General features: G+C 48.5%; 1 protein-coding gene across 1 annotated transcript; it reads right to left on the bottom strand.

Annotated features, from left to right (window-relative positions):
* Positions 1–38040: 38040 nt before the first annotated feature.
* LOC144148609 (phospholipid scramblase 2-like) lies at positions 38041–62425 on the bottom strand. Its single transcript, XM_077680119.1, has 10 exons — positions 62332–62425; positions 60510–60563; positions 59111–59164; positions 57734–57778; positions 51738–51851; positions 49625–49702; positions 47361–47500; positions 43701–43871; positions 43103–43261; positions 38041–38218 (listed from the first exon to the last, which is right to left on the bottom strand). Exons 1-10 carry the CDS (start codon positions 62423–62425, stop codon positions 38153–38155), a joined length of 975 nt encoding a protein of 324 aa, XP_077536245.1. The 3' UTR covers positions 38041–38152.
* Between the last annotated feature and the right edge of the window lie 9664 nt (positions 62426–72089).

The raw sequence follows: 72089 nt of genomic DNA, 5'->3' as shown, positions 1-72089 counted from the left end.
GGGAGCCCACTGGGAAGGCCTGTTCCACACGGTGAAATGGGAGTGCGTGTGGTGTCGCGCATATATTCCTTTAGTTGGACAAATTCTTCATGTGGCTCAGTTGCCAGCAAGAGCAGCGGTCGTGGAAACGACGTAAGGTGAGAGGAACTTTCCGCCGCAATATGAGCGGTGAGAGAATAACGCCGGATCCACGACAGTCGGAGAGGGCAGGGGCAGGTGCCCAGTAGTTTATGAATGTCTCTTTAGACAGTCGAGTTGGAGGCTAGATGGCGCGTGGTCATCTGTGCACATATGCAGTGCTACGCACATAAAAACAAGCAAAACAAGGCCGACACAGCGGGAAGACAGCTTAGCTAACGTGAACATATTCTGTAGGTCAGACACTGCCTCGTCCTATCGGGCCAAATAAGCTAGTTTTTATCCAGCATTTCTTTTTGTTGGCGCTGTTTCACTGTAACATGTGCTAACTCACCCAGCTATAAATTGTCCTACAAATCTTCATATTTTATGGCAGTAGTTTCTCTTGTGCTAAATGATAAAATTTTCATGTCTATCTGTTGGTCTGTTACTCGAAGCTGCTAGAAATGTGACAGGTGAGTTGCTCAGTAGTTCGCCCTCACTCTCACTTTCACTCTATGATTGTGAGTGGAATAAAACGGGAGAGGGGAAGGAGAATCATGGATGGCCTTACGTGAAAGGGATTCGGAGCGGAAGGGGTGGGCAGCGACAGAGAGGAGATAGGAGGGAAGACAAGGGAAGAGAGAAGGGGGAAGGAGGCGAAGCAAATGTTCCGCGGAAAGGGTTTATGTTTCAGAGGTGCACGTGGACGAATGGCAACGGGTAAATGCAAAATGTGGGAGAAGGAGTGTGGAATACGGAGAGAGAAGAGAATGGGCGACGGTGAAGATAAACGTGCTAGGACGAATGTTATACTTGGAAGGGTACAGCGAGGGAAGCGACGGGAGTGCAATTAGAGAGGGACCGGAGGGGAAGCGAGGGCGAGGAAAAGAATTAGGGAAGCAAGACGGAGAAGCAACAGGCTGAAGGGAAGAGGAGTGCAGAAGATGCGAGAAGAGGAGGAGACTCAGTTGGACACGGAGAGATCGAACAGAGGGGGAGGACGCGATAAAAAAATGTGTGGCTGGAGAGGGTGAGCTCTGCAGGGGAAGACAAAGAAGTGACTATAGCTCGAAGGAAAGGCTGAGAACACAGAATGAAATGAAGGAAGGGAGTACGTTCGGAGAGGGGCTGTGAGGGTTAGAGGAAGGGGAGAGGCGATGGGGAATCGGCTGTGAGAATAGTTTTGAAAGAGGGATAATGGGAAAGGAGCGTAACGGAGGGAAGGAGCGAGGGAGGAGGCACAACAGTGCGAAAAGGTATAGCGGAACGCATGTAAGGTGGAGGCAGGAGACAGGGACTGGTTAAGTAAGAAATGTGACCAGGAGGAGGAGTCGATCAGGGAGAAGAAGGATGATTGGTGGTGCGGTATGGGATTACTGGAGAGGGATTGCATAGGTTAAGGGAAGGAATGTGTAGGAATGAGGAATGTGAAAAAAAAAACGGCTGAGGGGAATGTGAAGAAGAGGACATGAATAGAGCAGGAGGGGAAGCGAGGGAGATGAAAGTTCGAGGTGTAGTATCAAAACGGAAGTGGAGATTGAGGGTAGAGGAAGAAACAAGGGCGAAAAAGGTATGATTGAGACCGGTGTTTTAAAGACAATATAGGAAGGAGGGCAGCGAGAGGGGAATGCGTGATGGGAGAAGAAATGGGAAGAGCGTAAGTGGAGAAAGGGAGAAAAGAGGGCTTAACACGGCAGGAGAGGCCGAAACGCCAACTTGCCACATCATTTGCGGTGAAGCAAGCAGATACGCGACGATCATATATTTATGCATATTGCGGCAACCATGCCGATATAACAGGTGGAGGTAGGTAAACCATGAATAATGAAGCCTCTTGGCAAATAGCCTAGACACGTACAACAGCTTACATGACGGAACACGAAAGCGAGCGGCAGCCCCGAGACCATCCGCGCTTCTACAGGCATTTCGGCGTTCGGCTGTTGCGCTGTTCTGTAACAAACATCTGCACGCCGAGTAGCAATGAGCGTATGCGATAGCCGAGCAACGGAGCTCTTCCACGGCGCAGTTCACGCCACTGAGGTCACGTGACTTTTGGTACCATTCGTGTGGACCCCGCCGACGAGGACGGTCCTCATTCGCGCTCATAAGTCAAAAAAGGCTTTCGCCTCAATAACAGCGCGACATGAAAAAAAAATTGAAAGGGAAAGAAACAAGGTGGCTGGCGATTACGATACTCCCTAATGCGATATTTGGGCGCAGTAGCAGTGCGCTGAGGTAGCACTCATCTGTGGGTTCCTTAGACTGCACAGCTGATGAGCCTCTGCGTCGGCGGCGCGAAGTGCGTCTCAGGAAGAGACCGCGAAGTGCGTCTTAGGCGAACTCGCAACGAACCCACGAGGCGCTCGACAGCGAACGCGCCGTCGAGCGCCTCGAGCGGGCGCAGCATACTGCCTCCTCTCCACTCCCACCGCACACTTCGGACAGCGCTGGCTGGCGCCGCCAGGTGGCGTTGCGCCACGGCGAATTGCCCTCCCCTCCCAATGTCGCGACCCTCTCCTTCTTTGCTTTCTTTCATCGTTCGCTTTTTCTTTCACTCCCCGGTCCTGTTGTCGTTCGCTCGGTTACACCGACAACACGGGTCAGCCCAGAGACGGCCGCTAAAGGGCTGTGCCCTAAAAGAAAAAGTTAAAGCAGTCCCCTTTACGTGAAAGCTGTCAAGTGCGGGGCAGTGATTCGCCAGAGGGGATTACTTCTTTGTCAAGAGATTTATTTGGCAGGATTTATTCGGAAGCCTTACCTAAGACAAACAAAAAAATTTTTTTGTACATTTAGACATTGGGAGCAAAAATTAAACTCAGTTTCAGACAGTGGGAAATCTGCTTAAACAGTGGATTTGTGGGTTCCATTTACGAAGATTTCGTTTAGCTACGGCTTCTTGTACGCAATGTAACACTCCTCTTACCGTCAATCGCCATATAATTTTGTTTTCGGATAGTTTCGGAAACACAATTGTTACAGCCGTTTTCTGTAACCATACTCCCTCCGTAAACGGCCATATGTTGATACCAGACGGTAATTCTCTAACGCTTACAACCTCACTGTGAATTAACTAATAACGACACTTAAAGAGCCCTTGCACTCACCGCGCAAAACCCCGCTATGCAACACTTCTTGTGCGCTTCTTGCACGGGTTATGCTATACACCTGCATGTGTTCAATTGGGTGTTAATAGAATGGTCTGCTGGGCGAGTTGGTTCATGGCTTCAAAAAAATTAAAAAGGCGCTTAGAGTTGGTAGCGAGCGCTCTTCCAGTCTACTGTGTTTTCTGTCCTCGTCCTTTGCGCTCTTTTTTAATTTTTTGAAGCAACTAGTGTTTAGATTGCACCCCCAGATTGCATAGATTTCATGTGCGCTTGTGAGTATAAATTGCGATTTCCCTCAAGTTGAAGAAAGCAATGCCTTCTAGATGTCACAAGCTGTGCGCATCACACGAGGGTGCCACACTTTCTGAGCATCCTTGAATGAAGGCACCGCCCTACATCAGATCATGAGGCCAGAAATGCTGCCTCCTTCGGTAATATCACCGGATACCACGGGAGTCTGTGCTACGGAGGTCCGACCACACTAGGGGAGGCTATGTTCTTCTCCTTGTTTTGTACGAATTTTGAAATGCTGTGAGAAAAAAGGTTGAGAAAACCACCTCACCCGGACACGGGTCTTCCCCACTTTCCGTTTGTCGAAAACTGGTGTCTTTTTATTATACCGCACACCATAAATTGTCTCTCCTCGCTCAGAGACCCTTTCTCGCAGACATTCGATCGCTAAGCGAGAAACAATAGGGGCATTAGACCATTGCATCTTTCCATCGAGACTTTCAAGGCTTCAGTGAATCGCATCGTCTTCCACGAAAACAAACGCACAGGCGGAAAAGGGCGACCACTCAGGAATTATAACGGAACGGAGAACTTGGAAATGGGAAAGTACTAGCGGCGGAGAACCGGAGAAGAGCTGCAGCTCAGAAGCGTGAGGAAGGGTCTGATGAGTGGGATATCGCGTCACTATAAGCAAGCCTGCGTTTGTCCCACGACGTGTACGATCTTTAATGCAAGCCTCTTGGCTCCCTTTCCGCGCCTTTGCGGTACGTAAAAGCCCGCGCACCCATTCTCTCTACTTGGGGAGAACTGAGTGAATCATGGGGCCAGCAAAGAACGACCAGCCTTTCAAATAAGCAGTCATTGTTTCATCGGCTTGCACTAAAGATGATGCTTGGGCCTGCATTCTAAGCGATATGACATACACACACAGGCCCGTGGTGCGTCTGCGTTAACGCAGGCACTGTAGCTGTAAAAAAGGTCGGACGGAGAGAAAAGAGACAGAATGTCCGAGATCGTTCCAGGGAGCTGCTAGTTCTTCCTTCTCGTTGTTTTTATTATTGTTGTTGCTCCTCTATCAATGGCACAAACCCAGTAAGGGGATGAAAAGGATTTCTAACCAGTTACGGTGCTCGAGGGAAATTAATTTAAAAATTTTAGTTTTCTTATCTATTTGAAGAATCGAGACAAAAAATAATCATAATTAACCAGAAAAAAAATAATAATATCCAAAGGAGAAGAAAAGAAGAAAGATATGAAAAAATGTGGACTTTTGAAGAGTTTTGATGAGGTGCCAGAAAAAAAGAACCGAATTACATTGTGCATCTTCTCGAATTTTCTATGAAGCGTAGTAGGGCAGAAGAAACATCCCGGCGGCAAAACCCTTTTTCGGAGCCCCGAAATGTAAAAGAGCCGCCACTGATAAGGATACCCACAGACTATGAAGTGCCACCGCCAGGAGCTGACGTTGTTACTTAAATTTCTTTTTCGACATTCTCTCCCTACCCTTTCCGGAAGATTCAGGCCCAATTATTCCCCGGAACGCTTTTCTACACTACTAATTTTTCGAAGTACGCGGGGTACGTTTGGTTTTACTTTTGCGAACGAGAACAAACATGTCCTCGTTGTCACTCGGGATGTCAACTCCATGGTATTTTGGCGATAATGGCGTTAGTCACTAATTTACCGGGAACTACGTCTCATTACAAGTATTTTAAAGTATTTTAGAAGATATAGAAAACATATTTCTTGAAATGTTGCACTTCCCCCGGCCACAGCCTATCTGCCTCCACGTTAATTGCGCTTCATTTTTATGAAAATTAATTTCCCATCTAGTTACTTCCCGCACGGCGACGCACATTAGTAATCGATAACCTAAATCCTATCACTTGTTAGCGAAGGCATATCCCCGTATTTTAGAACACCGATGGTCCATATGCATCGTTAATTAGCGTTGAGACAGGACGAAAGGAGAGGAGACACACATGACGGCGCTAAGTCGCAACTGATTTTATTACGCATAAACACAATTACTCAGAAAACACATGTGCCCAGGTTAAATCGTCGATAGTGTGGTTCGATAAACACAAGATTACAATGTCTACATTGCACAAGCAACCTACCATCCTCTAAGTTAACAGATTCGATAAGAAAAGAAATTCATTTTCATGCAATACTACGGACGCATGACTGATACACTTGCTATCATTCTTGCTTATATAAAATGCTTCCCTTATCTCTCTCGTCATTTGGTTATTGTGCCGCCACAACACACTGGTATTCACAAACAGTGGGCAATATTGCACCTGCTTCTTATCTGTGTAGGTCGCGCAATGCCGAGGGATGTGTGCATAAGGATTGTTCTGGAGTGAGCTCCGGCATTCCATGAGTCGAACGTTGCTACACCTGCCTGGCTGGCCAATGTAAACGTTATCCCATGGCATTTGAACCTGCCGAGGTTGTTCGCACTCAAACGTTTTGAACCTGCCGAGGTTGTTCGCACTCAAAAATTCTACAAGGCTAACCGAGTTGGGAATCAAAAAAAGGCCATGAAACCGTAGGCAGTCCAGATGTTCCGGCAAATACCCCGACACCCCCTTGTGCCAGGAGGTCCACTCGGAAACAATAGCGTGAAACGGCACATCGGGTTTATGCGTTTTGGCAGAAAAGAACAAATCCATTGTTAGACGTAACGTTGCCTGCAAGACGCTCCAGGTTGTGCGTATTGAGTAGGGCAATGGCACGTTCCATTACTTATGAGGCCTTTACATCTATAGGCCGAGAATTATTACGAACGCCTCAAACGATTTCGCGGGAAACCTTACGTAGGAAAGGATGACAAAATAACCTTCCTTATGTGAGGTCATGACATGCAACCGCTTAGTCACAGCAAACTCGACACTCTCGCGGACCGGCAGGAGCTTGCGCCGTGCACCGCGAGTCCGGAGATTACATCAACACCTTCCGCGATGAATCGTGACTGGTCTTCCTCCGAAACACATCACGATATAGACCTATTAAACCCTATTTTCTTAGCAGGATCACAAATGGGTTTGGCGCTGAACTTAGGGCCCAGGCCCTACAGCTTCTTTTGGCGGTCGGGTAGTGTCTGGTACCCCCAGAACGTTGACCCTGTCTTCAGCAGCCTAACCCCTGTTTGGCTGAGAAAGGCACGGTAAGGCATTATTCCATAGCCAATCAGCTGTCGTCTCCGACGTCTTGCATTAGTCTAAGAAGAGCGTCCTCCCGGTGAAGTCTCCTGAAATTTGAGCGCAGGTCCCTTTAAGGCAGTCTTTGAAATGCCTGGCCTGCGTCCACACCTCCGCTTTATAAGTCCACACAAGGCCTGAACTTTCCGGGAGCACATGCCGTACCTCAAGTGCCACGAAGCGATCCTCACTTTAAACTCGCAAACCGCCATCATGGAGCAAGTCAACTGGGGTTACGTAGTTCATAATTATTAGAACATTGGAAAAGACCCTAAAGTCTGTGTTGACGTCTGCTGTTTTTAAGTCGTGTTTGCGTAAAACAGGGAAACGTTTCCAGCTGCATATCACCAGACATAACGCCGCTGGTTTTCCGGAGCAGGTAATGCGCAGGAGTGCCCAGAAGCTAATAAAAGTGGTTAGTTCGACAGCGGAATGCGTTGTCTACCGTATGGCATGGAAAATGGTTCCGGGCGATACGGGGTTAGAGTACATTTTAGTGGCGAAGCCCCTTAGGGGCTGGGGATGTTGGCGTCTCCTGTCGTCGTCGTAATCGTCGTCTCAAGTAGTGGCAATACTAAAACACCGGAAAACTCGTTTACGCCTCGCGCTAGAACGTAAAGCGTACTGAAAAAACACCGGGACACTCGTTTGCGCCTAGCGCCAGAGAGCATCGTGCTTCAAAGACAAGAGAATTTTACAGCAAGGCTGTACACCTCTACCCCCCAACGGTTTCATCTCCGTTGACAAAAACGCCAAGGCGTCAAGAATAAGCTTATATACTGCATACTTCGCCCCTCCCCAGGGTTCACGTGAGTGGAGATGGCCCTGGATTATTCTGCTCCGAATAAGCTTGGGAAGCCTTGCTAATTGGTATAAAGGAAGTAGCCTGGCTTGCACTGTGGCAGCTGTTGTGATGTTAAGCATGCTTCTCCGTTTGTGCCGTGCAACACGGGAATGCTTTACTCATTGGCATTGTCAAGTGATAGCGTTTACATTGGCCAGTCAGGCAGATGTACTAATGCTCGTTTCACGGAACTCCGCAGATCACCCTCATGCACTCAATCATTCGGCGTTGCGTGACCCACGATAACAACCAGGCGTAATATTGTCCAATATTGTCCACTATGTGCGAACACCAGTGTGTTGTGGCGGAACAATCACAGAGTGACGAGAGAGGTAATGGAAGCATTTTATATAAGTAAGAACGATGGCAAGTGTGTCAGTCATGCGTCTGTGGCATTACATGAAAATTAATTTCGGTTCTTTTCGTGTGTGTTCACTTAGGGGATTGTGGGTTGTTTGTGCGATGTAAACATTGTAATCTTGTGTTTATCGAACCGTAATATCGAGAGGTTACCCTGAGCACGTGTTTGCTTTTGTATATATTTGCGTTTATCATCATCATCATCATCATCACCATCATCATCATCATCATCATCATCATCAGCCTAATCGGGTCCAATGTAGGCTGAAGGATTCCCCCACTGACCTCCACCCGTTTCTGTCCTGTGCTGCCCGTGTCCATTCCTTGCCGCCGAATTTTCTTATTTCATCTCTCCATCGTGTTAATGGCCTTCCTCTTCTTCTAGTCCCGTCTCGTGGTGTCCATTCTGTTATCCTTGTGGTCCACCTGTTGTCCGTTCGTCATGCCACACGGCCAGCCCAAGTACATTTCTTTTTCTTAACCTGGACTATGATATCATCTATACGAGTTTGTTCCCTAATCCAGGTAGCTCGTTTTCCGTCCCTAAGCGTTACTTCTAACATTATTCTCTCCATGGCGCGTTGAGCGGACCTAAGCTTGCTTTCTAATTGTTTAGTAAGTCGGCAAGTTTCCGCTTCGTATGTCATCACCAGCAGGGCGCATTGGTTGAATACCTTTCTTTTTAGGGATAGAGGCATCTTACTACCCGCCGTGGTGGCTCAGTGGCTAAGGCATTGCGCTGCTGAGCACGAAGTCGCGGGGTCGACTCCCGGCCGCGGCGGCCGCTTTTCTGATGGAGGCGAAAAGCAAAAACGCCCGTGTGTACGAGATTTCGGCGCGCGTTAAATATCCCCAGGTGGACAAAATTAATTCGGAGCCCTCCACTACGGCGGGCCTCATTGCCTGCGTTGTGTTGGTACGTTAAACCCTATAATCGATCAATCAATCAGAGGCATCTTAATTTTCATTATTTGCGAGTGATTACCGAATGCACCCCATCCCTGCCCTATTCTGCGCCTGATTTCTTTCTCGTGGTTTTGGTCCGCACTGACCATCTGGCCGAGGTAGTTATATTCTTGTACTTGTTCCAGTGTGTTTCGTCTCCTAGTCCAAAAAAAGGCGCGTTCAGCACAATAAGGCGTGTTTATGCGTAATAAAATTGCAAGTTAGCGCCATCGTGTGTGTATTCTCTTATTCGTCCTGTCTTAAGCGCTACTTAACAATGTTTCAACACCAACTAACCAAACTGTTGATTGTGCTGGTTCATATAGCCGAATTTGTGTTATACTTGATTAAAACCCAAACCTACATAAATAATTTCGCAACGCTGATCGAGAACGTGCTCGCGCTGAAAACTGCTCCGTCCGCACCTTCCCCAGAAGCCGAGGGTGGAGACATAGCATGAACAACTGAACGTTCATTGTGATAACCAGGGTACTTCCGCTCCACTTTTAGTGGATTGCCTCACCGACAATTCGTACTTTTCTTCCATCAAATGCTACATTAAGTCAGGAAAGGAGGTTGCTGTAGGAATCAGGCGGCAAGGAAGAGGAGCTGAATGCGGAGGAGTGGGCGCGATGGATGACCCGTCTTGGAAGGCGTCTATCTGTGCGAGTGGCCCTCCTGTCTCCCGTTCACTTCTCGTCCCGCCGCCCGTCTCTACAGTGCTGGGACGATTAGGCTGGATGCTCAAGACGTTCGCTCAGCCGTCTCGCTTTTAGGCGGCAAACCAGAGTGCAGGGGATGTGGTTTTCCAACTCGGTGAGCGCTGCGCATCAGCGCGAGATGACGAGTTCCCATTACGCGCAACCTCGTGGGCTGCCTGCAAGGGTCTGTCACCAACGTTTTTGGCCACTTTGGAATCCACAGTTCGCTGTTTCCGTGCTCGGTTTAAGCCCCACTTCCCAAGATCAGTCAAGCCTTGCATCGAACAGTTGTCCTTGCGTTATCCTTTATAAATTTTTATGCGGCCAGCACACTCCTGTTTGCGGTGCTAATAGGATTTCCTTGCGTTACTTCACGATCTGAGGTAGTTTGAGAAAGATGCGAATTATCGAGAAGTCGTTTATTCTCATGCAGTATCCTTCTGGATGCGGCCACGGTATCGTACGTGTAATCGTCAAGTAGGTCAAAGAAAGTCAATTTCGTATTAGGGCTGCAAAAATAACAAGGGAAGTTTCAGGAGACACTTGCCATGAGACTTCTTTTTCTCACACGAGATTTATACTTCGCGCACCGTCAGTTACTTTGACGTCAATAAACTTGACCCTGACGCCATGCCGAGCGGCAGCCACCGACCTCCTGCTTGCGACGATTTAGAGTGGGTACCGCCCAAACTATGGACTTCAACGAGAATATCGGCCGCAGTATCCACCTAGAAGGTCCTTGGACAAGCGTTTTCCTAAAACGAAAACTGAAGGAAGCTAAGCCTACCACACGCACCCCACCCAGTCTCTCAGTCGTCCAACTAGAAGTTGTTCCCTATTTCAAGCCTCCCCATGACACCATTTCATAGCACCGTTCAGGTCCTGGTGGTGACGTGATCAATGAGAACATTCCTTCTCTACTGGCCACCAGCTGCTCGCAATTTCTGGACCACCCTAATTTTCGCGGATGCGCTACGCCTACCTTCCTTATCCAGGCGCTCTTTTAACGTTAAGGTAGGCCGTCTTCTTACTCGATCCTGTGGTGACCAATGGAAAAAAAAGTGTATCTTACGGTTTTCATCGCATTCTGGATACGCGAAGACAGCACCGGCTCGCCCAGTCACTGGGTCAACCGGGCCATTAAAACCTTGAGAGCCATGTTATAATCCTCATCTAGTCGTTTAAGTGCCAAGGATGCTCGCTCTAGTTTCAGTTGTTCGGCCATCGAGCCATGAAGTCCGGTGCGGTGTCCAGGGATTGGAGCACATGCGGGTACATCTGCTGTCCATGGTGCTTGCGGGAACTGCATTCTGGGCCCTTGCGGTTGCTGTTTGAGATGTCGCTTTATGATGCAACGTCCGGCTGGTGTCATAGCTAGGAGACGCTGTTGCGATAGATGCTAGTCGGAGGTGAGGTCGGCAAGGGTGTTCATGCCAGCCTCTGTGTAGAGGTCCGAGCTGGGGGTCTGGGCTGGAAGGCCAAAAGCTATTTTTATGCCCAGCCTGCTCAAAGCCTTGAGCTTATTAGCTTGGGTCTTGGTAGGGCAGTGGTACGGTAGGACGTATACTATCCTACAGTGAACGAGACCTCGGGGTAGACGAAGGAGCGTCTTGGTAGAACAACCCCACTCATAACCTGCGCACCGTTTGAGCATGTCGAGAAGTCGTAGGCAAGTATCTTTTAGTGCGCAAACTTGACTGTGGTTGCGTAGGTTGGCGTCGACTATGAGGCCCAGTATGCGGGCTGCAAAAACTCTGAGCATAGCTTGGCCATGAAGGTGGAGTTGGATGTCCGGTGGTCTCCGCATACGTGTGCACACCATGTAATTTGATTTTTCTGGTGGGTCTTCAAGACCCCGATTGCGAAGAAATTTTACTGTTGCGTCAACGCCTTGCTGGAGTCCGGGATGCCCTGGCCTTGGCTGGAAGTCCAGGCCCTCTTCACCAGTCAGCGCTGGCTCGCAGGGTCTTGACTTTTCAGGCAGGCCACCCACTGCTCGTAACAGGGGGAAGGGTTGGGGAGTAGGCCTGGGTTTGTCCGCCTTCCCATACTTGATGGTATAGGGTGCCGGGTAAGGGACATAAATTACAGGTAGCCGAGTATATGGTGGGGTAGATGGCGTGAAGAAGGGTGCGATGAGGCCAGGAGTTTGTATTCTTCGGACGCAGTTGGCTTCTTGTCTCGATAACTCGGGATGTGGAGCCGGGAATATTCTTCTGCTTTGGCAATAGTCAGCCAGAATATCACCATATTTTACGAGAGGTTCTGTTTTGGGAGAAGCAGGCGATGTTTGTCCCTCTTAGATAATGGCCCGGTGTACATGCGCGCGGGCAGCGGTATGGGACGCCTCATTACGGGCGAGGGATGTGTGTTCGGGTACACAGACGATTTCTATTTCGGGTCGCTTACATTTGGTTTCGAGGATGCGGAGGGTAGATAACTGCGGCACGCCGCTTGCGCATCCGTAAGCACTGTGATGGCGTCCTCACTAGGCGTTGCGGATAGGGCAGTAGCCACTTCCTCTGCGGTTTTCGTCTGTGTTTCACGGACGGTGAGGCAGGTCATTTCTTGCCGTGTTGAACTGGTGACGCATACCACGAGGGCTGGCCGCTCAAGATAAAGAGACGTGTCAGCGTACTTTGTAGTTGGGTTTTGGCCATATTTTATGTTCATGACCCTGGCTCGTGCGATTCGGCGTGCTTGATTGCAAAATGGGTGCATGTGGCGTGGTAGTGGCGTTACCTTGACGTTCTGTCTATTAGAGGTATCCTAACCTTGTGGTCTTGTATTGGCGGAGTTGTATAGTTATGGTTAACAAAGAGAGTGTGGAGACAGCTGTCTCGAGCGGTATTGTGGCGCCAGCTAGGAAGACTGACGGTAAACGCGGCGTTGCGCCAATCCCTGCCTCAATAGCCAGCATCCTAAAGTTCGCTTCATAGAGTTTCATACAAAATTACTAGAGAGGAAACTGGCGCTAGTGTCAACGCGAACTCCGAGGCGGCGCTTACGGTTCGATGGGAACGATGGGTAGTTCTGTAACCGGATTGCGTAGGATCGAAACGGGCGTATGGCTGCAGAAAATATGTTGTTTAGCAAAAAAAGAGAAAGAAACTCATTTTGCCCGGTTCGCTGTTTAAAAGTTGCAAGTAACCAAAAACTGGTTTTGCACGAAATGAGACGGCGCGTTTAAATATAAAGCAGACGCCGAGTCGAGGAGATTTGAGGAGTAGGTTTGCCTTTTTCCGCCAACTACAGCAAGACGCGGGCTTCTTTAAAAAGTATTTGTAGTTTTTAATACTACCTTGTAGTTTTTAATACTAAGAAAAGTTTTTGCTCCTAAAAAAAAGAAACCGATTACTTTTGGAGAAGTTATTCTAGCCTGAATTAGTGACATTCATCAGGTGCAGCCGCCGGTACTGCTGGTCTCTGCCGTAGGGGCCGGCGTTCACCCGAAAAGTGTGGCTGTTCCAAGCGGTTTTCAACCGTCGTCAGCTTCGAAAATGCATTGCTCTGCCGCGTGATCAGCGCCGCAACTCCTAATTCGCAGGCAACTTAGGCGCATACAACGCCATCATTAGTGGTTTCGTTCTCGCTGTGCCGGCAATGAATTCAACCCGATCCGCAACTATGGTTATAAAACATTTCCACTCAGGGCGGCGTCAGTGCGCGTGCGGCATTCAGTTCAAGGAGAAACGTATATTTGAACGCTTCTTCCAACATAGGCAAATGCATTCATGCGAGTCCAAAACGAAAACGAAACTGTCTGCACAATTCAATCCATAATAGCTTCCGCAAGCCATCGAGTGCCAATCCAAATCCAAAACTACCGATCACGCCCATCGTGGAGGAAGATCGCCGCGACAGATTCCTCTCTAGGTGTTATTGTATGAAAGTCTATGGTTCTCTTATGTACTTGCCTTGGATACTTCATCGCACACGTCCCGAAACACATGATTCAGCGGGAAAATCAAAATTTTTGCTTAATTTTTTAAAATTTTGCATTGAAGAAAGCATTGTTTGGTGCCGGAAAGGACTGAGGGCATTATAAAATACCAAATCTCTCGAATCAAACAAACTTGTATTGTGTCTTCGTGGCCCATTTAAGAGATTCAAGGCGGGCGTTTCTGCGCACTATCCAGCGCTTACCACACATGGAATTTCTCTTAACAGCAGTGCTGTTCACTATCGCCGCCCAGCGTTTCTAAGCAATTTTTACTCGTTTATTATTATTATTAATACCAGTTATTCCTTCCTCCTATTCCTCAACCACGCCCACCCTGACCGCAAGTGCTTTCTGCATCGTCTCTCCGCTCAGTGCCTCTTCCGTCGGGATGCGCGCTGGTTATGGACGCTGTTGTTTTACGAGGTCATTAGGTGCGCGCACTGAGCTCCGTGTTGTGTCGCCGCTGACTTCACTTGCTTTTTTCATTTCTTGTTCACTTACGTTTGCGTACACTGACCCTGGCAAGCTTCCAAAAAGTTATTACCCTCGCCGTTATCTCCGTACGCATTTTATTCAATGCGCGTGACGCCAGCTGCTACGCTTCCATTTGCTTTGCCCTGTTTATTTACGCTTTTTACCGAGTGATTATCCGCACTTGCACGCTTGTGGTTTGGTTCGAAGCTGCTTTTCTAGTCAACGCTAGGCAGGTTGCGGTGAAATAAAGACCAGCCGCATCTTGGCGGGGTTCATATCTCGGAGCGCACGCAACAAGCGCTGCACTCAAATGAAGCCACGCTCTGGTTCCTGTTTTCTTTTTTTTTCTTGGGGGGGGGGGGGGGGGGGGACGCTCCGCGACGCATGGTCGTCCCCGCAGAAGTAAATATATGTAAGCCGATTTATTAAGCGTAACTGGTTATTTTCGTGGTTTTTTTATGTGGCTTGTGTGAAGAAAGAAGGCGTTCGAAGCAAAGTTTTTTTCCTGATTTTCCTAGGTCAGTCCTGCGAGATTTTCGCGAGCGAACAGGAAATGATGTAGGGGTTACTGCGCCCGCGTCATCCGGAGGGGTTTTTAAAGCCATATATGCGCCATTTTGTTCAAATTACCAACAAAGGTATCTAAGTAGAAGATCTTTCTGTAATGCAGGCGCCGGTATATGCTGGTACCCGTCTCTACTGCGGCAGCAAGACTGTCACGTTGGGCAGCAACTGCTTCTTCACCGAGCAGCCATGACGTCACGGAGCGCCGTCATTTCGTGGATGTTGTGGATGTTGTGGCACGTGAGCGCAGCAAAAGGTGGTCAAGGAGAACAAATTACAGAAGAGGTCCAGGTAGAGTGGAGGGCAAAACGGTGTGGAAAAGATGAAACACTAATAACATAATGTCGGGGGGGGGGGGGGAGGGGGGATGTCCAGTAAACTTGACAGTCAAAACATCGAATTATGGATAAACGGGGAATCTTGAGCCATTTGAGTTTTGCGGACGACATGGTCTTGCTAAGTAGGTCTGCGGAACCCCTGCAAAAATACTTGAGGAGCTGCAATCGGGAAGCAAGGCAGCGGAACTAAAGATAAATATGAATAGATCTAAAGTGATTATGAATAAGTATGTCGAAAGCGTCTTCTTAAGCCTGTGTAACAAAGCGTTAGAACAAGTAGACTAGTATATCTATTTCGGACAGGTTATCAGAGCTTACCCCAACACGAGAGAAAAATTCGGCGCAGAATAGATATGGGTTTGAGTGCTTTCGGCAAACACTCCCAAATAATGAACAGTAAGCTACCTTTACTGTAAAAAGTAGAATATAGAACCAATGCATCCTGCCGTTGAAGACATATGGAGCCGGAACTTGGCGCCTAACTGAACAAATACAAAGCCAACTTAGAACGGGCCAATGAACGAATGATGACCGGAGTAACGCATAGAAACAAAGAAATGAGCTGCCTGGATCAGGGAGCAAACTGGAGTAGATTATATTGCCGCGAACCATACATTGGGTTTGTTTATTTGTGTTTTGCTTTTACCGCCGGCTGCGCCGGTCTGTGTTATCTCTGCGCCAAGGGAAGCGCGTGTTCCATTCTTTCTTTCTGTGCCGCATGTGTTATCTGTTGTGATAGGGAGAGCATTCCGATCTAACGTGAACAGCCCAGAATAATCTTCTTGGATCTACTATGTTCTCGATGCGAATCGACGTTTCGAGAACCACGCGCGCCAAAAGATAAAAAGCCTGCAGTGCGGACGCCGGGGCATTCGATTCTGCGACGCTCTCCGACGCACGTAACGTCACTTTGTTGACCACTGCTTCGCCGCCTCTGTATTCTTTTCAGTTGTTAGGGGAGCACAAGTTCGCTCCAATAAACTTGTTTCTTTTCCAAACAACTGCTTCGTCCTTGGCTACGTGACAATATCATAGTTTAAGTAAAGATAATGAAGTGGACTTGGGCTGTCCAGTCATCCCCCTGAGTGGGTATGAGCCATATCTGCTGGCACCACCCCCACTACCACCATACAGTGAGACGAAATGGCAACCGGTGGACCACCCAGGCAACAGAGGGGATACCGACAGACGGATCTAGAGGAAGGAGCAGGCCAATGAGTCGGAGGAGGGACGAAATAGGGACATTTGGAGGCAAGGAATTTTAAATGCAGAGCATTTCTGTAACTCACGATGTCACCCGCGTTGACGTCCGAAGTCCGCACCGTCGTTGTCCCTACTATATAAAAAATTGCCCCCACCTCCCCGAAGGGAATCGTGAGGAAGTGCGAATGCATTTCTTGCGGCGAGGGTACACGGCGTAGTAATTCTGACATCGCCTTGAGAGGCGCCCAGCCAGCGAACGGTCTAAACTGGAGCAGAGCGAGCAGGAGACTGTAGCGAGAGAGCGCGCGCGAGCCGACCCACGGAGGTCTGGCGGTTTATCGCTGCATATAAAGGGGGGTACGCCGCGCTGAGCGCGCCGAGCCAGGTGGCTGAGAGAGAAGGCGGGCGCGCAAGAGAGAGGGGTGCGCGCGCAGCTGCAGCCAGCGAGGAGAGAGGAGGAGCGAGCGAAGGGGGAGGGGGACGCGCGCAGCGGCGCACGGCAGCTGCCGGGAGAGGAGGCGGTGCGTGACGTCACGGCGCGGGTGAGGAGAGGGATGCGCGCGGCGCACACCGCCGCGCCGCGAGGGAGCGGTGAGGGCGTGGCGTCACGTGGTGAGTGACGTCACTGCGCCGTTGCTACCGACGCTCCTCTCCGCTCTGCGCCGTTGCTAGGGAGAGCAGGGCTGCGGACGCCGCCGCCGCCGGCGGTGGATGGTTTGGGGTCGCTTATAAAGTGCATCGCACTTAAAAAAATACTATCCGGCGCCTCGTTTCGATCCCTCGACCCTGCGGGCAGAACGCAACGTACATGGTGCTCTACCCACTGTGCCACAAAGCCGACACAGAATGGTACGCTACGAACGCGCCTTATATCGTTGACTCATTCAAATTACTGCTGACGAGCGCTCTCTCGTCAGCAGTTGCCACAAGTGCAACAACATTAACGTAAGGCAAACTACTCAACGTCGTGCGCCCCCGGAAATGCTCTGCATTTGATCATGCCCCTCGCGAGGGGGATGTTTCAATGCGTCTTCCTACTGGCCAGTACGCTCGTCGCCATCTGTCGGATGTTGTGCGAACCCTTTGCGGCTGATAGCGCGCGATTTGAAACGACATTTTTCTGGGGAAGCGCAGGACAGAAGCGGTTGGAGGCCTATGGGAGGGGCCTTCGTTCTGCTTTGGAACTAAGTAGGCTTCTTCTTCTGCTGCTGCTGATGGTGGTGGTGCGGCTGCTGCTGGTGATAATAATAATAATTATCTGATGATGATGTTGGCTGCTCGAGAAATTAACGTGGTGCGAGAGAACTTCAGACAGAGAAAAGGGAGTTAATTTCCCGCCAGTATAAAGCTCGTGCTCGTCGACATCAGCCGTATTACCGAGGTCAGCCATGCCCGAGGCTAGGTTCACCCTGACTCAAATGTGGGAATCCAGAACTACGCCACCCGGCAAAGACAATGGTCATTAAGCTAGGCATCAGGACAAGCGTAATCAGCACTTCGATGACAGGAGGGATTTTAAGGGACTGGAGAAGTTGGAGCGTTATTTATGAATAAATCATAATCACTTACAAATTCAGGTAATTACTTTTGTCGTTAATTCCAGGCGTGATACTTCCGGTTTAATTTCTGTTTTTTCCTTTAAACGTTTGCATCCATCCCCTCACCCGTAAAGGACGCTTTTCAAGCTCCAGTTACGGGGTCATTACTGGAGCTTTTATATCCCATTAAGCGACACTTAATGACGTCACGTGACGAGCAGACCCATCTTTTTTGCGGACGCATGGATAGAGACATGTAGGCTACATTGCGAATCCAATCAGCGTAGAGTGCTCGCCTTGCTTTAATTTTTGCTTTCACATAAACAAGGTCCTACCACAAGGCGTTTGTCAGGCATCGCCTTTTATTTATTTATTTATTTATTTATTTATTTATTTATTTATTTATTTATTTATTTATTTGAGTCCTTGCAAATGCATCTTCACGGAGGCTAGAGGCCTTAGCTTTGCCAGTGCTTTCGAGCCACTGAATTCAGAAGACGGCAACGTGGTAATGAAGGACGAATAGCACAACGATGGCCCGAACTCGGCGATAGGAGGTGAGCCCTGTAGCCTCGGCGTCTAGAATCGAGACCGAACGACTGGAACAAGAACTGCAATGTTGCATTAGTTGCGCTAACACGGCTAACCACTTACGAGACGAGGCTTACGAGGCCAACAAGGATAAAAAAGCGTGGAGGAAGAAAAAGAAAAAAAAAGAACGAAACCGCCGGAACCGTAAAAAGCTGATTCTCATGCCAGTGACTTTCGCAAGAAGTTCCATGTCTGGCTCCGTTTACACGGTGATGCGGAAATTTTAGTTCCGATTACGGATAGTTTTTTTACGTTATCTGAATACAAAACCAACCAAATTCCAGGGAACTGTTCCGTTTAAGCGGCAATTCCGTTTAAGCGATTTCCGTTTATCGAGATTCTACTGTATATTTATTTATTTATTTATTTATTTATTTATTTATTTATTTATTTATATGCATTACCTGAAGCTTCGATGCGGCATTGCAGCAGGGGGTATGCACAAATACATGAATATAATTCATCACATGCACAAAAAAAGACGATGGTATGTCACACAAAGCAACCCAATAGCGGTTCAATGAGCGAGCAATGTCACAAAAAAAATGTCACAAAAAAAAGAAAAATTACAAGTGTGACGAGAAATTGTCGAAGAGAGCATTAGATGTACAGTCGCTCCAAAAAGTTAAACGGGGCATGAGAGCGGTGGCCGGGGCGGGCAAACCTGCACGCCAGCGCGACCTATGAATACATGCGCCGCAGATAGCGAGAGTCCGTGGGCACATGGGGATGGCCCACCTCGATACTCGGACGCTCGCTTCATCGCCGGCTCAAGCGAAGCAAAGCCCGTGCCGTCCCTCCTCGCCAGGGGCCATGGTCCTAGTTTTTATAGTACATACCAAGTGTTTTTACATCTTTGAAGCGCCATATCTGATAGCCTGGTGATGATCTTGGTAAGCTAAGAGTCAAATTATGCCGAAGGTCATCACAGCTACACGTGCACACGTCACTGATCGCTTACGTTTTGAATACGCAAAAAAGATGGCGAATGCACGGATAAGTCATGAAGTCGTGAGTGGCCCTATCTAAAATATTTTATGTGCATGCGAATAACTTAACGAGTACGTGCCGTCAATATGCACACTGAAGTAATTACGGTGGTTCTTCCTGTTGCTGAAAATTGACTTATGCGTCAGTTGGTTTTTTCAGTTATGTTTCTCGCGTTCCTTATTCTGTACATAATGTGACCTTTCTTTCTTACACTTAACTTTTTTAGTGTCATTCAGAATCAGTTGTTACGGAGGAGCCCAGTGACCAGGGGTGACAACATTCATTTTACCTTGGATAAAACCTTCTACCCGCAAGCCTAAGAGCCAGGAGTCCTAAGCGCCATCATAGAAGAGAGCCATAATGAAAGGTACGCGCATTCTGAAATCCACGTTGAGGGCCTCTAGCACGAGGAGCCAAGATAGAGCGAGTGAGAAAATTCAGTGAAAGAGAGGCGGAGGAAGGAAGCAAAATATAATGGGTTTTATTGTTTATCTCGGGTTGCATTTTATTGAGTGTCTTTACGATGATCACTGCAGCGTACGCCCTGGCTGCCCAAACCGCCCGCCCCCGTTGCGCGGCCAAGCGCGGTAAAGATAGCGAGCTTGGCGCATTGGGCAAAATGATACGACGTAGCGGGACCCCGAGGCAGTTATATTTTTGGCTCGTGAATCCTCACCAGCTCCCAGCTCCGGTTGTGTCATGCCCGAACTTAGGGACGGCTTTGTCGGGGGTTTACGATCGCGCAGGTTTAATTTATGTAAGCCGTGACGACCAGTAGCGGCGTTCGTTACAGTGTGGGCGTGTGCCTAGCTTGTACGGGCTTGGCGTCCTAGGAGGGGCTCCATAAAAGAGGACGGAGGGGGGAGAGAGCGGGAAGAAGGATCACACATCGTAGCCGAGGCTCGGTGGGCGCAATGGACCTTCTACGCTCTCATTTCTTTTGGCAATGTACTCGTATTTGTCCACAATGGGTGGATTGCTTTCAGCGACGCCTTCATTGCTATGTCTACGTAAAACACGATACGCAGGGCCCCCTGCTTGGAGTATTTTGTCAACTGCACGATATTACAAAAAGTCAGCGCCCTTCCCCTCTGTGAAGAAGGACGAATCGCGAAGTTGGGCGCAGTCCAAGGACGATGACGCTGCTCCGCTTGCTCTCTTACCACCCCTGCTCTCCGTTGTCGCTTGAGCTGTGTTTCACTCAGTAGCTCGCTGCGCGTTCGATGTTCTGAAAGAGAGCCTTTTTTGCTCCCTCCGATGCTCTCTTACTAGTTACCAGTGTGGGTAGATGCGAGAGTGTAGCTGCGTCACTTACAAACCACGCCAATCTCTCTTCGCTCACTTATAGCTCCTCTCCCAGCTGTTTTTAACTGAGAAGCAATATATATGTACCCCTAGTTCACATTCCGGTGAAGCCGCTTTACTAGACGGCGCTCAGGGGCTCCTCCTCACCACCACCGAACCGTCTTTCCCAACTGTGATTCCCCTCGCCACCAGCGATGCCTTTTTCACAAGTTGCGCGATCGCCTGACAACGGTGGTAGCGCCGTTATCAAATGATTGCGGAGAATCAACAGAAGCGCGCGAAAACAACGAAAAGCCGCCGCCGCCAAAAATTTCGCAGCCACCGCTTCCGGCTGAAATTCCACCTCGACGAGTAGCTGCGAATCCCTCCCGGTTGAAGAGAAACTTGCCCGGTTGGAACGCCAGCGGGATCCCACACTTCTGCTTGTGAGGATTTCCGAGCGACATTTTCGCCTGTGTATTTCAAGCCTAAGTATGCACCCATCACAGGTTGCAGGTCTATGCACGCACGGGTTGTGGGTGGAAGGGGGCAGGCGTGCACAAACAGCTGGACTTCATGCCGCTACCGATGACACGCCCGTTGTGCTGGTGGGAGATTTAAACGTGCTAGTCTCGTGGCTCAATGTGCCCTGAGAGCTGTCCTCTGTCATTTAGCGGGTTGGGTCTGAGTTGGTGCGTTACACAGATAGCAAGTGCATACGACGGGGGAGGGAAACAGACTGCCACATGCTTGTCCGCTAGAGTAAAGATCGAGGGCTTCCAGGTTTTAACTCGCTATGGGACGGCGGCCTGTCGTTCGCTTGGAGAAAGAAGAGCGGCATCGAAGAAGCGTCGGCGGCCTGCACAGCGGCGCGAATTGTCGCGAAAGCAACGGGAAGCCACTGTCGCCGCCGTTGCCGGCTAAAACTCCTGCTTTCCAAGTAGCTGCGAATCCCTCTCGGATGAAGAGAGACTTGCCTGCGTGGAACACCGACTTGAGCCAATAATACTCGTTCAGCTTAAAGGTCTTGCAGAGCGTCAATTTCGACGGTGTCTCACTTCTAAGCACGCGCACAAACTCGGTTCTAGGTTTATGCGTGCACGTGTTGGAAGGGGAGGGAGGGGGCGGCGTACACGCGCAGCTACAGGTTTCATGCCATTACTGATGATAGGACCATTGTGCTGGCGGCAGGTTTAAACGCGGGCATCAAACGGCCCAATGCGACCGTCTGGTGTCCTCACCGGTCGAGCGGATTGGGTTGGTGTGTTGAACAAGCAGTAAGATGCCTTAGACGCCTGAGGGAAACAGACGGGTCCATGTTTGTCCACTCGAATAAAACTCCATTCCTTCCAAGTTTTATTCAGCTAATTGGCTTGGAAGTATGTTCAATCGCAAATTACAAACAAACCTGTTTCCTTTAGCGCCCTCCGTGTCCTGCGTCCAACTTGGCAGGTCATCCTTCTTCACAGACTGGAAGGGCACTTGTTTATTTTTTTTTATTTTTTCGCGCACGCGCATAGGATAGGGATTTGCTGCATACACAGGACCGTTGAATTTCCCTTTAACCTAGCCCTATGAAGCTTCACTTTTAAAAAATGGCGTCGTATTTGCTTACTTCTGCTGCAAATGTGGCCCAAAGACGGCAGTCTTCAGCTTCCCCCTCCCCGCAAATAACTCTATTTTGTTTCCCGTCCACCTCTCCCGCTCCTCCCCTCCCGTCTCGATCATCCCACGATAACCACGGTGGTGGTGGTAGCGCTTTTCTCAAGTCAAATCAATTTTACCGCGTGTCAATGCTTGCGCGCCATCTACTGCAGGCTTTCGTTACTGTTGGACTTCGTGGAATTCCGCCACGCGTTGCAGTATCACGCGCGACGGCGTTTTGAATTTAGGTGAAAACATTGACTTCAACGCGTATTTTCTTTTTACAGGCCAAAAATCAAGCATCCTTGTCTTATTAACGAAAATAATACGTCAAATGTCACTTGTGTGTTGACGTTTTGCCTCAAATGTGCCTAAAGATTTCTATTTGGTAAACAACGCTTAAAAGTATGAAGTGTGTTTCCAGATTTACTGGTTGCTAAAAGATTTGCGGATACAAATTTCTCGTCCAAATGATTTTCATCCAAACTTTCATTTTAACCTTCGGCCGGGCGGCTGAATTAAGAGACATACCGAAATTTTCGCGTTTAAGTAGCCCAAGAGACACTATCGACTTTACAACTGTGAGCCCACGCTTCCTATTGGGGAATCACATTATAATGTGATTGACAGCTGTATTGACAGCTGAATCGTCTTTCTGGCATCCCTTCCAGACAACCGGGAAAAGTTGATCGGATCTGCGTGGTTTAACAATTCGAACGCAGTTTTATGGTTCTTACCATGATACAAAAGAAATGGCCGCCTAGCTTCTTCGCTGCTTCAAATGACTTCGAAAGGCACAACTTTCCTGCTGCCGCTGCTGCGTAACTTTCTGACCTTTTCTTTCCCCTCCCCGGATAACGCGCCCAATCTTTCCTCTCGCTCTTCTCCTGGGGATAAAATGGAGGCATATGAACTAGGCTAGTTGTTTAGCCCGTGGAGAAGCTATCTCCGCCCACACAACGCGTTTCTGTTAGTTTCACATTGCGTTTTTCAATAGTTCCGCAAAAGGAAACAAATGGGTTTTAAGAGCTCACGCACACTGCAGTTACAAATGAAACCTTTTCTTTTCTCTGCTTTCTATTAATCTAGAAATTCGGGGTTAAGCTGTGCACTCAAGCAGCGCGGGACAGGAGTGGTTGGAGGTGAATGAAAGATGCCTTCGTCCTGCAGTGGACTTGAGTAGGATGATGATGTTGTTGTTGATGATAATGATGAATGCCGTATTTCTTTCTTTGTAACAACAACATAAAGACAAGCTATTGCTGCCTGTTTTCATGTCTTTTTTTCATATGTTTAGTTGACTTCTGGGTGCAGTGAGTTTGTATTATTTTTTATGTTTTACATACCGTGCAGTCCTTACCCCTCAAGTAACACGCCCAGACGGGCCCCGACTTGTACTCTAACAGAACCCCGCCGCGGTGGCTCAGTGGCTAAGGCGTTGCGCAGCTGAGCACGAGGTCGCGGGTTCGATTCCCGGCCGCGGCGGCCGCTTTTCTGATGGAGGCGAAAAGCAAAAACGCCCGTGTGTACGAGATTTCGGCGCACGTCAAAGATCCCCAGGTTGTCAAAATTAATCCGGAGCCCTCCACTACGGCGCGCCTCATCGCCTTCGTTGTGTCGGCGCGTTAAACCCTACAATCAATCAATCAAAATCAAATCAACTCTAACAGAAGGAGATAAAGGCATCTTTGGTAGCGCGGGTAGTGTGGTTATGTGAGCGTGGTTGAGAGGACTACAGGAGGGGGGCAGTGTCATGGGGGGCATTTGGTTTTGCGTGTATTAGTTCCGACATTGTTTCACAAGCCGTGCTTTGACGCTTTTGCTTCGGCAAGGCCGAGCTTAGCTATCGGTCAGCAAAATCATACAACCGAATCTGCGGTTGTATGGATGTTGGCATTTTTTTGCTTGTCACTGCGCATAGTTAGTGTCGGTATAGAACTTTATGTAGCAAGGTAGAAGGGAAGGGGTATGAAGTAAATTCGGTTCACGCACAAATCTGTCATATTGAATTCTGAATGGAAGTTTTGGTAATTAACGCGCTTATTCTGCACTGGCAGGACAATGAGGTGCGCTGTAGTGAAGAGCTCCGGATCAATTTTGACCACCTGGGTATCTTTACCGTGTCCCGAAATCTCGAAATACGCGCGTTTTCGCTTGTCGTCTCCATCAAAAAAAGCGGCCGCAGCGGCCGGAATCACACCCGGGTCTTAGGGCACGGCAGCCCGACCTCTGAGCTTTACAAATCTCTCACACAAGCAAATTATTGCAAAGCGTATAAAACGGACAGTTATGCCAACTGGATTTCGCGTTGTTTTTTCCTCTGATGCTAATTTATTTATACAGCACCTCCACCCTTGAAACAAGGACTTAGGCAGGGGTGGGCGGAACAAACGCGTTGTTTTATTAAAGTGGCGCTTTGCTTCTGTACGCGAAAAACATGTAATTGCTTTGTTGCCAATATATGTACACGGCCTCCTGTTACTCTCCACTGTGTGCCATGTAGGGGGCTCGGACCTTTGTCAAGCCTATGTATGGCTTTTTGTCTGTGCCTCCCAACATCCTTAATGTTGAAATAAACTAAATTGGATTGAATTGAATTGATAATACAAAGCATGACAGGAAAACACAGGGCACACTGAGCCCTAACAAAAGTTGTCTACAACGTGACTGCACCAAAGAGAACATAATTGTTGTAAGCGCTCCCGTTTTTTTTACCATAGAATTCTGGCCGACCTGCCCCCTACCAGGGAGGCTCAAGGCGACCCAGCCCCGGCCTGCAAGACCTTGTTGATCCACATTTTAGATAGTGCCGAATTTCTTGCGTATCCCTCGGATTAGAACTACGGTAGAACATGTCATATCACAATTTCTTATCTTATGGTTGAGTGCATTTCTCTCGTACCTTATGGGCTCTCTCGTATCCGTTGTTATGCTACCTTCCTCGTTTTATCAGGTGTGTTTCTATAAGCTCCGAAGTGTTGCCGTACTCTCTTTTCTCGTCTAGCCACTCCTTGCCGCCGGGAGACACACGAAGCACCGGTCCGCGCACGCGCAATCTTTCCTGACATGGCGCTCTCCACGGGCCCATTAAGCACGGCTTCCGACAGGCATTTCCTGCCCTTCCTGTGTCATACTTAACCACTTCCCGTCTGCCATTCGCGGACGCCATTGTAATTAGATTTTCCTTCTCCTTCCTGGTTCGCGGACCTAATTAAGCGCCTTTGTCCAAACGGCATAACCTCCTCGTCCATGCTTAGCCCATGGTTTTTATGAAGTCACAAATTAAGCAAACCGAGTAATAGGGACCTCGGACGGCGCTTCTGTTCTCACTGTCTTAGTGTTCTTGCTTTATCATTCTGCGGCGTTGTTCGTGAGGCTGGGCCACCTCAAAACTGTAATGTCTCCATTGTGCCGATCTTTAGGTAGAAGCTAATTAGAGTGGGAAATTCTGTCTTGTCCACAATGTCTTAACGCACGTGAATATCTTTTTCTTTTTAAGAAGGAAAAAACTCACAAAACTAATTTCTATCTGTGTAATCCACTTTGCTCTGTTTGCATTACCGGCCCCTTTTGCGGTGAGCGTGCCACAAGATGAGCCTTGCGTAAGGACCACTCTATCCCTGAGGTATTTGTAGTTTCTCTTCTCTTACTACAAGCGGTGTGTTCTTTCTTGTTAGTACTTTTAAGGTGGGCTTACAGCATGTACGCTGCCTTCTTCCTTTATTTTTAAGGGGGTTCAAGTCTTACAGCTCCTCTTCAACGTGTTCAGCCATAATTTCTTTTGTTAGTGCTTGTTCGGGCCAAATTAAAATAAATGGAGCATGCAAGAGCCCATACAGCTCGAAACAAGTGGACAAAAAATGAAGGAAGCTCACACTAACGCGGAAGACTTGAAGGTATCGAAGCTGGAAGCAACAATAGCGTGTTCCCTCTTTTTCGCCTCACGGCGTTGTTGAAGCGACCACAGCTGGATGTTCGTCCTACTCCCTCGCACGCGGCTCTGCGCGCGCGTCGCCTTCCTTCGTCGCGCGCACTTATCGCTGCGGCGGCGGCGTCCTTGCCTTCCTCCTCCAAGTGGCGGCACGGGTCCCGAGCGCTTCTCCGTTCCCTTCTCGCCTATCTCTCCCCGCCATCGGGCGCTGCTCCAATCCGGGCGCTTGGGGAAGGGGATGTGGGTTGACCTCTAGCTCTCAAGGTCAAAACTGGTCACCCCGCGAAGACTTCCCGAGTTAGCGTACTGTAGCTTTCGCTACAAAAAGGACTTTAAAAGTGAAGCTGTCGTATCCTTACCAAAGCATTACGCGAATTTGTTGTAGACACAATCGCAGTTAAGCAAAACAAGCTGACGTGTAGCCGTGAAAGCAGCTACGGAAAGAGCTATGCCCAGCTTAAACGTTAAAACTTTCCATTTAACTGTGAGAGAAGAATTTGCTTGTCTGTACGTATCGTAACACCACGAGTAGCGCCATAAAAAGGCCACCTCGAGGCTATCGTTGTGGCAATGCGAGCTCACTCTCTCAGATAAAGTGTTGTGTGGGTTACCGCGCGGATGCAAGTTCACAGAGGCGGATGTAAAGTGATAAGAGGAACTGATTCCACGACGCGGAGTGACGTCATGAGTGATATTTATGATCAAAACTGATTGCTTTCAGATAAACGTCATATGCAGCTTCTATAACGGCATCACACGTGGTGTAAGTGCTGTGCAGTCTTGTGAAGCAGCACTTAGCACGGAGCAAGTAAAGTGTTCTGCTGAGGAGGCACTCAAGCACTGAATTCTATCTTCGCGGCTCACGTACATTTTGGCGCCTGTCACAAAACAACATATGTGGAACGTGGAAATGGTATTGCATTGAATTGGCAGCGGTTATGCGGCATACGCTGTATTAGGACTGTTACATTGTGTACTTTCGAAATTCATCGCCACACAGGCATTTCACGACAAAATGTGGAGATATCCCTGGCGAGCGAAAATATTGATAGGGGAGAAGCCCCGAACATCGCGTGAATCCCGATCAATTCGTCTTGCAAGCAGGGATGATTGATGACGTAACGAGCTTCTCTATGGAGCGACAGCGCTCGTGGAGACTCAGAGGCCTCGTTGGATCTTCGACGTGCCTCTCGGTGATTGGGAGGGGGGGAGGGGGGCGTTGCCTGTGCCAAGGCAGACATTCCAGTTTGGAGCTTTGTAAGCAGCATCACAAAGACCGGCAAGGAACGTTGGCGGTAACCGCAAAAAAATTTAATCTCTCGATCCTTGCGGAGTCATGGATGCATTCCAAACTCGCTACTTGGTGGTGCACGCTAAAGTTTCCCTTTAGGTTGGCTATTTTTCACGAAATTTAGCATCAATGACTGTGTCCCTCGGAGCTCGACAGGAGTACTGCAAAATATATGGAAGCGATTCTTATAGTCAGCAATCAGAGAAATTGCAAAAGCAGCAATATAAAACACACCTTGCCATCAGTAAATTTGGTTAATGAAAAATGTTGTGGCCCTGTTGCCAAATAGGCCGATAATGCTTTAGTAATAGCCCACGTGGGGGATTGGCTAGGAATCGGGCGTGAGAAGGGCTAATGCGCACGCTTAATCACCGGAACATTATACACCTCGCTATATACGCAGAAAGAGAGAACATGGAATTGGTGGAAAGTTGTTAGTGGAGTTTTGAGTAGAACAACTGAGCTTTTTGGACCGGAAAAAGTTCATGCAAGAATCACCGCTAACAGGGCAGGCGCCTGGTCTCGGAAACGTATGCATGAATGGATGCAGCCACCCCTCGGGGACAATATCCCTGTGATGGAAATAGGCATGCCAATTCGTCGCAATGGCGTGGCAAGATGACGTTGTCTTATCATTGAAAAACCGTGGCAATGCAATAGGAAGGGATCTAAAGTCTCCTAATCACCGCAGACAGCACAAAGGGGGGAGGAGGCTAGACCAGCCCGGTGCATATAAAAGTTGAGTTGGGGGACTCGACATCTGAAGGTAGTTAATGTGACCTCGCATTATCGAGATTCACAAAAACGGGTTTTCCAATTATGTTTTAAATGGACATAATCTTCAAAATTGGTGATGATCCCTTCCTGCACTCTTGCTAGGCGTTGGTAGGTACGAAACCTAGGCAGAAAACCCCGAACGCGCGTGAGCGCGTGGCTTGCGGCGCCCGCGAGAGTCGTCCAGTCGTGCGCGTGAGCTAACGCCACATGCGGATCGCCCGCCTTCGTCGTCGTCGCCGTGCAGCCACCGGCACGCCACGGGTCTGCCTCTCCGAAGGCGATGGCGACGAATCTGTCAAGCCATCACTTCACAGTCCACACGTGAGGACGGCCACCGGCAAGCTGACGATAAAGTGGAGGTATAACGAGGCGAGGACGCACTGCAAGAAAATCTGTCCTACGCGGCTGCGCCGTCGGAAGATGAGGACTAAAGGAATGGCGAAGATTGCTACTGAATGAAACACTGTGCATATTAAGGGCACAGCCCTTCAGTGGCTCGCCGTGGACCCGTAGTATCTCGCTCGCTGGACCCAAGTAGAGCCACACGGCGTTCCGTCGTAGCGGCTGTCGTCGCGGCGTTACACAGAGGCTACGAAATCCGAGCGGTTTCTATAGACATAAGCGTTGGAAACTCGTGAACCGCTGGCGCTCGTCATACATCTCCCCGTTGTTTAGCGCAAAGAAAAGTGTAGGTACATTTGAAGCAAAACTAACGTAATTAACCGGCAGCGCCCGCGTTCATTTACTTACAAACGCTCGCTGTGTTGGTTTTTGCGATAGTGAGCGAAAAAAAGTGGCAGTACAACGCCGGCAGGTGCGGGAGGAAAATCAAGCACAAAAAGAACAGAACTCCCGTTGGCGCAGCTGCAGGCGGAGGGCGCGCGAGCCCTGCGAAGGCGGGAAGGCGGGAAGGCGGGAACAGCGCCACAGCCCATTATGGCGAATCACTGCTCTGCACTTCCGACAGCAAGGCCGTCCAAACCGGCTTTGCGCGGCTGGGTTCTGCTGCTCCCTCTTTCATGGGATCCGCTGTCAGTGTGGGGAGAAGCCAGGTCGATCCCCAGCTCTGCTGTTTCTCCAAACTTGCACCACTAATGCAAGCTGCGCGAATTTGTTATCATTTTTTTCGCACGTTGCAAACACGCCTTTAAGTAAAGTTCTGCCGCCGGCACGAAACCGGCGGATCCTAGCCATACACAGCTTCGCTGTAAAAAACATTCACAACTGTCGGAAAGTTGTGCCGGCACCGCACGTAGTTTCGTGTGGGTCCCCCCTCAAGCCACTACTGCCGTACTGTCTTGGGAACGAAGAAATGCCATAAGGTATGACGCACGCTCAATCCATCCTGACGTGCGTCATGACGTATCCCCGTGACCATCGTGATGGCCTCTTTTGTCAGATATGACGGACGGATGTGACGGACGGGTCGGACGGACGAGAATGACGGACGGATATGACGGACGCATTCGACGGATGGTTATGACGGAAGGACGAACGGGGTCTTTTTCACGATCTGGGAACCAGTGGCGGTAATGCCGCTCCCCACTGACTCACGTGGGGAAGGAAGAAAGCACGGAAGAGCTTTTCGCCTCTCACAAGAGACTGATGTGCGGGCGGCGAGGTAAAATGGCGCTCCGTAGGCCCCCTGAAATTATAGTGCGCTCCACAATCAATCGCACAATTCACGTCACAATTTGGAAGCACATGACGGGGATCAGGACCGCACCACTCAAGATGAACAGCAGCGTAAGACGAGGGCCACATTGGGGACAAATGCTTGCGTGTGCACGAACGCCTACGTCATCGTATCCTGTACTTCTATGAACTTTTTTCTGGGAGGAACATACCGGGTATTGCGGAAATAAATGTCCCTCCTCCGCACTTTTCGGCGTTACCATAAAGGGATCCAAACAAGATATCAACTGAGCGTCCTTGGGATGCTAGCCGCGGAGCCCTGATCGGCTTCAGCGTTGCGGTTCTCTGGTTGTATTCACCATCTTCATCTACACCACCATCGGAGGCTGCACGTGATGCGACATGTGGTGCAAACTATTCGTCATAGTGAACAGGTTGCCCGTTGTGCAATATCACCGGGTGAGTGTGCGGTCAGGTTGAGGAACTCTTAAGGGTACCCTTGGAACCACGCTCCTTGGCCTAAGATAACCTCAGGAAGGGCCAACCTTGACCAATAGCCTCGACGCAGGGGTTCAGCACCCCCAGCCGACCAGAGCAGGAGTTGAGGGGCGCCCTTTTCTTTTTCTTCATCATTTCTTCCTGGGTAGTCACAACTGGGAAGTAGTGGTTGCAGTTGCGTTGACATTACGTCAGGCCCGTGTGGCTTAGATGTGGGCACGGGCTCGGCCCGACCCGAAAGCCAGGGGACCGTGCCAGGCCACGGACCTGGTTCCTGTCGCAACATTCACCCAGGCCCGACCGGACCCGTGAAGAAATAAATTCACCCGGGCATAAATGTTTGGTCTGTGCAGAGTTCCACGCGGATTCCCATGCAGATATACAGACAGAAATTTGTCCATTCCATTCGACTTCAAGTGTCCTGTCGTTGCGAGAAAACTGCACAAAAAGTGACAATGCTGAGTCATTCTTTTTTTCTTCATATAGTTGCAAGAAACATACTTTTTTTCATATAGTTGCAAACGAATTGCATTCTAAGAAGATAAGAACCCCAAAAAAGACGGGAAATTGTAACCATCTGGAACGAAGTGTCGCCCATTTGGCTGTTGATAGTCAAATCTGTCTACCATCATTGATTGCAGAACAAAATACGAATAAACCAAAAACTGCAAAACAAAGTAAAGTTCTGGGAGCAAAAGAAATCCGCTTCGGGTGACGGGGAGTGGTGTAATCAGCACAACTTTGGGATAAAATAAAGTTGCTACTACTACGTAGTTGTCCTCCACACAATAACATTGCGTTGTTCTACGGTGACAGCAGTGGTCATGTGAATCCAGTCAGTGCTGCTTCTAGATCTCTGAATGCCTTAGGTGCCTCATCAAATGCGAAAAGGTACTGCAGCTGCAAAGAAGGTACTGCAAAGAAGTCGTTGTCGCTTTCGGAGTTAGCACAAAAGGTACTGTAGGAAGCAGACTCGGCTGGTGTGCGTTAGCCTCCTACATTTATTTGGGGAGCGTAGGCCCGGCCAATAGTGGGAGCGGCGTGGACAAGCTGCCGCCAGCACCGGCGAGTCACGTAGCATGGTGGTGAATGCCCTGCTATACTCGGTTACAACTCAAGAACGGCACCACCTCATGTAGCGTATCACTCCGCCAAAGCGTCGGACCCGTGACGTCAGTGCGCGCGCGTTTTGAAAGGGGTTTGATATGAATGCGTGATATCGTCTGCCTTGTCTCGCGCAGTTTGTTTGTCGTCACTGGAGTCGTTTATAAGCATATTAAGTCCAAAAAATTAGAGGAACGGCTCACGCCATGTTCAAAATATTCCCAGTAACGCCCTACCTGCGCCGCGCGGAGAAACATCCGGCTACGGTGATAAGGCACAGCGGCAACTTCCGGTGCCGTTCTTGAGTTGTCACCGAGTATAGCTCCAACAAACCGTTGTCGATGGGGGCGCGCGAAAGGGCATTTCCAGGTAGTTTGCGACGTCCGCCCAGTCATTCAAGGGTCGGATCGATGGGACGACCATTTGGGCGCCAGGTTCACGGTGTTTGTGCGGTCGCTTGTAGCTGCGATCGGCCGGACTAGAAAACGCGTGGTCGTCTGGCGAACGATCTGGCGAGAGTGCATAGGGAGGAGAAAGACGAATGCAATCTTCCAGGTTCCGACTCACTGGTGCCGTCCGAGCTTCGTGCGTCGCAAGTTTTGACGCGTCTACCATCGCTCGCTCAGGGTTGGCTAGCCAACATGGTTCGTGGTTGTCGGGAAGGTCACGCGGATGCACCGCTAGAGGTGAAACCGCGTTGTAGTCTACACCGGCTGTGGATGACAGTGGTGTAGGCGACTGAGGCGGAAGTGAGGTCGCCGCCACGGTATTGGGTGACTCACCGGTGCCTGCGCGTAGGGTGATAGCAGCGGGCGAGGCGGCAGGTGGTCGGCGGGCGCCCGTGATGTAGTTGTTCGCCGGTCCTCCCGTGGAAGGTGCGGCTGCCGCGCTTGAAACGGGGAGCAGGGTGTCGGCGTTGGTGAGAGAGGACGTCGCTGTGCTGGATTGCACGAAGGTACCGTGTGTGGCGGCGTTGTATGCGCGAGCCGTGCGGGAACCTCGTGTGCTGCAGGTGGCGGCAAAGCGTGCGAGGACCGTGCCGGTACCTCAGCTGCTGCAGGCCGAAAGCAGTCGTCCCCAAAGCCGTAGTGCGCGAGCACGGCAGCGCGAAGGTCATCGTAGGGGGTTTGGCTGGGCGGTGGGAGGACGGAGACGCAGCGGAGCTCTAGCCGAAGCGTATCCCAGAGGATGGAGTGCTTCAGAGGCTGTACACTGACGTGGTTGAGCCAGAGGGTAGCCTCGAACTTGAAGAACCATCCTCTCACGTGGCGTGCGTCGAACACCGGTATCGGCGGGTCCCCCCACGTAGCCATGTCGGTGTGCCGCTGGCCGGGTATATGGCGCATCACGTCCGGGTCACCACTTGTAGGGAGCAGACTCGGCTGGTGTGCGGTAGCGTCCTACATTTATTTGGGTAGCGTAGGCCCGGCCAGGAGTGGGAGCGGTGTGGACAAGCTGCCACCAGCTGCCCGGTCGTGTTCCATCTGTGGCGCGTGGCACTGCTGACCCTGGCCAGGCCAGCACCGCTGATGATGATGGTGGGATGATGCAGATGATAGGGGCGCTACTAGAAGATGAGGTGCGCGCCACTACAGCAGCAAAGTGGTTACAGTAGTAAAAAGAAAATAAATTCGGCTCGTATGGGATTTGAGCTCCGGCCGCCAGAGCGGCAGCCAGGTTCGCTAACCACAGCGCTAACCACAGCCTAACCAGGTTCGCTAACCACAGCCAGGTTCGCTAACCTGCCAGAACGTGACAGCATATGAGTAGAAGTGGTAACGGCGGAAGAGAGCTCTGCCGTGTGGAGGCTGTAATGGGAATTTCGACTGGCCCACCCGTCGGAATAACTCCTCTCAAAAGACAAGGAAAAAAAAAAAGAAAGAGACGCGAACACTATGTCGAGGCGAACAAGTATTTGATGATTGTTAGGCTTTCGCCTGTAAAACCAGAAGCACACTTCGGAACACGAGAAATTTTTATTAAAGCGAAGCTTTAGTGTCCTCTCTGATGATGGTGGACGCCAATACGCCCTACAGCAGAGCCAACTTTCTCGGACCGTGATGATGAATCATCATGAGTGAAGTGAAAGTGAAGAACGCTTCCCGGGGCCGGAATCGAACCTGGGTCCCCGGCGTCTATCCGATTGCTGAACTTCAACATGGTCGTAGTGAACGCCAGGGAGTTTTTACCGATTCGCGCCGTACTCCCCAAATCCGAACGTTCGGCCTATGGAGTGAACATCCGAGGGTTGCTGTTGGTATTCTAGAAAAGTGGGGCGTAGCTCCAGAGTGGCACATACTCGCAGTGTGAGATCGGCGAACCCAAGAATCCACTACGAGGAAGTTTCGTGTTCGGAGGGATGCATGACTTATTTATTTATTTATTTAGACTGAAGAACAGTTCAGGTTTATGGAGTTGAAAAAACACCTGGACAACAAGCCACGCTGTAGAGGAGGGTGCCTAAATTTTTTATAGCAAGTGTATTTTGCTACGTGTTCAGTGGACAACAAACCGGTGAGAGCGACCTCCTTATTACGTAACTCAAAGAAGCACGTCGGGGTACGTGTACGTCTTTTCTTGAAAAAGTCACAAGTTAGGCAAGTGCAGTCCGGTTTCGGGAAACCGTTTTTTTCTCTTTTTCTTCCCACATACATCTTGAGCTTATCGCATGCTTTATGCGCGTTGTAGTAGCGACCCCCGAAACTAGCACAGCGTGCTATAGAAATGGACAAGGGCTTGCTAACGCCCGGTTACCATTGAAAGGGCACATTCGTTGCAGCTAAATGCTAGAGGACAGCTTTAAACACCGTGTGGTGAAAAGTGAGGACCGGCTGGTGGTTTTGCGGCTTCAGCTTGAAAGACAGCTGACCTGTACGGGTGCTCAACATCTAGTGGCCGGTAACAATGGGGAAACCGGGGGTTAAGTTCGCTGCGGAAGAGATACGGACCCGAGCCCCTGCGGTCCCGGCTCCCATGGCGCCGCTGCTGTGGCGTTCCGCCTAATTGATGCTAATGCGCGCGAATCGTGGAGGCTGCCGCCCGCAGCAAATTTCATTAGGTCCTCACTCCGTATCCTGAGACAATCCCCATGGAAGGCACGCTGGAGAACCCTGCATTTGACTGTGCTCCGTGCCTCTCCGGCTGCGCATGCTTTTCTTCATTTCTTGTTGCAAATAATATGGTCATTGAGGATGATACTGTGGCCGTGCTGATCGGCATTTCCCGTTGCGAGGTAACACTAAAAAATGCGCGCTAGCACTCTCTAGAGATGGTTAATCGGCGAAGCTGTAACGAGCGGCCAGTGTCTTATGTATGGCGCATGGGGCATCCATTTCGAAGTGAAGGGCGGCAGGTGTTTACCAATGCCACGTTCATGCTGCTCCGGCCGTGCCGCTGCCGCCCCTACAGCCCGCCGTCGTGGCTTTGTCTGTGCTTCTCGCAGTAGCTCACTGCGCTCTCGCTCTACTGCGACAAACCCAGCCTCACTGCCTTCCTTCCAACTCCTCTCCGACCTGGTTTTTCGCGCGTACTCATGAGGTTGCGCAGGAGGAGTTTTCTGCGTACGCGAGACCGCTGCAATTTCCGTTGTGTGTGGATGTGACTCCACGAGATCTTGCAGTTCAAGTCTGCGCAAGCATGACGCATACGTAGGTTCCACTGATGTACTATCTTGATCACAGTTAAGGTGAACACGCCAGCGCGTGCCATTCTGTGCGCTGGAGGCGCCTGTCGGTGTTCTGGGGAACTTCGCACGCATGCGCAGTTCGTTTGCAACGAGGCTATGTGATGCGCGTGCGAAGTAACCCGGAACGCCGACAGGCGGCTCCCGCGCACGGAATGACCCGCGCTTCCGTGTTCACCTTAACTCTGATCAAGATAGTTCTTGGTTCATGGCTTCGGCTGCATTGAACGTACCGCAAAAAGCATAAAATGTCCTCGGGATGGCAACAGACCTGAGCAGGGGCTCATCGAACTGTGATTACAGCACTTCGCCTTTCACAGCAAAGTCGTCGCCCCGGAGGGAGGCATTCACGTAAGAATACTAGGTGCATGCCTTTTGGCCAATGGCTCTGAGTCAGTGGTGACACTTTTTGAGATGCAGAGTCACCATCATCATCATCCTAATCATCACAATCACGCCGGTCTTCGTCGTCTGTAATCTTCAGCATCACCAAAGGCAGACAGACCATTTTCCATATCTTCCGATCTCTCCAGACGTACCCCTCCCTCCTACAAAGGCTTCCACGGAGGCCCCCCTCCAGTGGCTGGGTTTTTCCTTATCGGTTCCGAATTTATGAAAGCGAAACTTTCTACGCCTAAGTGATTCCGTTCGACGTCGCGCCAAACGCACTGAAGAAAGCCAACTCTACAAAATAGGTTTCACAAAACGATGACAATGACAAGCGAAGGCACATCAAGCGCCTGAAAAAAAAAAAGCGCTTCCCGTTGTCGGAGTCGGACCTGGGTACGTCCCATTAGGGAGCCGACGTATATCCATATGCGCCATTCGGACACAGCCGAACCAGCTTCGCGTTTTAACCGTCTTTCTCTTTAGAAAGGAGCTTTGATTTTGTCATTCGGTACTGCTTTTGTCGATACAATGTTTTTCCTGCTGTTCATTCCTTTATTTTCTAAACAGGTCGTTCACTCAGTTAGTGAAACGCATCATCCAAATTCCTTTCCACGAAGGCTAAAGTAACCAGTTGTAGTAGTTGTGGTTTGAGGAAAAGAAAAGAAAAGGAAGTCCACTGGGGATATTGTTGAGCTCGGCAGGTCGCTTACCTGCATACAACCTAGTGCAGAAAAGGGCAGTACACGGGGAATTGAGGATAGCGCAGAGTGTCAAAATGATAGAGAAAGAAGGAAAGAATCAGAGAAGGCGGGCTCATTGTTTTTTTTTTCTTTTGTCAATCGAGTATTTTTTCTTTGCTTCTGGAAATTGTTAAACCTGCTAGTCTTCACAATTTCCTCACTTCGATTTTCACTTAGCCTTAATTAATTTTCTTCAACAGTGAGATTTTGCACCGACTTTGCCAATCCCCCAGAGTGGGTACGCGCCAGTGTTTTCCAACCACCGACCAATGCGCGGGCATCCTAAAGGTGAAGACGAGGAAGAAGAAGCCGAAGAGGCGCGAGAGCGCGCTCCAGGCCGGTGGCAAGTTCCCCCAGAAACATGCCCCTTCTCTAAAGCCCCTGCCACTGAAGCGACCCTGGACCACCTCCTGGGGACACGCCCGTGTCTCCAGGAAGCAAGAGTTCGTCACATGAGGGCCCTTGGGTACCACCCAGGACGACCACCTGACCTTCTCCTCTGGACGCAAGGCCGCCAAAACCGGCCCCTCCTGGACTTAGGAATTATTGGCGATGCTTTTGGCTCTTCAAAAACTTCAGCTTAGATTTTCACATGGGCATGCTTCCGCACGTAGAAGACGACAACCTCAACACCGACGTTTAAGGATAGCTAAAACATGCGGAGGAGGCCCGCGAGCTCGCTCCAGTTCGTATGACGGACCAGCAGCTGGTGGATGCTGGACGCTACAATCTCCGACTCCGAGGCGTCGAGTACCACACTGGAGATCGTGTGTGGGTTTGGACTCCCATCCGGCGACGCAGACTCAGTGAGAAGCTTCTGCTACGTCTATTCGGACCCTACCGGATTCTACGACGTGTTGGCCAACTTACCTACGAGAAACCAGCCCTGCCCTGTCTGTCCGGGCACAAATGCGCGCACGACGCCGCTCTGGAATGTTCTAAACCAGTTAATGATGACTTCAGCGCTCACTCCCATCCCTCATTCGCAGCATTGATATGGTATCCTCAGCTGAAATTCTAACTGTAGAACTGGCCCCCAATGGGGATTCCGGCACATCACGACGACGCACGCGGCCCGAAGTCGTCCACGTTGTTCGCCTCAAACCTTACTGCGCAAGATGATGGACTATTTTTGTTGTTCTTGTTTGTTCGGACTGTCGCTTTATTTTAGCATCGGGTCGATGCACTCTTAGAGGGGGAGTAATGCCGCGAACTAGGCATTGGGTTTGTTTATTTATGGTTTGTTTTTACTACTTGGCTGCGTCTGGCTGTGTTATCTGTGTCCCAAGCGAAGCGCATGTTCAATTATTTTATGCCGCACGGGTTATCTCATTCAGATAAGGAGAGCGTTTCGCCCTTACGTCACTGGCCAGGAATAATCTTCTTTGATCTACAATGTTCTGGATGTAAATCGACGGTTGGAGAAACACTCACGCTGCAAGATAAAAGCCTGCAGAGCAGACGCCACGGTATTCGACTTGCCGAAGCACGTCACTTCGCTGACTGTTGCTTCGGCGTTTGTGTATTCATTGAGTTGTTAGGGAGCACAAGTTCGCTCGAATAAACCTGTTTTCCTTGAAGGCAACTGCGTCGTCTTTGGCGACGTGGTAATATTCGAAATTTTCTGTTAGCTGCATCCTTTTCTGAGGTGCTTATATTTGGTCTAAATTTATTCACTCAAAACTGTCTGCGTCCAATGCACTATTATAGGATATGGCTATCATAGATACAAATAGGTAATTATCATCAGAAAACACGAGAGAAAAGAAGACGGGATATTGGTTACCCCAAAAATCAAAAATAGAGAAGAACACAGAACTAGGGTGAAAGTCTTAGATTTGGTGATATTCGCAAAAGCGTCTTGGAAGGCAGAAGGTTATAATTTGGGAGGAAATCGTGAAAATTGCTCTCTTGCCAGGTTATAACGACAGTGAGCAGGCCACCACCCGTGTCCTCCGAATCATTCGCTCACATCCGTCAATCTTGGACCCCAGCCACGGATTCGGGCATGGCCTTTGAGCCGATCATCCCGCCATGCCGGGCGCATTGTCGCCGGATTCTCCGTAGGCCTTCTCGAAGAACATGAAGTCCTGCGACAAAAGAAAATAAGGAGAGATGTTACAAATACCCTCAAAGGGATGGGACAGTTCTACAGGGAGAACTTCAGCTGAGGATACCATATCAATGCTGCGAATGAGCGATGGAAGTGAGCGCTGAAGTCGTCACTAACTGGTTTAGAACATTCCAGAGCGCCGTCGTGCGCGCATTTGTGCCCGGATAGACAGGACAGGGCTGGTTTACGTGTCGGATTTATCTCGCTTGATGAGCAGTTCAGATCTGATAATTGTAAGCGCCTTCGTGGAGATATGGCCTTTCGAGCAATATGCAACTACAAGTTATATTTTCTCACTACGGATTTCATTTTTCAGGAACCCGTCATTACCCAAGCAATAGCCGCCTCCGCTTCGCTCGCAGGGTCCCGTAGTCCGAAGCTAATGAAATTATCGGCTCGATTGACTTTCGCAAGGGCCATGGCATCCCGAACTGCGTAATCGGCCGCGTCCACGTATACCGTGTTTTTGAAATTTCCGTATCGTTTTTGCAGCGCTTTCGCTTCGGCGGGTCGCCGTTCTAGGTTAAGCGACCAATGGTACTTTGTGCGTTCAAATTCACCGGTGTGTTATCCTGACGTGTCGAGAATATGCCGACTTGTTTGACTGTAGCTCAGCCGTTCTTGAGCTTCTGCACGTTCGCTGAGGGTGTTTCAAAGCCCAAGCGCCTCGCGACATTCGGTCGTAGCTGTGATAGGTGCTAACACCCTGCTTCCACTCATGTCTAACAAGGACGGCAATGTTGAGTTCGTGATTTTCATGCGTATGAGTGGGGTGCCGTATTTATAATACTGACAGCGAAGGCTCGAACTATTCTTAGGAGATCGTGATCCTTCACAATGTGATTTCTGGGTTTGGGCGCGAAACGAGTTAGTTTGATGCAGGCTCTTGTCGAGCTCGAGGTCAGTATCCGGGCTGTGTCCATTGGCCGGTATTCAGAGACCGAGAGTCCGTATGCCGGGCACTGTGGGGATGGGCGGCGTTCGGTTAGCGAAACTCTTCGCAACCGGCGAGTTGGGGTCTTTATGTCTGGCCTTAATGCCCTATTGTAAGATGTCTTCATTGTACCGGTCCCTGCCTCCGTTGACAAAAAGCATGACATTATATGCGTGGAGGCTGTTTTAAAGACAGTCAATCTCTTCTGGTGTTTTGGGAAGCCTCTGCAAGGCTACTTGAAGAGAAACGGGAAAAAGACAGAACCCTGCGGCGTATGCCTGGTCCCAAGTTCTGATGTGATTGAAGGCCACCTATAGGGACGCTTTGCGTTCGCAGAGAAAGTTGGTTAAGCAGTTGTACAGTCGTTTGTTATGGCAGAGTCGGCCCAGGTGTTCAAGAATTGCAGAGTGTTTGTCGTTCCAAGTGCCTTCGCAAAATATAGTGGCAGAATGTCTTTTCGGTATATGATATGTTCCGTATGTGGTCGAATTTCGGTAATGTGTAGAGAAACGGTTTTTAAAAACGAGCATAATCTTCCCAGCATTGACTTCGATGTGGGTACCGCGTAACACATGCGGCATTTGGTGGTTTCCGGGGCAAAGGAAAAACCCAGAGATGCCGCGGCCAGGATCTCGTTCTTTGTCTCGTGAGTAGCGAGTGTCGCGAGAGGCGGGTTTCTCATTGCCGCACAAAATACACCCATGGCTTCGTAAGGAGTGAAATTTACCCTACCTTCATGGTTCTTGTTCCCGTCATGCGGGATTGCGCGCATAGGATTCACGAAGGATATCTTGTACGGATGTGTCCCAAGCGCGAGCAGCACAAAAGAAGAGGTACTATTTCCCAAGACACCAGCAATGCTCCTATCACAGAAATGCATCATACACTGCGAGATCAACAGCTTACTTGAAGATAGCACAAGTATAAGCGGCTGCGTGGTGATTAAATAAATGCCGTATGTGTGCTCAATTTAAACAGCGGAGCTGTTGCGTGTCACGTCTGCCGAAGATTCTGCGTGACGTAGAGGTCACGCAAAATCGTGAGGTAGAGGTCACGTAGAGGTCACGTAGAGGTCACATGCTCCCAGACCCGCCTAGCAGCCCCTCAGAAACCCGTTCCCAGACCAAACGACAGGTGGTCCGCGCTGCTTCGAGCCGCTTTGTGGGCCGTACGGGCAGGGGCCGCAGGCGTGTTTGAAAGCACGATCGGAGTGTTTTCGGACCGTTTCCGAGTGAAGAAAACTTTTCATGATTTCCATCTTTATCCATTTATTACCAACGACGCACGGAATCTACAAATATAGCTCGGCGATCGCCGTAGCCCACGAAGACTATCGGGAAAATAAGCCACAACTTTACCCTCAGCCGTGTTCACACAGGGTCTCGCTGACTGAGAGAGCGAGGGTACGCCCGCAATTTCAGAAAGCTTTGGGGCGGGCGCCCCAAAGCTTTGAGAGTTTTCGTGCGCCCCCAATTTCTGAACACTTTAGGGCGGGCGTATGAAACCTTTGGGAGCTTTGGTGCACGCGGAATTTCGAACATCTTTGGGGAGGTCACCTCAAACTTTGAGAACTTTGACGTGCCCGCAATTTCTGAAAGCTTTGGGGCGGGCGCCCCAAAGCTATGAGAGCTTTCGTGCGCCCTTAATTTCTCAACACTTTAGGGCGGGCGTATGAAACCTTTGGGAGCTTTGGTGCACGCGGAATTTCGAACATCTTTGGGGAGGTCACCGCAAACTTTGAGAACTTTGACGTGCCCGCAATTTCTGAAAGCTTTGGAGCGGGCGCCCCAAACCGTTGAGAGCTTTTGTGGCCCGAAATTTGACCAAGCTTTAGGGCGGCCACCCCAAAGCTTTCAGAGCTTTGGGGAGGGAGAGCTTTCGAGCGGGCGTCCCAAAACTTTGAGGGCTTTGGGGTTCCCGCAATTTCATAAAGCATTCGGGCGAGCGCCCCAACTCTTTGAGGGCTTGGGGGCGCCCGCTATTTCGAAAAAATGGCGTGCTCGCTCAATGCAACCAAAACACTATGGACGACTTGAGTTGTAAGCATGCGCAGTACTTGGCCCCAAGCCGGTTGAGGAACCCAGAGTGTTGAGTCCCGCTATTCTAAAGCTCCCTATATATACTTCTGCGCTAACCGTACAATTTCCGCAGTTATGGCGCTTCCGTTCTCGGGCGAGCGTACGTTGACTTTCGATCCGACTCAAGAGAATCACAGCTCCGCTTTTAAGTGCGAATGCACTTCTTAAGCGAGCCTGAAGCGTCCGCCGCCGTCCGCATAGCAACAGCTGCGGGTGCGCGCGCTCCTCGTCTTCCTTGGCAACGGGGGAGATGGGCGCGCGCTGCCTGGCCGCTGACATGGCACATACCCACGTGGGGGATTGGCCAGGAATCGGGCGTGAGAAGGGCTAATGCACCCGCTTAAAGGAGTACTGACACGAAATTTCAAAGCTGAGATCCGCTCTAGCAATCAAGTACAACGACAACACAAATAGGTGTCTGTGAATAAATGCATCTTTCTTTCTTTGTAGTTGTGTGTGTGTGTGTGATCTCTCTTTCGCGAACATTACCGAACAAATTCAACTCGTGCATTCGCACTTTCACATTCTTCCCCTCGGGGAAATGCGGGGAATTTTTTTCAGCTTTTTCAACAGATTTAGCACTGGGTGGAAATGGGTTTACATTTTTTTGTGGGTGTTTGCGTCTTTTGTGCAGCACCGACCTAAGCGTAAGCGCATCAACCAAGCATCTTATGCTGAGCTTTGTGATTTCCTCGGAGTAAAATACCCTTTGAAAGTTCCACTGACAGAATTTCCGAACAACGATATCTAATGCAACATCTTTCTCGATATTTGCCCTCAAGCGTCCGACAGCGTTTATAGGCTGTCGTCAGTGTCGCTCACCAACAAACAACGGTGGAAAACAATATTTCTCGGACACCATGCAAAACAATCCTTCCCGTGCACCTTGGGCAAAGGTAATCTTATTTAAGGTGAATAGTTTTAAGCCGTCCGTAATATGCATTGTAATTCTAACAAATTGCACCAGCCATGTGGGAACGTGAAGCTGTCTTCCGCACCACAGCTCGAATTGCCTTGATCAGGTAAAATGGAGTCGAATCTCGGAATGCCCAGGTACTATCTGGGAGAGTGCAACTATGTAACAACCGCTATAAGTAGAAGCAGCAAATAATTTCGTGTGGCCATCATTGCCCTGAATAATGTTTTCAGACAGCATTACGACTGGAGGGATAACAAATATATTGAATTTGTAATTAATTCTAGTGTGGACAACATCCCGTGCATTCCTTAGAAGCCACATTGTAATTATGTATGGACGGCTAGCTCTTACTGGAGACAACATGCACGATAAGAAGCTATACTCGGTGACAACTTAAGAACGGCACCGGAAGTTGTCGCTGCGCCTTGTCACCGTAGCCGTATGTTTCTCCGCGCGGCGCCAATAGGGCGTTACTGGGAATATTTTGACCATGGCGTGAGCCGTTCCCGTGATTTTTTGGACTTAATATGCTTATAAACGACTCCAGTGACGACAAACAAACTGCGCGAGACACGCCAGACGATATCACGCATTCATAGCAAGCCCCTTTCAAAATGCGTGCGCACTGACGTCACGGGTCCGGCGCTTTGGTGGAGTGATACACTACATGAGGTGGTGCCGTTCTTGAGTTGTAACCGAGTATAGTGGGGCACATAAGCGTTCTTTAACGATGTGTCAATGCCTCAGCATCACTTTTGCTTGAATTGTAAAACTACGGGTACACAGATCAGATGACGTCGACAAAAATAAGAAATGCAGGTACATGCAGCCAATAGTAATTTCGATAATAAGTTGCAAGAGCGATGCCCACATGCTGAGATAAGTGGTCAGTGCGAAGACCACGAGTAAAAGGAGGAGGCTGCTGCTTACAATGAGCATTGTAGTTGCGAGAAGAGTCGCCTTCATGTTAACGTCCAGGTCCATGGGGAAGCTGATGCCAAAGTTGTCGATGTCGGTGAAGTATTCCTTGATCAGTCCGCTCCACTTCTTAGTGATAGTGCCCACGGCGACGCCGTTCAGGGAGCGCACCTTTCAAGATAGGGGAGAAGTGACGGTGTCACATAAGGATACCTCCGTTTATGTGTATAAGCAAGCATATGCGATTTAATGTCCCTTTAAAAAACGTATGTACAATCATGGTCTCATTTAGGCCTAGCTCCGATTAGTTGAAGGTGCATGCGTCATTCGAAGAACCCGAATTTTATCCTGCCCTATCTTTCGGTTCCCTTTGCATAAATCATACAGTGAGCTCGTTTTGTTCATGAATGATGCCGGTAATGTGCAATGACGCGGCGTACTACCTGGTACAAAGTACGCGGGAAAATGCATTCAGGTAAATTCCTTATATGGCCACTTGCACCGTGCCCAGAGTAACAGCCGCAGCGCGTAAAAGACAGCCCGGAATCCTGTTACACGTTTCAAATTATTTCTTTTGTTTTGTTTGGGTAGCCTCGGCAGACGCACTTACTTCAAATTTAACGTCACAGGCGCAAGGCAGGCTTTGCGTGCAGAGGGGTCCCACGATAGTCAGCGCTGGCTTGTAAAATCGATCGTAGACGGTGAAGGTAGGGTAGCACAGTGAACACCGCTGAGATACGAAGCCGATAGGTGTTCCCGGGGGCGCTTGGACCTGCAACTCCTGCGAATTGAAAAAAAATAACAACATTGAGGAGCCAACAAAACGCCTCGGTGCGAGCTACGGGAGTATGAAGTTGGTGCACGGATACCTTCGAAGAAAGTGCGGGTTTTACACCGATGCTACAAGCAATTGGCATCAGCGATGATTGTGTCGAGAACCTTATCTGACCCATTTCCCAGACTCTATATCGCCGTGATGCAGTGACTCTTGCGACGCCTTTAGAGGAACCACGGTACTCTTCTGTAGAGCAGTCCGAATTCTATAGACAGATCACCTTTAAGCTCAGCTTGCATAAAGTGATATCGAGCGTACCCCAACACTCGGCTAAAGCAGCGGTCTCTCTGATATCAATGAATGCCAAGTGGCATTCATTCCAAGTGGCGACCACTGCTGGCTAGACTAGTGCAGGGTAGCGAGTGTTCCTAGCAATAAGTTCGGGTAGCGGCGTCCAGACTGAGTGGGTTGTATGCGATACAATGTGGTCACACCTCATCCACTTTATCTCGACTTGCCGCAGGTACCGTCCTTGCATTCTGTGACATCCCGATCACGCCAAGGCATGCAGTGCACCTGGACATGGCAGTATCCCTTCCCAGCTCTTATTGGAGATTTTGGAGATTTTATGACGTTTACTGGCACCAGTTCTAAAGTTTGCCCTATTTCTCTTTACTGAAAGCGCACAATTCCTGGCCGATAATGAGAAACTAGAGTAAATGCAGCGGACATGACAACGTAGGATTGTCTTTGCTCAAACACAAATGCGGCTTGTACGTCACGCCCTTTCGTTGATTCACTGAGAAGACGTGACGTAATTTAAACAGTTGGCGGGAACGAACAGATCACACATTGGCAACTTTAGCCTGCGTAAAAGTGACGTAATGCTTTGTAACAGCTTGAAAATGGCGGCGGCTGTCGCCTTGTAATATGGAAAAAAATTTCACCTTCCTTCGGACCCGTGAAACCCCGTGAATTTGTAGCACGCGCAGTTTCGCATGGCGCGCGGTTTAGAGCATGTTTTCTACCTAAAGAATAATAGGTTTGACTGTTTCCAAGTCAGCGATCACGGAGCACACAAATAACGTGCCGTATTTCGTTTTATGTCTCGCAATAAAATAAAAATATTTTTTTGTGTGTGTAACAGCAACATAAGAGGCAGTACAAGCCTCTTCATGAAAAAGAGAACCTAATGCATGGCATTTGTCCACACCCCTCCAAGTAAGTTGCTCGGTCACATGATCGAACTGAAGAGAACAATAAAGAAAACTGACTGCTTTATAGATTACTGCGCTAATTGACGTCGAGCTTGACGAATTGGTGATTCGGTGGCATCGGTGCGCTCCGCGGTTATCAGGCGTAGCCCTTCGGTGCCCCTAAGCGTCCTACAACCTACGGTCACGGCATATGCCATAAACTAGTAACATAGCAGCATACGATAGCGTCGTGGCGGTGGCGGCCTTAGGGTGATAACGCAACAAAGCTTGCATTGAAGCAGAGAGCTCAACTATGTTACTAAAAGCGATTGAAAGAAAGAAATAGATACGGTAAAAAGGATTGTGTGATGTTGTTTAGCTCAAATGCGTTTCGATCACTTACGGATCAACCTTACTCGATCGCTTTGTGGTGTTGAGATCAGTTTTGACCTGCAGAAACGTGTTTCCCTTCCCAGCCTCAGCTCCCGTCCCAATTGTTATAATACATGTCAAGTGTTTTTATATCTTTTATGTACAATATTTGATACCTTGGCTGTGATCTTTATGAGTAGAGCTTGAAAGTACAGTGCATGTCGCCATAGCTGTACGTGCATTACGTCACTGATTGCTTACGTTGTGCTGACGCAAAAAACATGGCGAATTTACTGTGAAATTATGCAGCGGAGAATAGGACCCCAGCGAAAGCACGGCAGCGCGCGCTACTGTGCTGTTATCTCGCAGCGCGTCGCCGCCATCGGCCAGCGTTTTGTTGCAAGTAATGTTTGAACCTCCCGCGTAAAATTAACATGGTTCAGATTAGCCACGCATGTAGTAGCAGCGAGCATGCTGTTGCGAATCTTGTGCAAATGTCATTTGGTTTGGATTAGCGGCCACGGAACAGCGTCAGGGGAAGGGGGGGGGGGGGGGGGGGCTATTTGGTGACGATACATGAAACATGAGTGGGGAGGAGATGACGCCATAGCTGAGAGAGATGACGCCATAGCTGCACGCGCCGCCCTCTTCCCCACCCTTCGCCAGTCGCTCTCTGTTAGAAAATGTAGTCTGGTTGGTAGCTTCAAATCAGGCACATACCTACGCGGAGATTGGACAACAAGTTTCTTACTAAATTAGTCTGAACGCACGCACGACCTTCTTTTCTTTGGGGTGTGTGTGTCAATAAACAACTCATGTTCGATGGGACTGTTCGATGGGTTCCGGACTATGATCTTTTCGCAAAACTCTCTGCGTTTTGTCCCTCTCGTAGCTGCTGCATGAGGTCATTCGGTTAGGCGGACGCCTACATCGCCAAACCCAGGTAATGGGTGCTAGATAGCTGCGCCCTAAAAATTCCTTTGGTAGGCCTAATGCGCCTTAGCTACACCCGGATATGCGAGAATATTTAAGCTTTCGCAGATTTTCACCCGCTGGACCTCGACATCTCCGTGCTTGAGTTTGCGACCCCACTGGTGAAGAGTTCAGCGAATACTGCATCACGTCCGCCGCTGCCACCTGCGCTCAACGGGCCTCAACTCAGGCCGGTTTCAAGAGCTACAGCGCGTGCATGCAGAATTTCCGTCTTAGCTCCTGAACTTCATACACCAAGGCAATGTTTCGTGTTCTTTTGAATACGCTAATCTCTTATGCTACAGCGATAACTTTCAAGCAATAATTCAGGCCTGTTATACGTGTTTAAGCGTCGTACTTGCACGAAACGCCCCCGTGAAAAGACATCAGCCCTAAACCTAAGGCATGCATGTCAGCTGCACATCAAAATGTTTGTTTGTTTATTATCGCTTTAATGTTTTAACCTCCAAGCGGTGACACAAATAAGAAGACTCAGCTTGCGAAGGGCTGTTGAGGTGGCTGTTTCTGAAGGCAGGAATATTTTTCTAATCCAAACGTAGACATGCGAAGTCGCTCTACCACGCATACGAGACGAACGCGTGGCTGGTGTCGCCAAGTCGCCTCCTCATTGGAACTGAGCGGAAACTGTAAATTTGAGTGCACATGTGTTTGCTTTAAAAAGTACTTAGGCCGGAAACGTTGCTCTATGCAGGTGTAGAAACAACGTGACCTGACAAGTTTTATGGATACATAGATGCATCCAGTCCCAGCGAGGGAACCACCGCCTATATGCAGCTAAAGGCATGAAGAGGTTTCGGTGCATCACCAATATGCCATCGATATTTTGGTTCATGGAAGCGGAGCAAAATTCCCTCAACATTCATCGCAGTAAAATGGAGTTTTGTTCTTTCTATTCCTTCGCAATTTAACGGTGTTACGCAGTTTGCGTTCTTACCTGCAGGCAGCAAAAGCACCAGCACTGAACGCATCTCAGCGGCCGGATGACGTGTACCACAGCTTCTCCCCGGTAGTCGACCATATCCATCTCAAAGCACCGTCTTGGGCCGCAGCACAATTTCGCGCAGCACCTTGAACCTGAATTCGGGATATGGTGGGGTAAATACAAGAAGCAGGACGCCGCATGGGCACAGAAAACGTCCGCCATTGTCCAAATGCATGCAACGCATTTCGGGGGTTCTGTAGTCCCACAGTAATTATAGAGAATAAAAAGGGGAAAAGTTTCTCTGACTGGGCGTTATGGTGAGGTTCAAACACAATATCCTCACGGCCCCGCTTCAACGAACAGCATATGGCCGTAACTGTAGCCTTTCCAGACAACCAACATTCCCTCAGAAGGGCTCGTGAGCGGTACAGTTTAGCCCTAGCGTGTCTAGCTTCCCCCGACATCTCGTTGTTGGAAGCCGCGCAGGGGGTGAGGCAATCCTGCGAATTCTTGGGTGTTTTTCAAGAAATGCGGATTGGATCGCACTAACCGCATTAGAGAAACTCGTTATGCCACACGAGAACAACGAATATTCACGGCCGTTATGGTCACATGGGTGGGTCAGTAAAACGCTTCGCATGACCGGACTATTTTGGAGAAAGATTTCATTAATTTTTTGCGTTTTTTTCTCATCGAACACCTGCCTGTGGTTGTGGTAGCATTTGAATATAGTAGCTGGACGTTAACGCATTCGGTTTGACAGCTCGGATGCCCCAGTCACGCGAAACATTGCGATGTATGATACGAAAGCTTAAAAGGAGAATCAAAGCTAATAGCTTTTATTTTTAACAGAAAGATTGCACGTTTCGTCGAGCTATCCACTTTCGTTCGACGGCCAATGGTGCCAGGCATAATTGCAGATTATGCCGAATCTGTATAATAGCAGAGTAATCGCAGATAGAAATTTGCGATTTTCCCCTTGCTTGTCAACACGTACAATGTCTCTAGGAATGAAACATAGCTGTTTGAACTGTCAGTGAAATAGTATTACGAATTGGCCTGTCTAATTGTTTTCTTTATTGTTCAGCATAGAGCACCACAGCCCTAAATCTGCCTTTCGGGTTGGCAGCAACAATCAAACAACACTAAGTTTCGCGTACCAGTTTTCCGGTAATACAAAAACAGAACAAATGCCAGCCTAATCGTCAGTCCTTTTATTATTGTTCATGTAAATCATATTAGGCACCTCGTTAACTGACATGATTGCTAGCGCGCATTCTGCGCGAATGCCGGTGCATCGAAATGGAGTTTTCCCTTCTATTTTATATATTTTGCACAAGATTCACGCATCTATTCCAGTAAAACACCAAGAAGTGTTTCCTGCATCTTGTCATTCTGTGTTTTTAAGCAGTATTTAAATAAGAAAACGTGAATATGTAGGACAGGCACGAAGCTGTGCACTGATATGCAACAGCCCATTCACGATTCGTTTTACGCGTATCACAAATCAGAATGGGGTGAAAACCGGAGTGGGCGACAGATCGATTAAACTTCAAAATAATTGATTAATGCATTAGCCTCGATTAATTTTTCAACCGGTTAATCGGTTGAAGTCATGTGAGAAACGTAAACCAAGAGTGCCATTCTGAAATTGTGTGCAAGACTTCCGAGGTTCATACTCGAAGTTACAGAACTGGCCCTCACAACAGGAAACGATGCAAGCGTACTCACAAACGCCAAGTATAAAAACGGCAAGAAGGTAGTTAAGACAGCCGGGTGTATCCATTTTAATACAAATACAAGGACCTATAGAACACGCAAAAATCGGCGAACAAAGTAATAAGGTTCCTCCATGCCAGCGCTGCCATAAATAAGATTAATCAGCGCACCCTCCGATTAGGGAGAGGGCATCGATGAGTGCTGATTTTGCTCATTCCGGAAATGGCGTGAATGACTACAAATACGCTGCTAAGCGTCGCGGTCGCATCAGCGCCTTGATGATGATCAGGTTACATCATGTGGGATATCTGCGAAAGGCCTAAAGACCAGCATACTGATGCCCGAAGGTGTTTACAATGTTCATTGCCAGCGAGGCCGCCCGAACTCGCTTTGAATGCCTGGATTTACTTGTCGGCGTCGGCCACGTGATAGTAAATACAACCGTCAAGCGTGAAATTAAAAAAAAAAACACCCCATTAATTCAGCAATCAACCGTGTAAACACGGTCGATTAACCAGGTTAAATTTTTAAGCGACGCCGAGCCCTTGTGTACTTACGTTCTCTGATATCGTATATAATTTGGCCCACCGAGTTCTTCGCTATGTAGTGGTTGCTCGTTTCACAGCCCAGGATCGCTGGACAAAGAAAAAGTACAAAATACATAAACGAGAGAGTTCCCACTTTTGACAGCTTATGTAATTCCCACTACACCAAAGCAATTTTTTTTTTTGCTAAATCAGCCTCTTTTCGCTGTTTACACGCGCCTTCTTTTCAAAGCGCGTAACTTTTGTTAAAACTTTGAGGAGAACTGTGCTGACGAAGCGCAGACAGCTCAGCAAAACCATACGTTGATGATGAAAATGACTAGGCTTAGCAAGATAGCTTCACGGGACAACTTTTGTCAAATATAGAAACCATTGCAATCAAAACCATTTGGACGCCGCCAGTTTGGACTGTTTCATGCGTGCGCAGAAGAAAGTGCTTAGGGAGTGACTTCAGGATTATTCTCCGCATGCTCGCAATAGCCCAGAAAGGTGGCGGTAGGGCTGTGCTTATGTGAAATTAAAATATTATTTAATCTTGCTATATTGGCCGTTCATCAACGAAGGCATCGCCCCTTTCCACGTCCATAGAGAGCATGGTTAGCGGTTAGGATTACCAGGCTCTCATTCAGGCTCTTTTGTTTCGTTCGTACTGTTCGGCTCAAAATTTGTTAAATGTGGCTTTTGTCTTTTTTTGACAGAAATAGTTCCTTTGGGATGCTTCTATTCTGCCCATAAACTCTGCGTTGAAGTGATCCAACAATTTTGGACTCTTCTGAACGGATTCTAAAGCATTGCCTAGCTGACCTCCAGGCGCGGTTCTACAGGTAATTATTTCCAGCGGCACATTGTTTTAAGAAAGTTGGTCGGCGCTGTTCTGGAACCTGGCTAATAAAACAGCAGCACCTATGTCTCTGGTTTTGTCCAGAGTTGTCTTTTTTTCGGCGATTACGTTTCGATTGAATTCCAGAACGCTTTTCTGAACAAGCTGTGGGAGGTTCATCCGCTCCGAGGCATCCTCTCTAATTTGGGGTGAGCAATGAGGTCGAAGACCAGATTCCGCTCTATGACTCGCCTCATCCTGCCGTGTGAAGTGTTTGCCTTCCACATGGTGTGTCGGAACATCCACAGAGGGCGAGGGAAGAGGCCGTCGTCGATAACAAGCCAATATGTTGACATTAATTTCAGAGAACGGTTTCGTGCACCCACCTTGGTTCGCGTAGTCGTTCTCGCTCTCAATAATCCATGGTTCCGCGAAGATGTCTCCTCTTTGTCATCCTGGTCTTCTCTCAAACTTTCATCTCCCGATTGCGGGTTAAAGAAGCGAGGTACAAAATCCTTAAAGATGAAGCCAATGATATGGTTGCGGCTTATTTCCTTTCACAGATGCCGCAAAATGATAAACCGCGTCTGTGAGCAAGTGTAATTAGTACAAAACTTCGGCTGCAGCCAGTCTGAATGCCTTAGTGAAAATGCGAGTTACGACATAACGGAAAGTAAAATCCTTTATCTCGCAGTTTAGCTCGCGATTCACCCTTAAGCAGTCCTAGTACAGAAGAACACGCGGCCGTTATCGAATGTTCGGAAATGCTAAACACAAAATAATGAAATAAAATACGATTCAAACAAAAATGAAAAATTTCATTGTTATTAAATCTTCGCCTTTCACGTATGGGAAAGAAATAGTTGATACTCCTTCGTAGGTGACGGTGAAGCGCAAGAAAAATTGATGAAAGGAGGGGCATACAAGAACCGGAGTGTAGAGTTTTTCTCCTAACCGTGAGTTTTAGAATGCGTAATGCTGTTCTACTGCCGCGGCACCTACCATGACACCGACGAAGGAAATGCCGAAACACTGCCGAGAACGACGCGTGTTGTCATGTGTTTCGCCCTCTGGAAACCGGCAAGCCCGTGGCAAAGAACACTAATGAAGACTATAGAGGAATGCTTTTGGAGACGACAAAACCGAAAAAGCGCGTGCGCGAACGCGCTGCTCCCCACACATGTGTTCCGAACTTTAGGCTTCTTTGTCGAGGAGGTGAGCAACCTGTGTACAGACTGGCCAACCAAAATGTGCTTCGTTTCGAACCATAACTATGTTGGTGGGTATTTGAAAGCACAATCTCACCTTCAGCGAGTTCCAGTTGCTGCTCCACTATGATCATGTCAATGCCCGCCAAATACTCGAGGCCCGGTGCGCAGACGACGTTTGCCACGCCGTTCCCTGGTCCCTGGACATATCCTGCGGGTGATTTCCAACATGGGGACCGTGTGAAGGATAGCACTCAGGTGGCACTGTTAAGCCCACATTCAGGTTGCAAGCCGCCAAATTAATTCAAAGTGCCTTCCACGCTTTTAGGGAATAACAGTAAAAAATTGTGTAATGCGTAAAATGCAGTTGGTTTAAAGGGAAGCTTTTTACCTCTACCCCCCAAGGATTCTGCAACGACCTTTGATGTCAACACAAAACTCCCGCGAACAAATAAAAGAAGTTACTGGCACCGCCAGGAATCAAGTCTGAAACGAATAGAGAAACGGAGCGAGAGCCCGTTGTCTTAGAGATTGAGGTACGAGCGCATGCGGAGACGGGAGAGACAGACAATGCTGTTACCGAGCACATCTGCGGGTTTACCCCCTGAGTTCTCGCTGAATGCCACGTAATAGCATCATGTGACCTCTCGCACCGCTGTGCGCTCCGCCCACGGCACATGTAGCGGCCGTTTGCCCGCCTTGCGCGTGCGCTAGGAGTTAGTACAAATTACAGGAAGTTCACACCAATGCATGGCATCTCACTTCTCATCCGTTTCTTCCGCCGACGATGGAGTTGACGAGATCGGCGGCCGAGACGAAGGAGAAGTGAGATCCTCTAAAGCCGTGTTTAATTTTATAAAAAAAAATTGTTTCAACTCATGTGCTTCACCAATACAACTCAACCAACCACCATTTATGGATCATGCATTGATTTAACCATGAAAAGATATATCTTTGAAGTAATAAGAAAATTGTTAAGTGCCTTTCACTTGTGTCTGGTTTCATTCTATGTACAGCCACATGTGTGAGTTCAAGTAACGTCGAATGGGTAATAATAGTGGGTGTCGTTTACAGCTTCGCTTTCCAACCAATTTCACAGGGTGGATTGACGCGTATTTTTTTTTCAATGACGGCAGTCATACAAAATAATAAATTAAAAATTCAGGTGGTAGTGTCAGCGCCTGTGCTTCATTTCTCGTCATTGTCTCCGTACCCAGTTGAAGTTAGGCTGACCAGTATTAATTCAAGTACGATCCAACTAGCTCAGATTCTGCCTATTCTAATTTATGCAGTTGGTTTTACAAAAACATTGGTAATTGATGGCCTGACATTTATGAAGTTTACAGCATTTGCCGGAACAATGCTAAAATTACGGCCGTAGTATAGTTGCGCTGCCTGGTCCTTCTGGAGCACAAAGGGATTAAAGCTATTTGAATATTTCATAGGAAGAGAATGAAAAAAATTGCCCGGAATGGAGTGGCCTAAGATGTTGCATTACTCTAAACTTACAAGCAATAGACAAAACCTGACTGCATATTTGTGCTCAGGATGTTAAAATACACTCAATGCATAAATATCAAGCACATAGGTTAAAAAATAACAAAAAAAGAAACATCCCCTTCGCGAGGGGCACGATCAAATGCAGAGCATTTCCGCGGGGGGCGCGCCTGCAAGTCGTATGGATTACGTATTGGTTGTTGTTGTAATTGTTGTATTCCAGCGTAGACATTGTCGATGAAGTCGATGGTGAAACGTGAAACGTGCCGTGAACCCCCTGCCGCGGCTATGACGCAACGTGGCGCGGCTATGACGCAACACAATCCAACACAATCCACTTTAATCCAATCCAATCCAATCCAAATCCAAACCAATCCAAGCCAAGCCAAGCCAATCCAAGCCAAGCCAAACCAAGCCAATCCAATCCAATGCCCCTCGCGAGAGAGTGTTATAGCGCCGAAATCGCGCCACCGCACGAACGCGTGATGTTGACGTCACGATCACGCCACAGATGTTAGCGACCGGAGCGCGCGCGAACGACATATGTGGTTTAAGCGCGAACCGACCACGGCGAGAGAGCGCGATGCGAGCGCCCCCACCTGTTCTTGCGCGTGAACCGACTGTTGCTCAGCGCGAACCCAACGCGGAGAGAGAGGGTGTTGCGCACGTCCCCACCTGTTGTGCGCCCGAACCGAACGCGGCGAGAGAGGGTGTTGCGAGCGGAGAGTAGGCGAGGAGGACGCGGGAGAGAGCGCGCACCTGTGGCCTACGGTTGAATGAGTCAAGGATATAAGGCGCGTTCGTAACCTTCCGTTCTGTGTCGCCTTTGTGGCCCAGTGGGTAGAACACCATGTACCTTGCGTTCCGCCCGCAGAGTCATGGGATCGAAACCTGGCGCCGGTAAGTATTATTTTTTTATATAGTGTAGGGGGAGCGATGCGGACTACGGACGTCAACGCGGGTGACATCGTGAGTTACTGAAATGCTCTGCATTTAAAAAAGAGGGGCTCAAAAACGAGTGTTACGAATGGCTGAAGTTCGCATCGAGGATGTCAGTTATAGTGGGAGGGAGGTGGCTTCATTCTACGCTGGTTCACCCGATAAAAGACTCATTGTACAGTCAAAAGCTTTATGGCAGTAAACACGGAAACGCGAGTCGCTGAGTACATGCAGAATGGCATAGCGGTGGTCTGGCGCACTCGCGCAGTCCGTACATTTATCGGGCATGCTCGTTGATAGCGCTTGATCGCATATGGTTGTCTTCTCAGGTAAATACGTCACGATATCTAGAAGCTACTGTAGAAGGATACACAATCGGAGCAGTCGCTTTTTGTTAAGGAGCAAAAAAAGTGACATTATCAAACGTCTGTTTCCGACTGCTCGATCAGGTAATGCAAAGTGCTCTATCTTGATATTCCCATATGGCGTGACGGAAGCACAGCAGCTGACGATGGTGCGATCCAGAGACTTTTATTTCGAGGCATTCTTTGCCGAGTACACCCACAGCCAGGTCAATGTAACGGCGTGCATTTCCACAAAAAAGCATATATCGCCGGTGTTCCACCGCTAATCGTTATAATAGCGTAAATTAAGATATTTCATCGAACCAAATTTTGAAACACTAAAAAATAAGAAAAATGTACAAAAATTACGGAAAGTTGCGACCCATGCAAGGCCCTGCATTTCCACAATAATACAGAATTCGCTGAAGTTTCAAATGTACTCGTTATAATAGCGCAATAAAGAGGAGTGCTTTAACGAAATTTGGAAAACTAAAAAATAAGCAAAACCTAAGGAAATACTGAAAATGGCGAACCTTTTAATGCCCTGAGTTTTCACAATACTGCAGATTTCGCGAAAGTTCCACCTGTAATCGTTATAATGGTGTAAATGGAGATAATTGGTTGAACGGGATTTAGAAAAAACCCAAAAAAATTGGCTGTAAAGAACTCACACTCCAGATAAGCGGCATAAGAGTGCTACGCATCACTAGACAATTATGTGAATTTACACAGAATTTTTTTGAAGGAGTTTTTTCGCTCAATGTACAAGCTTGCACAACGCGCTAGGCTTTCACCAGAGTGCTCTGCAATGAGAGAGTGGTACGCGCTCCCGTGTTTACTCTTATAAAGATTTTGACAGTGCTCATAAGCGCGGTAATCCGGCACGCACACTTTGCTGTGATGGCCAGTTAGAGGTGAGACGTGACGGGTTGGGCGAGTTAAAAAGTTAAAATTTTAATGCAAGGGTATGACGACAATATTTGTGGCACAAACAAAGACGAGAACATTTCTGACAGTACGAAAAATTGAGCTGATTAAGCGTATTTTTTTCATGGATGAGGCACTGCAAGGCGCGAACAGGATGATGTCAGATTTAACAAGAAGAACGAATCCGGACTCATTCAAGAGCATGTGTTCTAATATGCAAAGGAGGGCAATTTCGTACGGAGTTAATTAATGTTTAATAACTGACAACAAAACCTCGTTGTGTGTGCCCTTCTAAACTTTTTGGCAGCGTTCACACGGATCGTCAAATCGCGTGCATCTGTATCCGCTGGCGTGGCCCGCATGCGGCAAGCCTGTGTGCCGCCTTCGCAACGGGGACGCGAGGGTTGGGGCATGGCGGCTACACCATAAGGCGTCCCAGTGAGCTCAAAAGCATTACTACAGTTAACTAGAATACTTGGGTATTCTAGTTCATTGTAGCATTATATCGACGTTACCTACTGTTTCCCTCAGCGTCCTGCCTCCTACCTATGAAAAGACACGATTGAAGTTGTTGGCACCGGTTAGCTTAGGAGCACCGACAAGTGGACGAGTCGGTACGAAGACATGGTAAGTAAAAGCGCAGAAAAACGCGGGACAAGACAAGAACTACACAGGACAAGCGCTTCTCCTGTGTAGTTCTTGTCTTTGTCCCACGTTTTTCTGCGCTTTTAGTTAACAAGAAAGCTTCTACCTGCCGTGTTTTCATATCGACCACGTACTGCCCACTTGAGGACGAGCGCAATCTCTTTTGGTCGCTTGCATATTGATGACGCTGTCTCCCTGCTAGCACTGCGCCCACCAACGTTAGTACGAACTGCTACGCTGCTGCCGTACCGCAACCAGCGTGCCCGTGAGCAGTCACAATTCCTTCTGACGCATTATTTGACTTTCGTACAAGGTGCGGGCGCACATGTGTTGATCTCCGTGTTCGCAAGCAACTGTACTGCGAACACAGAGCAACCTCGGCTCCATTGTCCCGTCGTGATGCGGAATTCTCTAGGGCTAGTAGAGCGTTACCACACAATGTCACTGGTATTGTGCATATCTATTGACTCCGCCGCCACGGCTGAGAGTCCGGTGGTAACGGGGCAGATGAAGCACACCGGGGTCTTTTTTTTCTTCTTCAAGATGCAGACGCATCCGCAGACATGACTGGCACAATCATGGCAGTTTCCAGTGTTGCCAAGAGAAGAAATCGTCCGTTAAACTTCAATCTGAATACCATCTATACAACGAAGCATCTGGGCTGTCTCGGAATGCTCGACCAAGCACGCTTGTGTGGAGATTAACGCGGATATCCACCTGCTTCACTCGCTCAGCTGCGGTTCCTTTCTTAGATCTAAAGTGCGGCTAGCACACATCACTATAACGAGATATCGGGCTTAATGGTTTGCAGCAGATTTAAACTGTGAATTTTGTAAGTACTGCTCCCCCTTCGTAGTTGTCTTTTTTCAGCTCATTTGTTTGCTAGAGTGATGGAGAACTGAAGTTGGCGTAACCTAAACTGCGTGCTTATATTGAGCGTCGGCCATAGCAACCGGCCTCGTAGTGATTAACAAACGGAAGCTTAATCTACGAGCTCATGTCCTTGAAAAGTGCATGAAAGTCTCAGCTCCTCCACAGTTAAATAATGGCCTTACAGCTGTCTCGACCACGTTCATTTGCGACTATGAAGATGCCATGAACACCAGCGAAGCGATCGAGCCACGATTTTGTTTTAAAGCAGACACTAACGAGAGTTTATTGAAATTCTCTATTTGTAAGTTCATTTTTAATGCTAGCAGTCTCTCGAAAGAAGTAATTCCTGCGGAATTCGTTTTAAATTTCAATAAACGCTGTAGTCGGGTTGCAAAAGATCCCCAGTGTTTAGAAGGGGCAGAGTCTCGTGTTTTCTTCCTTAAGGTACGGCTTTGTCACCGGGACACATTCAAAGCGGGTGGCGCGTCGGGAGAACGCCTGCAAAGCGGCGGACGTCTGAGTTTACCCGTTTGAAAAGTGACCATTTCACGTCTGTTTCAGACATGGCCTATGTGCACTTGCGGGGCCTCTGACCGATGACGTGCTGAGAAAAAGACGCCTCGCTTTGCTGGTGCTGCGCCAAACCTGATGTCCTGCTCTCAATCAGAGCTCGTTCGAAACAGACATCAAATGGACGAAACAAAGAGTTTCGCCCCAACTCGATGCCATGTGGTGCTTGTGCCCAGCGACGCCGGCTGACCGCTGGTGTCGTGGCGGAAGCCATTATAGCGTACAAGTAGAGCAAGTTCGGTATTAGCATTGGAAGTTTCCCGCAGGCAACAGTTGGCACATTGAGGTTGTAACTCACCCGGGGGCGCGGGGGGCCGGCCTGTGGAGCTTGGAGTCCTCTGAACTGGAAGTGTGCATCATCGTTTGTATAAGAGCCTCGCCACACAAAACTGCCTTTTGTTTTGGCACGAGAGTAATATATGTTCACGTACATGTACTCTCCGAGTTCAACTCGTCCCCTGCTCTCTGTTCAAATGCTACACGGTGCCCCTTCGTTAACTCACTTTGCATGCGTGTGAGGCTCCAGAGTTATATTGACGCAAACGTTTCAATACTGAGAAAATGCTGCGGAATAAAGAATCTACACCTGCCTATTCTTAACGCGCAAAGAAAACTATTTATCTGTGACTCCATTTACAGATGTTTGAGAGATATCGAAAGCCCAAAGAAACTTCTTAGTTATAACTTCTTTTGCGCGGTTCACCATCCGTGCTTATGTTTGAAACAAACCCTTGCCATGAATCGAAAAACTGCACGATATTTTCTATGATGCCAAGTCCGCGTCATTTTGTTGCAACGTTGCACACGCAAAATAGTTAATACAGCGGTTTGTTTTGTCGTCTAACGGTAGTGCCCACAATGCACTGACGAAGTAGCGTCTCAGCAAACCGAACCGGCTGTTCAGACTGTCGGCGTGAAGCCACCAAGGAACGTAAGCGACGACAACGTACGGTGCGTACAGCATTTCAAATTCATTTGTGAAAATCACGGCTTCTAAACTTATTGTTTCAGAGATAGATAATAGCCAAATCTGGTCAGGTCCACTCGCATACGGGAGATATATACTATGCAGTAAACTCAAAATTTCAACAAAGAAAGATTTATTATATTTGCTTCATCCCCATTTTATTGCTATTCCTGTATTATAAGATGGTAGGAAAGGCGATGAACCCATGCAGCCTCTTCATTACACATTGCCACTGTGTTTGGTCTCTGGGTCCTCCAGCCGCGCCACGATATTCAGAAAGCGGAGCTACACGTCTTGATGGGATGAACCACTAGAAAAAAATCATGCGATATCCAGTGATGAGCATAATGAAAATAATAATGATCGACTTCTTCTGCTGCCGGTGAGGAAAAGGAAGTACCAACAGTCTCTGTCATTTATGGAACTAAAACCTTTTCCAAGCGGTCTAAATTATCTGTTCTCAGCGCCTCGTAATTAAATAAGAATTGTATTAATTTTCACTGTCTTCTGTTGACTGGCCGATCCCCTGATTGGGGATGTGCCCTACCCAAACCCGCAACAGCCGCAACACTATCAACCGCATTTGCTCCTACTATCATCCTCATCTGTTGTGTGCTCAATTAATGGCGGACATGACGTGACTCTGTATTCCTGCCTCATTGGAAGTTTCTAGCAGGCAAAAATGGGCACATTGAGGTTCTTACTCACCCGGAGGCACGGGGGACCGGCTTGTGGAGCTTGGAGTCCTCTGAGTGGATCCAGCTGGAAGTGTGCATCATCGTTTGTATGAGAGCCTCGCCACACAAAACTGCCTTTTGTTTTGGCACAAGAGTAATATATGTTCACGTACATGTACTCTGCGAGTTCAACTCGTCCCCTGCTCTCTGTCCAAATGTTACACGTTGCCCCTTCGTTAACTCACTCTGCATTCGTGTGAGGCTCCAGAGTTATATTGATGCAAACGTTTCAATACTGAGAAAATGCTGCGGAATAAAGAATCTACACCTGCCTATTCTTAACGCGCAAAGAAAACTATTTATCGGTGACTCCATTTACAGATGTTTGAGAGATATCGAAAGCCCAAAGAAACTTCTTAGTTATAACTTCTTTTGCGCGGTTCACCATCCGTGCTTATGTTTGAAACAAACCCTTGCCATGAATCGAAAAACTGCACGATATTTTCTATGATGCCAAGTCCGCGTCATTTTGTTGCAACGTTGCACACGCAAAATAGTTAATACAGCGGTTTGTTTTGTCGTCTAACGGTAGTGCCCACAATGCACTGACGAAGTAGCGTCTCAGCAAACCGAGCTGGCTGTTCAAACTGCCGGCGTGAAGCCACCAAGGAACGTAAGCGACGACAACGTACGGTGCGTACAGCATTTCAAATTCATTTGTGAAAATCACGGCTTCTAAACTTATTGTTTCAGAGATAGATAATAGCCAAATCTGGTCAGGTCCACTCGCATACGGGAGATATATACTATGCAGTAAACTCAAAATTTCAACAAAGAAAGATTTATTATATTTGCTTCATCCCCATTTTGTTGCTATTCCTGTATTATAAGATGGTAGGAAAGGCGATGAACCCATGCAGCCTCTTCATTACACATTGCCACTGTGTTTGGTCTCTGGGTCCTCCAGCCGCGCCACGATATTCAGAAAGCGGACCTACACGTCTTGATGGGATGAACATTTAATGGTAACCACTAGAAAAAAATCATGCGATATCCAGTGATGAGCATAATGAAAATAATAATGATCGACTTCTTCTGCTGCCGGTGAGGAAAAGGAAGTACCAACAGTCTCTGTCATTTATGGAACTAAAACCTTTTCCAAGCGGTCTAAATTATCTGTTCTCAACGCCTCGTAATTAAATAAGAATTGTATTAATTTTCACTGTCTTCTGTTGATTGGCCGATCCCCTGATTGGGGATGTGCCCTACCCAAACCCGCAAGAGCCGCAACACTATCAACCGCATTTGCTCCTACTATTATCCTCATCTGTTGTGTGCTCAATTAATGGCGGACATGACGTGACTCTGTATTCCTGCCTCATTGGAAGTTTCCAGCAGGCAATAATGGGCACATTGAAGTTCTTACTCACCTGGAGGCACGGGGGACCGGCTTGTGGAGCTTGGAGTCCTATGAGTGGATCCAGCTGGAAGTGTGCATCATCGTTTGTATGAGAGCCTCGCCACACAAAACTGCCTTTTGTTTTGGCACAAGAGTAATATATGTTCACGTACATGTACTCTGCGAGTTCAACTCGTCCCCTGCTCTCTGTCCAAATGTTACACGTTGCCCCTTCGTTAACTCACTCACTCTGCATTCGTGTGAGGCTCCAGAGTTATATTGATGCAAACGTTTCAATACTGAGAAAATGCTGCGGAATAAAGAATCTACACCTGCCTATTCTTAACGCGCAAAGAAAACTATTTATCGGTGACTCCATTTACAGATGTTTGAGAGATATCGAAAGCCCAAAGAAACTTCTTAGTTATAACTTCTTTTGCGCGGTTCACCATCCGTGCTTATGTTTGAAACAAACCCTTGCCATGAATCGAAAAACTGCATGATATTTTCTATGATGCCAAGTCCGCGTCATTTTGTTGCAACGTTGCACACGCAAAATAGTTCATACAGCGGTTTGTTTTGTCGTCTAACGGTAGTGCCCACAATGCACTGACGAAGTAGCGTCTCAGCAAACCGAGCCGGCTGTTCAAACTGTCGGCGTGAAGCCACCAAGGAACGTAAGCGACGACAACGTACGGTGCGTACAGCATTTCAAATTAATTTGTGAAAATCACGGCTTCTAAACTTATTGTTTCAGAGATATATAATAGCCAAATCCGGGTAGGTCCAATCGCATACGGGAGATATATACTTTGCAGTAAGCTCAAATTTTTAACCAAGAGGGATTTGAGTTGAAGACCGTTTGGATTAATTCAAATCTTTATGAATAACGAGTGCAGTTATCACACACAATTATAATTATGCATAAAAAACAGTGCCTCGTATTTCCTTGTGTCCTGTTTTGGGAACGACGATTCAAAGCTACGCGTTTACTCGCAAAGTGACTTGGCATGAAAATTGTGTCAGAGATAAAAAAGTTTTTTTTTTCTTTTTGCATGCAGACTATGTGACCGCGCGCCAACGTCAAAAACGGGTACACATACTGCTCATGAGACTGCTCATGCTTGAATAAATCTGTCTGGAGAGCACGCAGATCGTAGTCGAAGAGTGACAGTGGAAATTGTGGAAACAATAGCAAACTACCACCATCTCCACATTTTAAATGCAGAATTGTGCCCCTTGCCAGTGAGAATGAGCGTCGAATTCTAGAGGTGAGAGTGGTGCTCGTTGAATTACAGGACTAGGTTGAAGCATATGCAGTAATTAACAGCGAATGCTGCCCGGTAGCGCGAATAACGATCTCAAACTGCACCCGAAAGAGAAACTTCAAGCGAAACAGTGTTGATGCAGGTGCACGTACCAAAAATAGGTATTGAAAATGGGTGTTTCTAAGCATACATGAAGATTGGGCAGAAACGCCAAAAATAGGCATCTACAGGCACTATAAGACCAAGGAAACCCTTCTTAACCTTCAATTCTTGGTTATATATCAAAATGGTGCCACAGGAGGGCGAGGAACAGAATAGGCATTTGCCCTAAAATCCGGTCTATTACGTTCCCCTGTTCGGGTTCCCTGGGCACACCTGAGCACACATACTCACGCTGAGGCCGACTTGGCTGCCCATCCTTGGCCGGCACTGTCCCCGCGTCCACTTCCGTAGCCCCCGTAGGAGGACGCTTCCGTCCACAGAAAAGAGCTCTTCGCCACTCCACGCGTGATTTTATTCCGGCGTGATTGACCGACTTTCGGGCGACTCAACCTGCTTTGAGAAGTAGTGCTCCGGAGAACCCGCCTGAACGTAACCCTGACGCCTGCCGTTCGACCACCGTCGACTCGTAGTCGTGCGGCGCCTTACTACTGCCCTGCTCCTTCTCAGGAAAGGGCATTAGACAACCTTATAGGGAGTAAAAAAACAGGCCTCCAACAATCCCGGACCGGGCATACGCGAACCAACGACATCGCATTGTTCGTCTACTTCCTTTTCGCCACTTAGTGGATGGTTATTTTTGGCGGCATCTATACCCTTTCCGGGAGATACTACGCTCTTCAGTATTCTAGTGTACGAAGCAGCCTGCATCACGTTACTTAATTTTTTTTTCTCCTTCCGCTTACTTTTTCTTTTTTTTATCTTTGCTTCCTACTTTTCTGGTGCCCAGTGACAAGATACCATTGTAACACAATTCATTCTTGCATCCAGTTGCCAAAGTCTAGGAAAGTAATTTCCACCCTACCCACAAACATTGGGTGGCTTAGCTAATTAGCCCCAACCTTGCGTTCCAGCGTCAGCTGGTAGTGAGGACCGGGACGGCCAGCCAAGCTCAGGACTGCTACAACTGGGAGGCCCCTCATCAGACGGGCGCCCAAGATGCCGCTTGCTACAAATAATACGCTCTCTATCCAGCTGGTACTAAAAACTCTAATCGCAATGAAAAAAATGTGAGGCCTTTTGATCAGAAAAGCCCTAAATGTGCTAAAGGTACCAGAACCACTCACTCAAAGGTGGACGACCTGCACGACCCGACATGGCTGGTGGTGGGCCCCTGCTCTTCTTCTTCTTCCTCCTACTCCGAAGTGCTGAAGGTGGCGGTGGGAGGATTACCATCTCGTTGGAAAGTCAGCAACCAATCTTCGTGACAAGACAATTCCTAAAACTCAAGATATATACAGTAAGAAAAACTTTCCAAAAGCAAGTGCAGTAAGCAAGGTCTTCTGGTACATTCAGCTAAAATTAGGTTGCAGCAGACGGGACTGTTGTTGAAAGCTGTAATAGAAGTGTAGGTGGAAACCTGCTCTTTTGAGTTTTTTTTTTCTGCCCTTATTTGCTTGACTTTTCTTACTTTCGTGAGTCCCAATTCAATAGCCGGTAGTGATTCAAACTGTGCCTTTCATTTGTTCGGAAGTCTCATTTGCTGTTCCCTAACTTCATCCCCATTTTATTGCTATTCCTGTATTATAAGGTGGTGGGAAAGGCGATGAAGCAATGCAGCCTCTTCGTTACATATTGACACTGTGTTTGGTCTCTGGGTCCTCCAGCCGCGGCACGAATTCAGAAAGTGGAGCTACACGGCTTGATGTGATGAGCCTTTAATGGTAACTACTAGAAAAAGATCATGCGACATCTCGTGAGGAGCATAATGAAAATGATAATGATCGACGTCGTCTGCTGCCGGTGAGGAAAAGGAAGTCCCAACAGTCTCTGTCATTTATTGAAGCAAAACACTTTCCAAGCGGTCTACATTATCCGTTCTGAGCTCCTCGTAATTAAATAAGAAGTCTATTAATTTTCACTGTCTTCTGTTGATTGGCCGATCCCCTGATTGGGTATGTGCCATACCTAAAGCCACAACAACAACAACAACAACACTATCAACCGTATTTGCTCTTAATATTATTCTAATCTATTGTCTCTTCAATAAATTGCTGACATGACGTGACCGTGTATCCCTGCCTGAGTTACCCCTTCGGAAGGTTTTACTTCAACGAGAAGCCGTTAAGCCTTCTTTGTCACAATCGCACACTAATGGTGCAACTAATCCCTGAATTATTTATTATTGTCGAAAAAGTCAATATCACCAAGGGGAGGAGAAACAAACTTTATTGAGCAAACTGTGTGGCTGTTACAACCGTTTCACTTTTTGGTGGAGTACTCCAGTCAAAGTACACCTGCCACCCGGCCGCTGTCCTGGATCGAGAGATCAGGCTCTTCTGGTTCTGGCAGATTACTAGTCAGTGCTCCCTTCCACTGCTCAATGGTAGGGGAAGAGCTTGACGTTTAGTGCGGGGAATAAGATACATAAGTACGAATAGTGCGCATTTTTGACAAAAAGTCTGAGAAATGCGTCCAGCACAAGCGCTGACTTGTGTCGTAAGCTTGAAAAGACGCATTAACAACGTGTACAAAAGCAAAAGTGAGGACTCCCCATACCACTGCAGCACTTTCCCGGGCAGAACGTTATGCTGTTTCAGGTAACTCTGACAGATGGCATTGCTGAAAATAAAGGTAGTGTCTAAGCTAATGGCAGCCCGGATAAACACCGCAGGGGGTTCTCTATGCTGAGCACATCACTTGTTGGCGTCGATGGGCAGATACAACTCGGAAACCCGTGCTGCAGGCTGCTCCCCTAGTGGAGATGTGTAGTACACCCTTTTCGAAACGGAATGCTACGGTTGGATTTCTGAAAAGTTGCATTTTTCATGGTTTTTAAAACTTGGCAAGTTTGTTTGCGATAGCGCGCTTGCCACCAAACGCTTTTTTAGGTGGGTTCTCTCCTACGATGATCACGAGATCTATACAGAGTACGTCTTTCGGGTTGGGGTGCGTTTAGGATGGGTTGTGATTATTGTAGTTGGGCTGAGTTAGGTTCTGTTAGGCTAGGTGAGGTTACGTCAACTTATGATGGGTAAGGGTACGTCAGTTAAGTTGGCTTGGTAAGGTCTGTTAGGTTACGTAAAGGTACGTTACGCTTGGCCGCGCTAGGTTACTTCTGGCCCGCACTTTTGTCACTGCTGGAGATGAGGTGTTGTGCGTGAGAATAACAAATCGCTTATTTTTAACGGAAAGACACCTTTTTTATCAGCCAGTGAGAGGCCAGTGCAGGCAGATTATTGGATAGCTGTTTCTGTGGGCTGGCAGTAGAGTAGACACCGCCTAAAATGAAAAGTTATGATTTCACACCAGGTGTTTCTGCTGCAAAAAGACCTGGTCCTTAACTGTGTTCCTTGCATGCAACTATCTTTGTGGTCGAGCTTGCTTGCTGCTAGCCTCGTTTTTATCAACAGTGGCTAGATACGCTGAAATTTTGAAATGTGCAACCTTCCATTGAATGTCTAGGTGACTTGAGTATCTACAAACCCATATAATCAAATTTCGCGCCAAAATAGGATGAACAACGTCTCACAGTATTTGCAGGTGTACGTCCGTTGTTGTCTAGATTTGTATGTTTTCAACAAATTGTATGCCTCGCTGGTAACCACTGTCTTGTTTATAATACTGTTTTTTTTTTCATTGCACAGCTGCCCATGGCCGTCTTTGTCTCGGTTATCTTCGTTGCTTTCGGTCGGTTTCGGAAAAGTTGGCCATTGTTACCCCGATAGAATAAGTCTTTATAACAATAAGTCTCAAAAGCTATCAAGTTATCTCAAAAACACAGGTAAACATAAAACAAGCAACTACTTGCCGCAAACCATTACATCAATCAAGCATTTATGTTAGTGCAGCCCAAAATGAGATTACATTAAATATGAACTGTCCAGCATTAATCGTTTCGCAAAAACAACATACCATTGTGTTTTATCACCATAGAGTTAGTGAGAAACTCTATGTTTATCACGATGCAATCTGGTAAGACCTTTTTGTTGCCTAGAAATATGATGCTAAAAAGCTTGTCCTGACTTCTGAAGCATCCGAAGCCAAGCGGCGTGTTTGCTGTATTGTTGCCATCTTCTTGAAATACGGTTTTGACGGCCTTTCACTATCGTCGCCAGGGTTCTTCGGCAGTCACAAACGGTTTTTGACATTTCCGCTGCCATAAATTCAAACCCAATCCAATCGTTCCCGCCACGTGTCGTTGCACGGGTGAAAGTAAAAAACACGAGGGTAGTTGGCTTTGGAGTCGAACATACGCGAGGTTTAGGGGGTGGGAGTGGCAGAAACTGGTATTAATGTCAATGAATGTCGGGCCAGATTGTCAGGATATGTGCCAGGTTATGTAGTCTCTCAGGGTGTGTCGCGCTATATATATTACCACATGTGGAACTTTCTGATGCCACATCTAGGCATCATGGCAGTATCATGCGTCAGATATCCAATGTAGGCCATTTTGGGCAGAACATGTCTATAAGTGACACTTTCTAGCGTGATGTATGCACATTTATGGGAATGTCAAGCGTTATAGCCTTGTGCAGGAGAATGCGAGCCCATACGGCCATGTATACTCATAAATGGGGATTTCAAGTGTCATGCATGTGTGAAACGTTTTAAACGGTGATATTCGGCTTTATACCCCAAACGTTTATTAGAACTTAAGGTCCAGGTATGCCATATATTCACCATATCCAACCCTGCCTGCAGCCAATTACAGCAGCGTATTGATTCACACTTTTGTTTGAAAATCAACTATATGCAGTATCATACGTATTACTAAATGTAATTTAAAGATGGTTGGGGATCAACCAAATATAGATTTATTTCTTAGCGTATTTTTGGTGATAAACTTAGTTTACGTGCATTTTTAGCGTCGATATTTTGTTTTGGTATAGATCGCTCGTCATCAAATATCTCGTTCGGAAGTTTTTTGAGCAGTAACATAATACAATCTTTTTTTTTTAAATTACCCTGCAATTTTAATTGAACTGACCTGAGATGAAAAGAACCGCAGTGTCATAGGTATCACTGCGCGGTGATAGCGGAGAGGTGCAAGATATCCTTTAAAGAGCCGGAGAACCGGATACGGGGTAGGGAGGAGCTCGCGATGTGGTTCATTTTCGCTGCCATGATGACGAGTCGAGCGTGGTAGTCAGCAAACATGGATGACGCGGCTCTGTCAAATAAGCTCTGCAGTAAAACATCACCTTCGGGTGAAAGTATGTCCTCAAACCCTGGATATTTTTAATCTTTTCCTATCGCCAGCTGCTGTTGTGGCATGACGTGATCCCCTATGGAGGCATACCTCGGGGTCACCTCGCACCCCGCTGTTTTATCTCAGAGAGCCTCGAAACCACCTGTTATGCCATAAGATGTCGCCGTTTTTTAAATTTAAGCAAAAGTCACGGAACGTAATGAGAAAAAAAACTTGTGATTCGTGAGGTATCAAAAAGTTACACGTGAATTATTCTACCCTTGGGAATGTAATATACATTTTCTGTAAGCGTAACTGGTGTCACGGACTTAACAGCATGCTTCACGGATCGGTTACTGGACGTTAAAATAAATGTAAGACGTGGAACATACTGGGAGTAGATGCTTTGAGAAACTGTGCAGAGGGGTACACAGCAAAAATTTCCCCGCATTTCCCAGAGGGGAAGAATGTGAAAGTGTGAATGCAGGAGTTGAATTTGCGCGGTTCGGTAATGTTCGCGATAGAGAGATCACACACACACACACAACTACAAAGAAAGAAAGATGCATTTATTCACAGACACCTATTTGTGTTGTCGTTGTACTTGATTGCTAGAGCGGATCTCAGCTTTGAAATTTCGTGTCAGTACTCCTTTAAGCGGGTGCATTAGCCCTTCTCACGCCCGATTCCTGGCCAATCCCCCACGTGGGTATGTGCCATGCACAGACACCTATTTGTGTTGTCGTTGTACTTGATTGCTAGAGCGGATCTCAGCTTTGAAATTTCGTGTCAGTACTCCTTTAAGCGGGTGCATTAGCCCTTCTCACGCCCGATTCCTGGCCAATCCCCCACGTGGGTATGTGCCATGTCAGCGGCCAGGCAGCGCGCGCCCATCTCCCCCCGTTGCCAAGGAAGACGAGCAGCGCGCGCACCCGCAGCTGTTGCTATGTGGACGGACGGCGGTCAACGGAATTCAGGGTCGCTTATAAAGTGCATTCGCACTTAAAAAAATTAAGAGAGGCTGGGGCCCTCCTGGTCTGCCATACAGAATTTGTCGGCATACCTTCCCATCGAGACCGACATAGCGGTCTCGCTAGCGATGAGCTAACCAGCTGAGCCGATCATGCTACTGCGTAGCACTTCCATTACTCCCAACACAGAAGGAGCGCGCGGGGGACCGCACACAAGGCTTCTCTACGGCTTAAAGAGTGCGGTATTCGACTCGACGCGCTAGTGATTCAAGGTTTCAGCGGAAGGCGTGGGCTCATTGACGCTTGTTCAAAGCCCACTCGGTTTCTCTCAATGATACACGTGTTTTGCCCCTACTTAAATCTATAGCCAAAGTGTGGTGGAGTGACATTTACTGCGCCGTTTACGTACTACGTAACTGCGTAGTATGTTTACTACGTAACTACGTAGTAAATGTCGTAGTAAACTACAATTACGTAGTAAACTACGTACTAAACTACATTAAGTAATAAACTTCATTTACTACGTAGTAATGACATTTACTACGTAACTCCCGGAACATTTCACATAGCATTGGACTGGATCACCTGGTGGTCAATCCACCGTACACTTCATCTATGGGTACTGCCTCATCAGTTGGCGCGCACGGCAAGCCGAGAGACGAAGCAGAGAACTGGCACGAGCTGCATTGAATTCCTTGGCTTTGGTCTCTTGGCCTTCAGCTGTAATGATCTGTAAATAGATTGGTTATTCGCATCTACCTCGTAACGTCTTTTTGGTGGAGGTTTCGGACTGCCCTCCCTGTGTCTGTCACCAGTGCAGCTACACCCTACCACGGAGCTTCGGAGTGGGCGACACATTCGTCGACGAACGATGCCTCCTCCCCCCGAGACCTCACCCACCGCGCCACTCGTCATCGTTTCCCAGCCCCGTGACCCAGGATTTTTTACCGGTGAAGATGGTGCCGACGTGGATGAATGGATCCGCATGTTTCAATTCAACGTGCTAGCGCCCATAGCAGGTGGGATGACACAATCATGCTGGCTAATCTGCCTTATCTTCTTTAAAAAACGGCCAACACCTGGTTTGAGACAAATGAGCACACGTTGACCAGCTGGGACGTGTGCAAGAAGAAGTTGCGCGAAATATTTGGCCGACCCGTCGAACTCCAGCTCGCCGCAAAGCAACAGCTCGCATCCCGTGCCCAGTCGACAAGGTGGGCCACGTACTCAAAGGCATTGCAGATGACGCCTTCCATCTATTGATCTGTAAGGATTGCACTACCGTTGACGCCATACTTAAGGAATGCCGACGCTTTGAGGAGGCAAAATGTCGTCGCATTGCCTACCATGCAGTTCGTTCGACTTCGTCATACGGCGGCAACCTCGTCTTCTCAAAATGTGATGCTGAAACAGCGCACACCGCTGACGCCAAACACGGCGGCTCAGACTGAGAGCCTGACCAAAATAGTGCGCAGGGAGATCGAGGCTGTGACCCCAGTCGCGGCTTCTCCTTACACGCATGACCGGACCGCCCCCGCGATTTCCCTCATTCAAGCCGTCGTTAGACACGAGATCGCTTCCTTGGGCCTTCAATCGGTTTGTGCCTTGGGACGCTACGATATTTGCGACGTGGGACGCTACGATATTTGCGACCCTCTAATCGTAGTGATGTCCCGTCGCGCTACGATGCTCCACCGCGGTTCGGACGGCGCAGCCCTGGCGAATAGAGAACAGCCCATGACCATCCCATCTATTTCGACTGCCATCGCGTTGGCCATGTCGCCCGTTACTGCCGTAGCAGGTGGTCGTCATCTCCACGTCCACGGTTCTTCGACAACCGCTACTCCGACTACCACCCTCGACGATTTCCTTCCTGTCCTCAGCAGCCCTTCGCAGCCAACAACACACGACGCAACCGCACTGGCCGCTCGCCATCACCTCAGTGTCGCCAGTCGCGTTCGCCGCAGCCCCGCTGCCAAACCCCGGCGTCTACTTTCTCAACCCCCATCTCTGAAAAATAGCCAGTGCAGCTCGCGGAGGTGATGCTGCATTAATGACCCGGCCTCAAAATCCTCTGTTGACTACGATTACGAAGCCCAATTTGATAGACGTTCACAACGACGGTGTTCATGTTAGCGCGTTAGTCGACACAGGCGCCAATATCGAGGTAATGAGTTCGAACCTTCGCTGCACTCTTCGGAAAGTTATGACGCCTGATGTATGCCGCACCGTACGAGTCACCGACTGAGGAACGACCACCGTAGCTAGAATGTGCACCGCCCGCATCGTAATTGCCGGATGTGACATCCCGGTCTTATTCACCGTCTTGGACACGGGCCTACTTACGACATAATATTCGGACTAGACTTTCTCACAGACCACGCCGCCCTCATTGATTGCGCCGCTGGGGTTTTACGTCTTGAGCTGCCCTCCATGCCCCTTTATGAGACCAAGCCTACTTACCGGCTTTGCTGCCCCTAGGATGCTCGATTAACACCGAAGACCATGACCTACGTGCCTTTATCGTCGCGCCCGCCAGACCCAGATGGTGAATACCTAGTCTCTCCAGTCACCGAAGTACTCCTCGAATGTAACGTGACCCTTCCTTATACAGTTGTGACGGTCGCGACGAACGAAATAGCCCTCCCATTTTTGAACTGTGGTTTGTCCATCCAAGTTCTTCCCCGGAGAATGTCGCTGACTACACTCATCCCCTTGGCCGAATGCGAGCTTTCCGCTGTGACCACTGACGCCTCTGACGGTCAACGGGACGGCCAACGGGACATTTCGCCGACTACCAGTGATTTTATGAAGATGATAGCGTCGGCCATTCCACCTCCGCAAGCCCATGAGCTCCGATGTCTTTTAGCGTCCTCTCGGGGCATTTCCGATTTGGACAACCGTACTTTGGGACAGACGTCTAGTGAGACACATCGCATTAACACTGGTGATGCGACCCCTATTCGCCGACGTCCATATCGTGTGTCCCACGCCGAACGTACAGTCATTCAGCAGGAAGTAGAGAAGATGTTGAAAAAAGATGTTATTGAGCCATTTTCGAGTCCGTGGGCGTGGCCAGTCGTGTTGGCTAAAAAGAAAGATGGCTCATGGCGATTCTGTGTCGATTACAGATATTTGAACAAAATAACCAAAAAGGACGTTTACCCACTCCCTCGCATTGACGACGCCCTCGATTGCCTGCATGGCGCGTCGTATTTCTCGTCGATTGACCTTATATCCGGATATGGCAAATCGCAGTTGACGCCATGGACCGCGAAATGACCGCTTTTGTAACACCATACGGACTGTACCAATTCAAGGTCATGCCGTGTGGTCTCTGCAATGCGCCAGCCACATTCGAAAAAAAGATGGACTCGCTTCTCCATGGATTTAAATGGACGACATGCCTATGCTATCTGGACGATGTTGTCGTCTTTTCTCCCACGTTTGAGACCCACCTACCTCGCCTCTCTGACGTCCTGGCAGCTTTCGCAGTGCTGGACTTCAGCTAAATTTGTCAAAATGCCACTTCGGCTGCCGTCAAATCAAGATCCTTGGGCACCTCGTCGACGCTACCGGAGTTCAACCTGATCCCGACAAAATCCGCGCAGTAAAAGACTTCCCTGTTGCTCGATCTGTGAAACAGGTTCGCAGCTTTGTAGGGCTCTGCTCCTACTTTTGCCGCTTCGTCAAGAACTTCGATGCAGTTGCCAGGCCACTCACGGATTTGCTTAAGCACGATACCCTGTTTTCTTGGGGCCCCGAGCAAGCTTCCGCTTTTTCAACCCTCGTCGACCGTCTCACGAATCCACCTATTCTGGCGCACTTTGACGATTCCGCTCCGACCGAAGTCCACACAGACGCGAGTGGCCATGGCATAGGTGCTGTTCTGGTTCAGAAGCACGCCGGCTTGAACGAGTAATAGCGTACGCCAGTCGCCTTTTATCACCTTCCGAGCGAAACTATTCAATCACTGAACGGGAATATCTGGCTCTTGTATGGGCCGTGAACAAATTCCGCCC

The sequence above is a fragment of the Haemaphysalis longicornis genome, unplaced genomic scaffold (genome assembly GCF_048455015.1).
Source record: "Haemaphysalis longicornis isolate Haplotype H1 unplaced genomic scaffold, Haemaphysalis longicornis Haplotype H1 scaffold_8, whole genome shotgun sequence".
Classification (NCBI taxonomy): Eukaryota; Metazoa; Arthropoda; class Arachnida; order Ixodida; family Ixodidae; genus Haemaphysalis; species Haemaphysalis longicornis.
The sequence above is the reverse complement of the archived record's forward strand: the minus strand, read 5'-3'. Positions and strand labels throughout refer to the sequence as shown.

Coding starts and splice junctions, on each gene's coding strand:
- LOC144148609 (XM_077680119.1), bottom strand. CDS start 62,425: ATGCCCTTTCCTGAGAAGGAGCAGGGCAGTAGTAAGGCGCCGCACGAC. Junction 59,165..60,509: donor CCGGTCCCCCGTGCCTCCAG/GTGAGTAAGAAC, acceptor GCACACTTCCAG/CTGGATCCACTCAGAGGACT. Junction 57,779..59,110: donor CCGGTCCCCCGTGCCTCCGG/GTGAGTAAGAAC, acceptor GCACACTTCCAG/TTCAGAGGACTCCAAGCTCC.